Raw genomic sequence first — 72,089 nt, 5'->3', positions numbered from 1 at the left:
ATCAGCTTAAATAAAAACCTGAAATTGCCCTGGAATATCTCTTTATTGACTAGTTAAAATATCTGTACCATGAGGTTACTCGCTCTGTAACCGCAAGCTCTCCTAAAGGCAGAGACCTCCACTATTAGGCCTGCTGTCTCCTAACAAGTTCCTCTAATTTCTCTAAAGAACCTTAAATTATTATTATGGACTCGAACAGGAACTCAAGCCTCACTCCAGCCTTCGTGAATTCCCAAGCCCTTAAAATCATCCGAGAACCTCATTAAAATTCTCATCCCGGCAAGCACCGAAAAGGTAACTGCCCAAGTCATTCTCTCAGACAGAACCAGTGCCAGCATTAAAATCTAAAGAGAAACCCTCATTTCGGGCTACTCTGGCCTATGTCCCTTAAAAAAAAATTATGATCTAGCTATCGTTTACGAAGTCGCAGGCTTCATCACTTAGAAACCTGCTCAAAACTATCAGGAGCAGCTCATTCCGCCCGCTCCGTCCAAAAATTCTTAAAGTAAGAAAAAAAAGAACTTTATTCACCTATGTCTGGACATAGAGACAACCCTCTTACCGGAACAAGAGAGTCCCCGAAGAAAATCTTATAAGAAGTGAATCCTGGAAGAAGGGGTGGGTTGACTTATATAGTCTCAAGCCTCTCGCCAAGTGGTCAGCTTTCCACACAATTTCCCCCTTCTTCCCTGTAAAAAAAAAAAACGAAAAATAGAAAGTGAAGCTTCCCACGGCGTATAGGGGAGTCAAGTCCAGAGCTCATTTTGTAACTTTCTAAAACTGCTAAAATAAAAAAAATGTTAGAGGCATAACAAGAATTCATTTACACAAGATTCTTAACATTTTAAAATATATAAAAACAAAGCAAAAAATTAGCACTATATACATAAGTACCTTGGCCAAGGATTTTTCATACCACTAAAACAATACTAAAATTATATTAAATACTAATTTAATTACAAAAATATTTACAAATGAAACAGCTATGCACCAAAGGTGCTATAGCATAGCCTACCTCCTTAAAAAAAAGGAAAAAAAAAAGAAAATTCTCTGTATTATAGTCCAAAGTCTTTGAATTCATTCTCAATTGTTCATTATTTTAAATAATTTCCTTTTCACTGTCTTATTAACAGAAAAAAATGTATGTCAAAATAATAAAACACACGAACTAATTCACTCATAAACTCAATAATTGTTCAAAGTCTGGTTCAGTTCTATATTTCACAAAAATTCGTATCTTAATTTCAATACACACTTACACTTAGATAATTGTTCCTACTGAACACAGTCACTAACACCACTGTAGAGTCCTTGTAGTAGAGATTTTCCCGGAGTCAAAATTTCAGTTTCCTTCTAGCCGGAGAATCAGTTATAGGGACATCTTCAACGTCAATGTCACGTCCTGGAGTTAGTGGAAGAAAATCTTCGTCGAAACAGAGGCAAAGAACATCGTCGTTCCCTGCTTCGTGGTCGTGTGAGGGAACTCGACCGGGGGTCGAACCAGTTCCCTCAGGTTCCGGAGTCGGAGCCGTATCTTTTTCAGTTTGCAGCAACCTAATCTCCTGCAGCGAACACGTCGACGGGTCTATTTTCTGGATCTTATGGTCGGGGTTATTTTCATCTGATCGTTTTAATCTTCGCTTATTGTTCTTGTTAGAGTCCACATTGAACAGGAGTATAAGTTCTATAGGATTAGCAGGATCCGGCCTGGCTGCGCAAAATACATGTCTAACAGACTTTTTCGGTTTCTTAAAATAATTCTTCTTCTCCATATTTAGACTGAACTCGGAGAAGAATCCTCAGGGTTTATCTCGGTCAGGCGTAAAAGCAAATATGTCCAGTTTTCTAAGTTCACAATTCTTATATCACATTTTTTTGAGAAAAAAAATGTGGAAAAGGGGGGAACAACAACAAAATCAAAGAAGGCACTGAACAACGAATGACCACTCAACATTAGAAAGTTTTTTCTTTTTTTTTAAAAAAGAAACTATTTCCCACTCTTTCCTATTCAAGCTTAGTTACTAATGACAATTGACGGCAAAGTAAAGTAGTGAACAAAGAAAGAAGTATTTCTACGCCAATAACAAATTATAGATGTGGAAAGTTTGTTTTCTCAATCCCTATATATACTTTTGTTCCGGGACTTTCAAGCGCGTGTGTCCCTCACAACTATTGTTAACCTCTTTCCTCGGCACATGGTAGTCTTCTTTCTGTTCAGGAAGATGTCTTGCAAAGGCCGGGGGCTCATAAAATTTCTTAAAGAAGTCACAATTGACCCTTATTTCCTTGTTGTCAAAGACATTCCTGACTAAATAAGTGTTTTCTGCAAGCTTCGACTTTATTACGTAAGGACCATCGTATTTGGGTAAGAACGACTTCGTAACAGATTTCGCTGGGCAAGAAAGCCTGACTGATTTCACCCACACCTTTTGTCCGATTCTGAAGGGGTTAGGCAAGCGCGACCTGTCATAAAACCTTTTCTGAGTGGCGTGTCTCTTCCTTTGAATTTCATTTGCACGCTCAAAAGCCCGTTTAACCCTAGACTTAATTTCCCACGCATAGCGGGGGTACGAATCCTCGCTCTGTTCTTCACTTTCAACTGGAGACAAAAGTGGGTCCAAGGGAGAAGATACACTGCGACCATAATGCAATTCAAAAGGAGTATATTGAGTGGCCGCACATGTTCTCGAGTTTAGAGCAAACTCAATAAATCTCAAATCTTTCGCCCATTGGTCATGCTCTTCATTATACATGGCCAACATCATCTTGCAATCCTTAACAACTTTTTCAGATTTATTCCCCTTTGGCCTGTATAGAGAAATCTTAATGCTCTTCGACCCTAATATGCGTAAAGTTTCCGTCCACAATTTCCCAGAAAAGCTTTGATGGTTGTCACTGATGATCTTTCGGTATACACCGTGTCTGCAAAAAAATTCCACCAAGCACGACGAAACCGCTTTTGCTGTAATCTTCCTTAATGGAAATAAATTCACATATCGGGTGAAGCTGTCAATAACAATAAGGCAATATGAGAATCCTCCGTTCTTTGAGCGAGTCACGGGTCCAAATGTATCTACATAGGCCGTACGGCCGGCCACACACTCCAGTGTACTGGACATTAAACCAAATTTTCGTTTGCCATAGTCCTTGTACTTAGCGCATACCACGCAACTTTTACAAAACTGCATAATATCCCTATGCATTCCCAGCCAAAAATATCGTTTTCTAATTCGAGAAAACGTCTCCCTGGGATGAGGGTGTCCGGAAAATTCAGCGTTGTGGGCTCTATCACAAACTATGGCTCGCAGTGAAGCGGGGACCCACACACACTGAAACTCAATTTCGTCAAAAAGCATCTTCCTAATTAAAATTCCCTCGTCCGATATAAAAGTTCCCTTAGACCAGTTTTTAAATTTCTTCATCTGCTTCTTGGGAATAGCATTTCTTTCACCTCTAATAAAAGACAGCAATCTTTTTAGAAAAACATCCTTTCCCTGATGCTCGACTAATCTCGCAGGAACAATAATGTCCTCGTAATTGAGAGAATCGTTTCTTTCTTCGTCGTCCCCTTCTGCCTCCACTATAAGACAGAAAGGTAAGACAGAAAGCATTTCTCTCTTCTCCCTGGGACTAACTTCTATGTGCCTAGGAAGCGTCCTCATACTATCCCTCTTCCTTTCTCTGAGTTTCCTCTTAACCTCCTTAATATCTTTACTAACTTGCTTCTCGATGATAAAAATCTCCTCACTCTGGAGATCTTCTGCATCAACAAGCCGTCCATCTTCACCTAACACTTTTAAGAAACCAGCGTCGGTCTCACTTTGAAGTGGCAAGAGCTCATTAGAAATTTCTGAACCTTCAAAATCTTCTGGTTCGGTAAAACCGTCTTCGATGCGGCTTAAATAGTCGACATAGTGTTTGGCGCCTTTTACAAATTTGAGCACCACCGGAAATCTAGAAATTCGAGTAACCCACCTAGTAATCATAGGAGGGGCCTTCGTCGTTTTTAGAAGCGAAAGAAGCGATCGATGATCTGTATGGACAACTACCATCGGACTGTGCATAATATAAAGTTCGTGACGCTCTAAACCAAGAAGTATTCCAAGTAGTTCACGATGAGACGTGCTGTACTTCATTTGTACTTCATTGAATTTGCGTGACCCAAATGATACAACACAAAGTTTTCCATTTTCATCCTTCTGTGCCAAAACATAACCGGCGGCAGTCCCGCTCGAATCGACGAACAGATGAAAAACTTCATTAATTCGGGGCAATAAAAGCTTCCTATTTTGCGCAATCTCCCTTTTTAATGCATTTAGTGCGTCTTCATGCTTAGCTTCCCATTTGAATACACTGTTTCGCTTTAAAAGATCGGTCAACGGGCTTACTATTTTTGCCATGTTCGGTATCTGAAATCTAAGATACTGGCAAAACCCAAGAATTGACTGCAGTTTCTTAACATTCTTAGGTCTCTGTAGCTGTTCAGCCATTTTAATTTTCTCATCAGTACATGATATTCTTCCGTGACAAACACGGTAGCCAAGAAACTGAATTTCTTCCGTCAACAGTTTCGTCTTAGATGGGCTGAACGTTAAGTTTGCCTTCTTAAATCTTTTTAAAACCTCTGAGAAGAGTTCTAATAACTCCTCCTTATCATTCGAATCCAGGATTACGTCATCATAATATGTTATGACCCTCGTATAATACAGTTCCTTGAGAACATCTTGCATCAATCGGTTCAAACTAAACGGGAGGGAGCTTAACCCGTAAAATCCTCGAAGAAAGTGGTAAGTCCCGAAATGAGTCAAAAAGGTTGTGTATTTTTGACTGTTTTGTGCTATAGGAAGCTGAGCGAATGCATAGCTGAGATCCGTAGATATCCAGTACTTTTTATCACCTAAATAAGAAAGAGCCTCCATCATCCCCGGAATTCCCATCGTAACCCTTTCCGTTGCTCTGTTCAAGGATCTGTAGTCCATTATTAATTTAAAAGTTCCATTTTTCTTCTTGTGAAGAATGGGATTGCTAACCCATCGAGAGTTATTACATTTCTTAATGATTCCCTTTGCCTCCATGTCATCAAGTAGTTCCTTCATAATCTTCTTCTTCTCCTCCGAAAGAGGGCGTAATCTTGCACTAAAGGGGCGGGTATCCTTCAACACAATTTCGTGTTCCAACAAATCAGTTAGACCGGGGTCCTCTGAAAAAACTTCTTTGTTATCATAAAGAACTTCCTTCAAACGCTCAAAAAGATCTGGCTCCAAATCTACGCTCTTAAGCATTTCAGCTATTTGATCAATCTCCGGTTCTAAGGCAGCGACTTCCGAGCATTTTTGAACGTTCTCAGCCTTAGGAATGTCAAATAAACAAATAGAATCCTCACCGCTACTTATTGACCACCCGGATTCCGAAATATGAAGAGCGATTTTTGCATTCGACAAAAAATCTCGGCCAGTTATGAGGGGTCTTGTACACGAGGCGAGGACGTGAAACTTTTGCCTCACCCTGTACTTGCAAAAATTAACATATACAATAACGTAGCCTTCTGTTTCCGTCGTTCCAGAGGCAAGAGCTATCTTTAAAGGTTTTCTCTTTAATTTAACGCCTTTATTTATCCATTTATTTGCTATCTCCCGTGATACTACACAGATAGAGCTTCCTGAATCCAAAAACGTTAGATATTCATCCCCTAGGATCTTACATCTTAAAAGAGGCTCTCTTAATTGTGCTTCCCCCCCCCCTCTGCAGGCGAGGAGAGAGTCCGTCCGTTTTTTTTGCATTTTCTTGAAAAATTGTCTTTTTCCATTTCCTGGTCTGGGGCGACCTGTTTGTTCGTTTCTTTCTCCTTCCCCCGTGAGGACCTAAAATGAGCTGTCTGGGTAGCTTCCCTCCCCCTGCTTTTTATGACTTTCTTCTTGGCCGAGGGACTCGACCCAGTAACTATGTTTTGACTATGGTTAGTAGTTACAAGGCTTTTCTTGCTTGCTTGTATCAAGCCTACTGAAACTGGAGGCAACCAGTTTTTCTTTTCCTCTTCTCTGGGAAACACAAAGGGTGTTAGGAAATTTTCGTCTTCAAATTTCCATGCACGTTCCCTCAGAAAAAGCGAAATTCCTGTTTTTGATAGTAGATCAAAACCTGCAATAACCGGCAATGCCAGACTTTCCAAAACGTAAAAGGTGTGGACAAACCGCTTGTTCTTGATGCAAAACGGGATTGTAATCTTTCCGACGCAAGTAGCCCTTCCGCTTGCTAATTCCACTGTTAAGTTATCCTTCCGTAATTTGGCCCCCTGTTGAATCCACTTAGAAGCAGTATTTTCATCTACCAAACTAATAAAGCTGCCACTGTCCAGGTACATGAAGGTCTTATTTCGCTGTACGTAACCATACAAAAACGGTTCCCGGTTTCTTTGATTTAGAGGGGTGACTTTCCTAACAGAAGCTGAAACCTTCTTCTCGTCTCTTCGTTCTCTCTGTGCTTTAAAACATTGTTTACGACGGTGACCATAGTTACCACATGAAAAGCATTGAATCTGCTTCTTCTCCTCCCCCTTTCCTTCCTTGTTTACTTCCTTCTTACCGGAAGCGCTTATTTCAGAAGTCCGGCGAACGAACCCAGGGTCCAGAGCTTTTAACGTAACTGGTGGTATTCCATTTTCGTTTTCCTTTGCTTTTTCAAACCCAGTAAGCGCTGCGACTGAATGCTTAATTGACTTGCTTTCCTGAATGTTATACTTCTGGGTGTACGTGAATTCAGACAATAGGAGGGACTGAATCTTCAAGGATTCCCGTTCTAATTCCTTCAACGTATCAAAGCTCTTTTCGAAAAGAAACTTCTTGTAACTCGGATGTGCCTTCTAAACAATTTTCGCCACTTGTTGTTTCTCAGGCAAAGGATCTTTTACACGAGAGAACAAAACGGCCATCTCTCTGATAAAGAATGACAGAGTTTCGTCTGGTGATTGGACCCTAGAGTTAATTAACGACTCTATTTCTGATTCATAGGTGAAACTAAAGAATTCTTGCAATAAACTATCTTTAAAATTACTAAAATTGTCAAACGGCTTTTTGAAATTATACCAGTGATGCGCATTATCTGTCAAAACTCTGGGAATAACGAACTCGAGTAAATCATCCAAACTAAGATTATTTTGTTTCGCATACTCAGTTATCCCGTCTAAAAACTAAAAAGGTAACTCCCCTTTCTTACCAGAAAACGTGGGAGGTGCCAGTTTAAGCTCCGGCAGATCTAAATTGCGCCGACATCTGCATTCGGAGGCGCTCTCATCGCTTCCACGTGAGCTGTTAACTTTCAGCCTCCTAATAGCTTCTAACAATTTTTCTGTACTAGTATTCTCGTCTCCTTCCAAGCCTAACTCGGAGCTTAAGGCGCTTAGATCAATCTGACTCGCCATTTTCTGCCCTCTTGTTCTACCTGACCTTAAAATCATAGGCTAAAGAAAACAACCAAATATCAATTAATCGAAGGACACTAAAACCCACAAACAAGAAACGAAAGAAGAAAATATATCTTTAAATCTTAATTACAACTGCGAGGTTATAATCCCGGAAAAGAGCCCACACTTCTTTGCTATTCCTTAGCCCGCCCTCTCTCTTCCTTCCTATCAATCCGCCACCTTTTATCCACAGAAGTAACAAGGTAGGTTGGAAGAGAGTATTAAGCGGGAATCTTGCTTCTTTAGCTCTCTAGGGGTATGTCAAAGTAATAAACAAGTAAAAAAAAAGGAAAAAAAAGAAGCCAAGATTCATAGATTATGGGAGGAATGCCTCCCCCTTCGTCGCTTCTCCAGCCTATCAAGGAAAAAATTTATAAACATAAACTAAGGTCGACAAAAGAGTATCAGCTTAAATAAAAACCTGAAATTGCCCTGGAATATCTCTTTATTGACTAGTTAAAATATCTGTACCATGAGGTTACTCGCTCTGTAACCGCAAGCTCTCCTAAAGGCAGAGACCTCCACTATTAGGCCTGCTGTCTCCTAACAAGTTCCTCTAATTTCTCTAAAGAACCTTAAATTATTATTATGGACTCGAACAGGAACTCAAGCCTCACTCCAGCCTTCGTGAATTCCCGAGCCCTTAAAATCATCCGAGAACCTCATTAAAATTCTCATCCCGGCAAGCACCGAAAAGGTAACTGCCCAAGTCATTCTCTCAGACAGAACCAGTGCCAGCATTAAAATCTAAAGAGAAACCCTCATTTCGGACTACTCTGGCCTATGTCCCTTAAAAAAAAATTATGATCTAGCTATCGTTTACGAAGTCGCAGGCTTCATCACTTAGAAACCTGCTCAAAACTATCAGGAGCAGCTCATTCCGCCCGCTCCGTCCAAAAATTCTTAAAGTAAGAAAAAAAAGAACTTTATTCACCTATGTCTGGACATAGAGACAACCCTCTTACCGGAACAAGAGAGTCCCCGAAGAAAATCTTATAAGAAGTGAATCCTGGAAGAAGGGGTGGGTTGACTTATATAGTCTCAAGCCTCTCGCCAAGTGGTCAGCTTTCCACACAATTTCCCCCTTCTTCCCTGTAAAAAAAACGAAAAATAGAAAGTGAAGCTTCCCACGGCGTATAGGGGAGTCAAGTCCAGAGCTCATTTTGTAACTTTCTAAAACTGCTAAAATAAAAAAAAATGTTAGAGGCATAACAAGAATTCATTTACACAAGATTCTTAACATTTTAAAATATATAAAAACAAAGCAAAAAATTAGCACTATATACATAAGTACCTTGGCCAAGGATTTTTCATACCACTAAAACAATACTAAAATTATATTAAATACTAATTTAATTACAAAAATATTTACAAATGAAACAGCTATGCACCAAAGGTGCTATAGCAAAATAATGCCCGTATTGGAGCTAAATTGTCTTCTTCTTTTCTCTGCTGTCTGGTGTTGATTTCATCAATACGCAGGGCGCGTAGAAGCATACGAAACCGTTTCTGAGACATGACCAAACGAAACAATTCTGGAGCTGTTCCGTTAGTTGCCCATAAGTCCTCCAGATTTAAACGAGAACTCTTCATCATACCCGATAAATACAGCAAACCTAATAGAGCTAACATTTCTTCATAATCAGTGTTACGAATATCTTTTTCACGTGTTATTCCTATACGAATTTGTGCTAATTTTAGATTCGTATATTCCACAATTTGTTTTATAGTGTCTTCAGGGAAAAATTAATGCCATGCTTCCATTGGCGATTTTACATTTCGTGCTTGTCCTCTGACACCTGGTAAATGTCTCACGAGATTTCTATGCCTAGTTTTATATATCGTGTTTCTGGAGTGAATATTCCACGTTGTAACTCCATCTTTCGCTGTATATATAGGTCTATCTCTCACAACTTGGTCAGAATTTACAACATCGGGTTCTGTTTCTATTCCCGAAAACTCACTTTCACTACTTTGTTCAACTTGCTCAACGTTATCCCCTTCATTGTCACTGCAACTGTCCATTATTTCACTTGCACTTTCATCTGCGTCTTCCCTTATGTTCATCTCCCTTTCCACCTCATCCATCCATTGTAACACTTTTTGTGCAGTTTTGTCATCCATAGTTTAATATATTTACCTACAGTCAATGTATTGGTAGTATTCAACACTGCCAGAAATAGTAACGTAACAGGGCGCAAGGTGAGATAAAATCTCACTGAATTGCAAAGCTTCTAACAATGCACTGCTAACAAAAACAACGATTCTTCATCAACAAGCTGTAGTTGCAGATTGAAGCTAAAAATAGTGAACTTGGAATACGTAGAACGATATACACGTGCGCTTAACCATTGCGCAGTAGTACATGGGGAAAGCAAGGAGTGAGGGATTGCCTCACCACGCGCCCTGTGCCGGGTTAACAGTGATTAAAGTGAATTACTGTGAAATCTGGAGCGTTTCTTAGGGGCCAGAAATGCTGTAGTTTGGGTTTTAGCAGCATTGGATTTTAGTAGCCATTTATTGCACCACAGACCAAACGTCTGTATTATTGGTTGTAAGGTGTTGTTTACTTAGTGTATAATACTGCAAATTGCAAAAAATGCTGTATCATCAGCGTATGGAAATAACTGAATATTTTGTGGGAGTTATTTTAGGATGATGTGGTGATATATATGCGGTTTGAGGGATGAAAACTCAATTGCGAGTTGAATGATTGGTGGTAGAGATTAGAGTGGATTAACCCTTAGAGAACCAAACCTAAAATGTTAGGAAAAGTACTAAGCGTGGGTTATTTTGACACATTCGTGCTTTTTACAGTAAATTTCATACGCTGTATACACTGTCAGTGGCGGCTTTTGATTCTTTCAAACAATACCTGAATTATAGTACTGTAACATTAGAGATTTATACATAGAAATACGCTTTGTTAGGAATAAATTCTGTCACACACTGTATTTTGATTACACCTGACAGTCCTTACAGAGCGGTTTGCTGGTGCAATGCGCTTTGCAGACAAGCTTGTGACAGATTACATACAAGGGATGGATAAAAAGTAATGACACAATTGTTATAATTTACAAATGACTGTATTAGAAGGGAAAATACGTTCTACATTCCTTCAATGTAATCACTCCCATGTCCACAACCTTCTGCCACACGTATGGAAGGCGCCGTACTCCGTCAGCACGTTGTACTCTGGCTATGTCTCGCAGCGACCGCCCTACGGCATTGAGGATGGCCTGTCTGGTGTTGTATCGTTGTCCGCGAAGTGGTTGCTTCATCTTGGAAAACAGGTCATAGTCGCACGGACTCATATCCGGCAAATATGGTGGAAGTTCCAGAATCTCCCAGTTCCAGGCACGTAAAAGGTCCGCCACGGCAGTAGCTGTGTGACAGCGTGCATTGTCGTGCAAAATGATTGATGTCCATGCCAAAAGACCAGGTCTCTTTTTCCGAAGTGTGGGACGCAGATGGTGTTGCAAGAACGTACAGTAATATGGCGCATTCACAGTCTGCCCTGCTGGTACAGCATGGTGCAGGATAACCCCTTGGACATCATACGCCACTATCAACATCACCTTCACTAGTCCCTGACTAGGGCGCACAGTCTTTGGCCGAGGGGGACCGGGATGCTTCCATTCGTTGGATTGGCGCTTCAAATATGGTTCCTAGGATCGAACCCAGGTTTCATCAATGGTAACGATCCTGCCCAAGCAATTGTCACCCTCTCTCTGGTGGCGGTCGAGCAATTCTTGTGCCAGTGCATATCGATACCATTTCTGCACCTCGGTAATGACATGTCGAACCCAATGTGCTGCAAATTTGCGAAAACCCAGGATGTCGTTCAAAATGTGAAGCACAGTTTTATGGCACACCCCAACCTCTGCCGATAACTCACGCGCAGTCCACCGTCTATCTACGTCCAGCAAGGATGCAAGGAGCTGAATTGTCATGTTGTCCACTGGAGGTCGTCCAGAACATTGTCGGTCTTACACGTTCTGTCTGCCTTCGCGAAACACTTTAACCCATCGAGCTACGGTGAGGTATGTCAACGCTGTATCACCACAGGCTTTCCGCAGTCCCTGAAAACATTCTCGTGCACTACGACCACGTGCCACTTCAATTTTGATCCACGAACGCTGTTCACGTTTAGTGAACATTGTGTTTAGAGCGCTTCCACTCGCGATACCAATTTGACGCCACTGCTCTCGTTGACTGACTGACTCAACAGCGTTCCCACTCACCTAAGTTCCTCAACTGAGATTGTCTTCTCCGGTGCTGCCACCTCGTGGTTTTCCGTCACTAGACTGGCGCGTGCCGGCAGGGTTGCCAGTACTTTTTGTCCAACCTATGTACTTTTAAGGGGTGAAGAATCACGTGTCTTGCTAAAAATAAAACCAGATATTTTAGGGAACTGAACTAAAATATAACAATTGCTGAGAAGGAAATATGTAGTAACGTGTGGACGTGGGAAAGAGTGGGGAAAAAAGGAGTTTCATAAAATAATATTTACTATTACTCTTACCCGAATCAAAGCTCGGTAGAACGGAGAAGTGATTATTCCAGGTTTCATTTCAATTGGCAAAATAATAATAATAATAATAATAATAATAATAATAATAATAATAATAATAATAATAATAATAAAACGATATATTTTTGTGGGCCGTGCCGCGGGGTATCCAAAACTGGGTGAAAATGACCCAGCTACACTTTCTGCCATTTTTGGGGGTATTTTTTTATATATGAATTCTACTGAAATGATTTCCAAAAGTAAAAATGGTTGCTAATGGAAGAATACCAAAAATATTAGCCCACTATCTCTTTTTGATATTCTTTATAAAAGATCATCTGGGCCAAATTGACCCAGTTTTTGTATTCAAAGGGTTGAATTCACTTTAGTAAAAGGAGGATAGGTCGCTGACAGTGTATGAGTTTAGTAAGTTTAGTAGCGAAATATTAGCAGAGGACGTGCTCAGACGGAAGAAAAAGTAGTGGAAACTTTTTGAGTGAGTGTAATGGGCACATGTTAACTACTCAGAGGATCTAGAATGTAGATGAAAATACTGTGGGCGAGAGACCATGTGATCACTATGTCAGGAGTAGTGTTAGATCAGGAACGGATTGGTTTTAGTAATGGGTGAATGAAGCATGTAGTGGAGGCAGGGATAAAATTGTTAAAAGCTGTTTTTTCTCGGTCTGAGCGGCTATGGATGTTAATATTGGAAGAGATCAGGTAATGTCGGAAATTATTTGAAATATATTGGAATGGGAGGGGAACAGGACGACCTGGTCGAACATAGATGACTGTCATTGTGACACATAAAGATCTGTAATAAATAGTTATGATTAGATGTTCTGTAATATTAGATGGAGAGTCAATACTATACCATGTGTAAGGATAAAATACTATTATCACGGCGCTGGTGGCGCGTCGAGTCGGAAGCTTCTTACCGTGTCGAATGAGTTGATAGCCGGTAAAATTGCAATTAAATTTGGAAGTGAGATGCGTTTTACTGATAAGCAATGTGTGAAATTTTTCCTCGTATAATAATTGTTCAAATATGAGTTTATGAAGTAAGTAGAAGAGAATGTTGAGGAATAGAAATAAAAGTCATAGTCAAATACCTAGGTATATATGATCACTATGAAGTTAAATATATATTTCGAGTGAAGATACATGAAATTACACGTACGAACCATTGTAAGTGGCGTGAAAATCGTAGTGAAGAATGTTGCGAGCTGCGTGCTAACGTATAATATTCATGGTTGTGCAAAAGATGAACGTTTTGAAGAGTGTGGTTGCCAAATGCTAATAGTTTATGAATATAAAGAAATTGATTAGTTTCTCGTGACGTCTCGCCTTTTCGATATGGAATATAATGAGTTAACAGTGAACATAATGAGTTTACTTATGTGTAATACACCCCTATTAGGAGAAATCCTTGTTTACGTCTTTCTAGTTAATAAATATTTTATTTTGAGTGCTGGTATTTAAGCAATAAAATAGTCACATAGGTATCGAACTTAATTATAACAAGAAAGATATTGCTTCAATAAAGTGAATGTACAGTTTCGCTTAAAGCGTATCCACTATCTGGTGTTTGTATTTAATATTGTAAATATAATAGAAATTTAAATCCTAGTTCATATCTTATCAAGTAAAAATGGTCCTGGGTCCAGAAAGCAAAGTGTTACCATTCACGAAATTTTCTTTCACGTTACCACTGTAGGGTTAAGAACAATGAATGTCACGAGGGTAAAATGTACTAACAGGGCGTAAACATTAGGGACAAGGGGTATGCTGATAGCGATTTCGTCTAGGATCTAAAGTGAGGTAATAGATATTGTATGAATAAAGGGTGCTGAGTTTGGAAGCGTTTGCTGATATAGGTGAGATTTAGTTTTTCGATATCGTACTGTAATATGGGGAAAGTTATGCACTGGTATAGCTCCAGAGTAGGACTAGGTAATCGAAAAAGGAAAGCTCTTTAGAAAACTTTTGGTTAGAGGATCAAAAGATTTTGATAAATTATGGATCATGCGGCTATCCGCACCGTAAATCTGTGTATTAAATTTTGCAATACGAAATCTTTGTATGTACTTAGGATAGTCTATGCATAAAGTTAAAAAAAATGGCATCAAACCGTAGAAAAGTTAAAGTTCGTGCTCCTGCTTCGGGAAAAATATTTGTGCTATTTCTGTGCTTTTTCATTTCCATTGTGAACCCAGTAGTAAGGTTACGGCTAGAGTCTGCGTTTGACAATATCTCCAGCTGGCAATGCAGTGATATACCGTTTTCACTTATTGCTACGGGACACTGAAATAATATAATTTACAATGTTCAACCCAGATGGCAAGAAAAGAATGAGAGTGACTAGAACAACGTGATCCCACGCTAGAGAAGTGTGCCGTCAGGTGCTCCATATTCTGCGTTTAATGTGGTGATGTACAGAAGAATGCTGATCAAAAGTGCAGTGAACAAAACCACGTTTAAACTATACTATCTAAATGTACAATGCATTATAATCAATTTTACGGACTGTGGTATGAATATTAGTTAGTTGCTGGAATATAGCTGTCTAGTGGTAATGGAAACGTGTCTGAAAGTATTGGTAAGGAACAGTGGAATGCCTTTTCTCAACCAATTCTCTACATAGATAAACGACCGCAAGACCACAGGGGCGGATTGTTTGTAGTATTAAAATAAATAGGGCAACAGAGCACAGAATGATCTCGTACGTGAGTGTGAAATTATTTGAGCCCAAGTAAGTCTATCCAAAACAAACTTCGTCCGGTGTTTCTGCAGACAATATACGAACAGTCCTCAAATTTAATTGAAACATGCCACGAATCATTTCCAAATGTTGTCACAAGGTGACAAAATTCTTCATTTTGGTGAATATATCTTGGGCTTACATATGGAACTACAGTAAACATGGGATAACATCACACAAATGACATTCCTTTGTCGAACATTCTACTCAAGCACTCGACTTGCGATTGTACGATTTTCATAACGCGCGTAAAAATAGCAGCTTAAATTATGTCATGTCTATTTTTCTGATATAATCTGTCATCTCATATAAAGAGTTCCTTCTCCGAGACCGCGAGTTGCCCGTTCCCTATCTTACCCCAATCCCGGAAGCCACCAATCCAACTCAAAAAGAATGTTTGTACCTGATTGAAGGAAGGCCCCTTTGGGTGAAATTTGTAAAGTGCAATAGGTGATACAGTGGACACTTTTACTAAATTGAACTATAGACGAGGCACAGGATTCTTTCCCTCATGTTTTTAATGCAACAATAAATACTTTCTACTGTTCAAAAAAGTAAAAACAATGAAATTTCCAATGAGGCACGGCGAACAGTGTCGCTACACATTACCAAATAAAAAAAAAAAAAAACTTCGGGAATTGTGGTGTGCATTTCCAAATGAATACATATCTTAAAATACTTTCTAATATACCACTTAATACAAAAAAGCTATTGAGATGCAGCAAACACCTAGATTATATCTTAAAAAAAAAGACACCAGCATCAGCAACACTAAACAACTTTGGTATCTTATCAGACCTAGATCTAAAACTTCTAGCATAAGTCTTTTATAGTACAATGTTATATCAGGTGCACAAATTGAGGGAAGAACAGAAAATTTTAATAAATTCTCAACTGCATAATCCACGTACCTCCCTGTTCAATCCGTTTACTCGTCCACCTTATCTCATTTATCTATCACTCCCCCAGAGTATGAGTTACTCTTATTTTCACTCCGGCCTGAAAGCCTCTGGCCAGGACAATATAAGCTGGACCTTTCTGTATTCGAAAACATATATTATTTCTTTTCCATTTTCGCTCATTTTTAATAGATGTTTCAGGGAAACCTCTTTTCCCTGTTCTTGGAAAACAGCCCGATTCTCTTCCATTTGTAAATGTGGATTAGAAAGTAATGTGTCATGCAAAAGCAATATCTCGCTACTCTAAACATATCAATCCTCTGCGAGAAAATTATCAAATGCATTACTTCCCGTTCAGTACAATCCCAAAGTTGGTAGTGGAGGGTGGACGGCCAATCTGCCGTCAGAGGGAGCCAAAACGTGATTTTTTGTTTCGCATTTACATAAAATTGTAATTAAAAGTTTCATTATTTTCCATCCGCTGTTTCATTTTTAACTGCCTTAACCTAAAAAATATTACAAACCCATATCTATACGTGTTAGCATTAGAATTAATAAACGAAAACCTGAAAGCTCATCGTAAAATATCAACTTTGAAAAAAAAAATTGCTGGTGTGCTTAGCATAATACAGAAAACTAACTACCGATGATGAAGCAGTGTAACCAATCCGAAGAGATATTTGCTACATCTGCAGGTCAAGGGAAAGCAACAGAACTCGCCTTGAATGTAATGATTGTGGAAAATACATGTTCAGATTGCAGTCAACAATTATCACTACTTGCAATACATGCAAGCAACCTCAGAAAGAGAGCAGTGAAGTGGATGTTGATTAAATTTGAACCCGCCTTGAGTCTACATATTGTGGAAAAACATATGCAAAAAGCATTCAATCATTACTGCTCTCTGCAATAAATATCAGCATGAGCACAACAAGCTCAGTGACATGGATATTGGTTAGGTTCGAATCTGTTATTTTGTGTTTTGTACAGTCTTTTCACTCATATTTAACAGTATTATAGTTTAATTAAACTTATACGTTTGGTCAACAATGATTTGTCTTGATTTACTAAACCTAAATGCTCCAAAACATACTTTTTGCATCATGCACAATGCTGAAAAATGTGAATAATCAATCACGGCCGAATTACCGTCGTCGCGAGCGGAAACCTGAATTGGCAGTAGGTGAGATTGATACGTAATATTGAACGAATTTTATCGCACTTTTGATAACTAAGATGTTTCGCATTTGTATATTTTATCACGTGTGTAAATTTAATATACTTTTTATGTACAAACATGATGTTTTAGTAATTAGTTTCACATATCTTACAATGTCTTTCCACTAACAAAATATAAACTTCATGTAAACGCTTTTCACAATTATGCACAGACATCTTTGACCTGTATGAGATAGCATGTTTCCTCAAAATTGAACTTCGATTATACCGTTCTTCATAGTCTTGACTGAGCAGTTACTCCCCATCTGTATTAATATATCTGTTGGGAAATAGAAACTTTAATTAAGCCCTTTCTACACACGTAGAACGCTTTAGTTTTTTCCTTAGTATTTAATAGTATGTTTTCTCTTGTGCATTGTAAAACGTGAGCTCCATATAAATCTTCTTTTCGCCTGTGTGTTGTCATATGTGTGAGAGTTTCATCTGTGTATTAAAATATCCTTCCAGAACTTGAGTATAGACCAAGTAGTATTCCAAACTCTTCGTATATGTGAAGTTTTCCACTTGTGTATATTAAAATTTGTCTTGCAAGCTTGAACGCGAACTATATGAAGCACTCAAATCAGAAGTTGCTAACTCATTATTGCTTGATTTTACAGGATCACGCTTTAAAATTTATAGAAAAGTGTTGAAATACCGATATATTAATACAATGGTGTAAAACTTTCTATGCTGGTTCGTTTTGACAGGTGTGACGTTGTCTTACAGTACCAGATTTTTATAAGGTAAACTGAACGTTTTTGAATAAAATTTAAAACCTGATTAACAACTTTTCTTATAAAACGAGTGAAAAGTTGGTTAGTCAGTATACTCAAAAACTTCTAAGTATACAAGAGAATAAGTAAGGAATGCGAAACATAGCTTCGAACTTCATTTTTATCAACCCACATGCACATTCACCTTATATCATCATCCCGCGCTTGAGAAACGACTGTGGACGGAAAAGAGTAGAAGATATTTGCGTCGAAATTTTGGTACAGACCCTCTTTTCGCAAAACACCACGAATTCCGGTAAAGTCATTAACACTTTGGATAAAAATGCTATTAATCTCGCTTTGAATTCAAAGACGACAACAAATGGAATGTAATCGTTTTCAATATTATTAGTCAGTCTTTTTTTTGACACATACAACCTTAATACGGTTTTAACGCAAAATTTAACCCCTGTAAAAGGGACAAAGACTTGAGTTTATGATCGCTTCTTATCTTCAAATTGCATAAAACTTTCTGCCAAGTACATGAAAGATTGTCGTAAAAGCGGGAACTGCGCAACCGTGTATCGACAAGCAAGATGCAGCAAAATGCAGATGGTCCAGAAAGTTCTAGTGTTCAGAAGTAGTCCAGTAGTCCAGAAAGGATCTACACTTGTAACTGATGAGGAAGGTGCGCCCACACTATGGATGTCGCTTAAACTTGTTGCCTTTAACTCCCTTACATACAAGAACTCTCATGGACTATATTTGGAATTCTTATCTTTACATGAATGTTCCTTTGCGAAATCGTCATTTGAATCTTCGTCGGCGTCAGGCACCTTTACACTATGCAGCAATCACTGTGGCGGCAAAGCAGAAGAGCTATTCGTGGAGTAGAGGCGGAACCAATTTCCTTTAACATCTGTCCCCAAAATACGGACTTAACAATTTGTCCTTCACAACTTACATTCCATTCCAAAGGGCAGGTACATTTGAAGGGCTTAATGTGGTCTGACTCCTTTAATATTTAATTCTGTTGTAGACCTCTTTAGCAGTGTATTTATCGTGCATATAATATTTCTGCCAAAACTTAACTTGTGAGAGCGGCTAATTTTTTTCTATATGCCATGTCTATTTACATGTCTTGCCAAAGCTGATTCTAAACTAAATCATATTGAACTTCCTTCGCATATCTGTCGTTAGTGAACTATGTGTTTTAAGATACGATTAGCCAGTAAATGTATTTCTACACTCCGCGCGTGTGAGTCTCTTGTCTTGTGTGGATTAACAATTTCTTGCTCAATGTGAACCTTGAGTAAATAGGAGGCTACGTTCTATGCATCTCTTTGGTTTGTCACTTGTGTATTGAAATGCCTTGCAAGGATTGAGCGTAGACTAAATCATCTACAACATTTTCCATGTGTGAGATTTACGTCCTATTTGGCTTAACACGTATGAACGTTGAATAAATTCCATTCCAGGGTTTTGGCACGTGTGAGATTTTGGATCGGGTGTGGATTAACATGCGTGTAGCCAACTGTGAATTTCATTTAAATACTTAACCACACTTTGGCAAGTGTGAGCTTTATATCTTTTGTGAATTAACGTGTGTAACAAAAGTTGCACGATGTTTAAATCCCTCACCACACTCTTGGTATGTGTGATGCTTTACTACTGTGTGAGGCCAAACTGGAACGTCGATTAAATGACTTACCACACTCGCTGCATGTGTAAGGTTTTTCTCATGTGTGGATTAACATGTGTCTAGCCAAATGTGAACGTACACAAAAGCCCTTACCACACTCTTGGCACGTGTGTGGTCTTTCTCCAGTGTGGATTAATATGTGTGAAGCCAAACTGGAACGTCGATTAAATGATTTACAACACTCGTTGCATGTCTAAGGTTTTTCTCCTGCGTGTATTAACATGTGTGTAGCCATATGTGAACGTACGCTAAATCGCTTACCACACTCATAGCACGTGTGAGGTTTTTCTCCTGTGTGGATTGACAGGTGTGTAGCCAAATTTGAACGTACACTAAATCCCTTACCACACTCGTGGCAGGTGTGAGGTTTTTCTCCTGTGTGGAAGGACAGGTGTGTAGCCAAATGTGAACGTACAGTAAATCCCTACCACACTCGTGGCACGTGTGAGGTTTTTCTCCTGTGTGGATTGACAGGTGTGAAGACAAATTGGAACGTCGATTAAATGCCTTACCACACTCTTGGCATGTGTGAGGTTTTTCTCCCGAGTGAATCAACAGGTGTGAAGACAAATTGGAAAGTTGTTTAAATGATTTACCACACTTTTCGCACGTGTGAGGTTTTTCTCCTGTGTGGATTAACGTGTGTTTTGCCAAATCAGAACGTCGTTTAAATCCCTTACCACACTCTTGGCACGCGTGAGGAGTTTGTCCCGAGTGGATAAACAGGTGAGAAGACAAATTGGAACGTTGTTTAAATGCCTTACCACACTCTTCGCACGTGTGAGGTTTTTCTCCTGTGTGGATTAACATGTGTCTAGCCATATATGAACGTCGAGTAAATGACTTACCACACTCTTGGCATGTGTGTAACCTTACTCCTGTACGATTTAACATGTGCGTAGCCAAACATGAACATACACTAAATTCCATTCCACATACGCGGCAGATGTGGGATTTTTGACCTGTGTGCACTAAGTTATTGCTTGACAAAGTTGAACTTTGACTAAAATGTTTTTCACTCTCTCGGTAGGTATGACAATTTTCACTCTCCTGAGCTAGAATATGCCTTGACAAAAGTGATGGATGAAACCCCTCTCAAATCTCTCCTGGTCAGATCAAATAAATGGAGTTTGTAAGAGAGCGTTTGGTGCCCTACATACGTTAAATCGACTAAGAATTTTCTTACCAATATCTTTGAAGATCAAACTTGTCAAGGCACTGGTGTTCTTACATCTTGACTATTGCAACTCAGTCTATTCTGATCTAACAGAAAATCAATCAAAGCGCTTGCAAAGAGTGCAAAATGCCTGCAATAGATTTATTTTCAATATAACTTACAGGGAACATCTCACATCTTTTTATAAAAAACTGTCATGGCTGACGTTAGTCGGAAGAAGAAATTTACATAATCTTACCCTATTGTACAAAATACTTACTACGTCAGAACGATCGTATCTAGCCCGTAGATTTTTATATTTATGAGATTTTCATACTAGGAGCACAAGATCACAAGATAATTTCTTGCTCTCCATCCCCAGTCACAATTCTGATTCATACTCAAAATCCTTCACAGTAAGTACTACACGCCTCTGGAACATTTTACCTCAATTAATACACAAGGTTTCCACAGTCGCCAAATTAAAAAAAAAAAAAAAAAAATCGGTATATTCCCTTCTCTTAAGTAAAGATAAGGACACTGGTAGCACATGAGGCATCTTCGTTTTACCAGATTATTAATAACACACATATGAACACACAACCAATAGGTAACCTATGTTAATTTGTACAGCTTATTCATACCTCTAGTACTGCTATATGCAATATGCAATTTTTGGTTTCTCCATGTTATTTTTGTTTCCCCTATTGAATATTATTTTTCAATTTTTGTTTTTTGAAGTGCTTAACCATTTTTTTTAAATTAAGTAGTATATTGTTTTTTTACGTGATTCAATACTTTTCTTTTGTAATTGTTAATATTTTCTATATATTTGTGTTTTTTTTAAATATATATAATGTATTCACGTGGTTAAGTGCTCGGAGAAGGCTGCAGATCCTTAACTTCGCGACGTAAAAGAAGTCATAAATACATAAATAAATAAATAAATAAATACTCGTTTGTTTCCACACTTCAACTATCAAATTTTCAGGAATAATAATAGTGATAATAAATATTATCCTGAAAAATATTTAAAAATTAAAAATTTATTATCGCTCAGGTCATACCATTACAAGCAGAAATAAAAAAAAAATTGGTTTTGTGTAACGTTGCCCATGAAAAGATGAATTTCTCATCTCGATTCTAAAAATAAACCAAACAAATTCGGCGTGAGACTTAACATTTTAATTCCAGACGGGACAAGGCTAACTCACTCTATCGTCATGCTTTGGAGATGAGAATCGAGACGAGACGAAAAGTATCGTAAACATTTCTCGTCTTATCTCGATTCTAGAAATAGTATATGCCACTCTTTAAGCAACAATTGCTATGTAGACTGAATCTTATATATTATTTTGCTACTTTGTACTTCAGAGTTCACTGATTTATGGTCTGTGTATATATTTTTGTAGCAAGGCTTTTATAATTACATCTGCAAACTCCACACGTTAGTTTATTGCAAGCTTTAGTGTTCAATTATATTCAGGTCTTTCTATTACAGTTATTTTCCTGGAAACGTAAAGTAGAATATTTTCTACACGAAATATTAGCAGAAAGCTTTCGTTTAAATTAGAGTAGCTGTACCCCTTCCTCGAAACCCCTACGTTTAAGTAAGTTTTGTCGAATTTTAGTGCAACTATAAACTTTTAATAGCATTATTATTATTATTATCATTGAAGTGTTGTAAATTTAATGGTACAACCTGTTCCACCTAGCTCCCGCCTAGTATGCATTGTGCTGAACAAACAACGTGTGTATAGGTTTCCTCCGTGTTCTGCTTCCTCGAACTTTCTTTATTTCAATATTTCTTTCATTCTCATCATCGACGTGTTCTGTAGCTTAGCCGGCATAACAATTACTTAAAAACAAATTTTCTTACGGCTCTTGTGAGTTCAGAATCCATACTTTCTAAACGAAATTTGCCTCGAAACTTTCCGTTATAACGTTTAACTAGTACTAGGGAAACTTTCCGTTATAACATTTAGCTAGTTGTAGGGACGTTTGAGAGGGTATGTCCTGTTGATCCTGACACATCTCTCTAATCCCGACTATTTTGTAACTTCTGGTTAACGCTACGGGCGATTTTACAGATTTTAATACAATGTGTCCTCATACGGAAATTGTTACCTATATTATTATTATTATTATTATTATTATTATTATTATTATTATTATTATTGAATATTTCAGACCTCAATATTACGTCCTACAGCAATGTAAATAAACATACTGAAGTTACGGAAATGAAAATAAATTCTTTTAACCCTATATAAGGACGAATTGAGTTATGAGATACTATGCAAAGAAAAGATAGGAAAAAGGTGTCAGCTACTGGATAATGTGAAAATCGAACAGAACCTAAGTAGAGTGTGTCTTTATCACAACACCCTTTCGAAGTTACACCCTTTCTTTGGGTAAAGAACAGTAGTGTAATAACCTAACTCCTGGGCCAAACTCTACGCCAACCCATTTTGGAAATATCTTTGACCAGCACAGATTCAGTAGGGTGAGATTGGGCAGGGTGCTTTGCGCATAGGCTTTAATGACATTTATAATCATAAAATACTTACATCTAAAACTTACACCTAACATTAAAAGTAAAAAAGAAGTTTTTACGTCAAATTATACATCCTGGGTTGATTTTAAGAATAAATGATTGGTTAATGTATCTAATGCTATCGATAAACAAGATCTTGTAACATTAGAGCAGCTTGAATAAGCAAACGAAGAGTTTACACAAAAAGAAACTGTAGAATTACCATGTCGATTGGCAAAAGATGATGTTGAGAAACCAGTCATTTGTGTATATAATTTAGCTGCTGCCTACAAATTTCTTTATAGAAGTAGTTAATACATACAGAATCAAGTTTCAATTCATAACTTATAGACACATTTTTAAATGACATTCTATTTGAAATTTTTCCATTACACTTTAATATCAATGATCAGTTAACAATTAGACCATCCAAAAACTCTGATTTGAAACAAGGCAAATCATTAATGCTTATTATGTATGTAGAAAGAGAGGATGAAGATGAATACGAAAACGAATCAAGTGATAATGATAATGTTAGGAGGGTAGTATTAGGTAATGATGAATTTTAAATTTCTATATAATAAACAGGATGTATTGTGTTAAGTGTAAGAAATCAACAGATACGAAGAAAAACACTATTAGAATAGAAAAAAAACAGAATGGAAGATATAGTAAGAAAGGTATTGGTTCAGTATGTGGTGTTACTAAATCGTAATTCGTTAAAAAGAAAGATTGACTCGAACAAGGTAAAGGTATTAGAGAAGACATTATAGAAGAAATTCACAAACGTTCCGGAAAGAATTATCCTAGGTTAAATGTTATTGTTAAAGGTATAGATGATTTATGGCAAGCAGATCTTGTGGAAATGCATAGTGGCATGTGAAAAGGTATCTCCAAGTTAAACAAAGGGTATAAGTATTTGCTAACGATTATAGATGTGTTTACGAAATATGCTTTTGCTCTTCCTGTTAAAGATAAGAGCGGTAAAAATGTTACAGAAGCATTTGAATCCATATTAAGAACGGGAAAACCTAGTAACTTACAAACTGATCAAGGCAAAGAGTTTTACAATAAAGAATTTAAGAAGGTGATGGAGGAAAATAAGATTAATCATTACTCAACCTATAGGGGTAAGAAAGCTTCTGTTGTTGAGAGATTCAATAGAACTCTTAAACAAAACATGTGGAAAAATTTACAACACAAGGAGATTATAAATGGATAGAAATATTACCAACACTAGTTAACAAGTATAATAATCGTATGCATAGAACCATTGGTTTAAAGCCTATAGAAGTGAATAAAAAGAATAAGCAAATAAGTAAATCGAAAGGGTTATTTGAAAAAGGATATACACCTAATTGGTCAACAGAAGTATTTGTTATTAGCAGTGTTGGGCAAATTTCAATTGAATTAACAATTAACAATTAATCTGTAAATTTAATTGTTAATTGCAATTAACAATTGAAATAAGTAATGGTTAATTGTTAATTGCAGTTGGCCATTAAAAAAGGAGAATCAATTGCAATTGATCAATTGATTGAAAGTAATTGCAGTGGAAAGTAATTGCAATTGAATTCTGTAATTCAATTGCAATTGAAATTAATTGGCAATTGATTCAATTGCAATTGATTTCTACAGCAATTACTTTCAATTGATTGATCAATTGCAATTGATTTTTACTGATTAATTTTCAACACTGTAGTTCAGAGAGGGCGTGGGGCAATGAAAACTTTAGCCATGACCAACTGACTCACCACCCGTCGTGACCCACGACCCACCGTGACCCACTCTGACCCACCACCCACCATAAACCACTCTTACCCACTGTGACCCACAGACCCACCGAAACCCATTGTCATCAACTCTGACCCATGATTCACGCCCTCTTCTCTACTGACTAAAGAGTTTAAACTTGTAATAAAACAAGCATATAAAATTATCACTCATCGGAGTTTGAATTTTTACGATCAATAGCTCAAGCACCGCACTAATACAATAACGGCGGATCTGACCTTTCTAATATAAATAAAATAGAGTTTGTTCGTGTGTCTATCTTTGTGCGACCTGTGGACGAGACGAGTGGACCGAAACTTTTCAAAATTTGGTCACGGGTAGATTGGTATAGGCCCAAGACGAAGAGTTTTTTTTAAATTCCTTACTAGGGGGTCTCCAGGGGACGTTTACCGGGACCGGCCTGGGGACCAGACAAGTAGACCGAGAGTTACCAAATTTTGGTCAAAGATACTTTTGTCCAGGTCCCACACCAAGGCAAAGCTTTTTCGAAAAAAATCGAACCAGGGGTCTCAGGGGGGCGTTTACCGGGACATGTAAAAGTAGTAGAAAATGACCGATATCAGTGTCGATTTCATAGTTTTCGCGGTCGCTGAGATCAATGGTGAAACTCCGATCGCATTAACTTCCAAATTCACCGTATTCGGCTACGGGCCGTGGGTCAACGGGGGAAGGGGGGGAATGCCGAAACGTACAAGTAATCCAAAATGCCGATATTAGTGTCAAATCCATAGTTTTCGCGGTTGCTGATATCAATGGTGACACTACCATTAGCAATGACTTTCAAATTCATCCACCGTTGTATGCGGGCCTTGGGTCACCAGAGGGGGGAATTCCGAGACATGTAAAAAAATAATCGAAAATGACCGATATTAATGTCAAATTCATAGTTTTCGGGGTAGCTGAGCTCATTGGTGAAACTCAAGACCGCGTTTACTTTCACATTTAGCCCCCATCAGATAAGAAACGGGGGCATTATAACGGGGATCATGAGACATGTAAAAATAATCCACAATGACCGATGTCAAATCCGTAGTTTTCGCGGAGGCTGAGATCAATGGTGATACTTTCGTTAGCGATGATTTTCAAATTTAGCTACCATTGTATGCGGGCCGGGAGTCACCGGGGCTGGGGAATTGCGAGACATGTAAAAATAATGGAAAGTTACCGATATTAGTGTCAAATCCATAGTTTTCGCTGTCGCTGAGATGAATGGTGATACTTCCACAGGCGTTGACTTCCAAATACAGCCCCAATCGGCTGCGGGCATTGTTTTTCTTTCAAAATTGGAACCAGAGGATTATAGGGACTTTTACCGGCATATGTAAAAAATAGTAGAAAATGGCAGATGTTAGTGTCACATTCATACTTTTCGGGGTATTAGTTGGGGGTTAGTGGGGGCCAGAGGAGATTTTTTCACAATACGAACCAAGGGGGTCTGAGGAGGCGTTCACCGGGACATGTAAAAGTACTAGAATTTGTGTCGAATCCATGTTTATCGGGGTTGCTCAGACCTATAGTGAAACCCCCGATAGTGTTTACGTTCAAATTCAGCCCCCATCGGCCTTCCCAATGAAAACACATATACGTTGTTGGATATGTATTCACACAAAATATATCCAATGTTAGAAATGTTTCTTAATTGTTCTCCCGTTGTTCAGTTTGTTTATAGATACATTGATATTTTATCTGATCCGTTCGAAGAACGGGCATAACAGCTAGTACGAAATGGTAAAGTGTTTGTTATGGACCAAATTACAATGAATTCAATTATATAGATAATTATTATAATTATAACTAATAATTATTTCGTTGTTGAATTATAGAGCTCCTCCGTGGCTAAGCGGTTAGCGTACGCGCCTTTGGCGTGGAAGACCCGGGTTCGATTCCCGGCGGGAGCTCATGTGGTTCGGATTCCACGTTAATCAGTAGGTCCATGTCTCATATAGCCTCGCTGCTGACCGGGACATTAAACCCCCAAATCAACTCAAAATCAAATCAACTTGTTGAATTATACATACTTTTCAGTGGAAAAATGAATAAAATTTAAAAGTCCCAAATCAACGTAAAGTAGACCAACATAAAGGAAAAATGTATAAAATTTTCCAAATAATTAGGCTTACAAACTTAAAATTTCCATATAATTAAGCTAAATTTCCATTTTTGTGTCGTTTTGTGCGCCTATTTCCTCGTTTTCTGCGTCACCGGAAATGGGTCAATGTTATCCTACAAATATGGCGGAACAAGTTAATGCTGTTTCGTCAGGAACGATTTCGAGGTCGTTTCCTTCACATAGTCTTGTGCGTATTTTCTACCGTTTTGTAAGCCTATTTCCACGTTTTCTGATTCAATGGTAGTGGGTCAAAATGGGCATTCAATGTGGGAAGAAAACTGATCCACTCTCCCACCAGTATCGAATTTCAAGGCCGCTTTTTTCGCATTGTTTATTGCATATTTATACCGTTTCTGCACATACTTTCACGTTTTGTAGGCCAATGAAAGTGGGTCAAAGGCGACCTACAAATATGGCAGAGAAAGACTTATTCATTCCACTTTCAAGGTCCATTTTGACCCTCTCCCACTGATGCACAAAGCGACACAAATCATGTATAAAAATGTGAAGGAAACGACCTCATTTGATGGTGATGGAACAGCATTAAGTTATTCCGCTATACTTGTAGGCCATTTTGACCCATTTTTGTTGTCGCACTAAAGTGGAAATAGGAGCACAAAACGGTACAAAGCAGGCACTGTACGATGCGAAAGAAACGACCCCCCAAATTCGATAGTGGCGGAACAATGGCTCTATTTTCTCACACATTGATGGACCATTTTGACGCATTTCTGGTGATGCTCAAAACGTGGAAGTAGGCGAACAGAACGGTACAAAATACACACTAAATGATGCGAAAGAACCAACTCCGAATAGTGGTGGCGGAATAGTGAGCCATTTAACTCCCACTTTAAAGGCCCGTTTAACTCATTTCCGGTGACGCACAAGACGAGGAAGTAGACATAGAAAACTTTTTAAAAAATAATCACTAAACGATGCGAAAGAAACGACCTAGAAATTCAACAGTGTCGGAACAATGGGTCATTTTGGTCACACTTTGGAGGTCCATTTTCACACACTTCTGGAGACGCGCAAAACGTGAAAATAAAGGGCACGAAACATTCACTAGTCGACGCGAAAGGAAGGACCACGAAATTCGGTAGGTATAGTGGCGGAGCAGTGGGTCATTTTCGTCCCACCTTCGAGGCCCATTTTGACCGTCTTCCAGTGACGCACAAAACGTCGAAATACGCGCACAAAACGGTATACAATGTGAAATTAACGACCTCGAAATTCGATAGTAGCGGAACTCTTGGTCATTTTCGTCCCATCTTGGAAGACCATTTTGACCCACTTCAGGTGACGCATAAAACGTGGAAATAAGGGCACGAAACGGCACGAAAATCAACTAGTCGATGCAAAAGGAAGGATATCGAAATTCAGTAGTGGCGGAACTCTTGGTCATTTTCATCCCACTTTCGAGGCCCATTTTGACCGTCTTCCAGTGACGCACAAAATGTCGAAATAGGCGCACAAAAGGGTACGCGATGTGAAATTAACGACCTCGAAATTCGATAGTGGCGGAACAGTGGGTCATTTTCGTCCTATCTTGGAAGCCCATTTTGACCCACTTCTGGTGACGCACGAAACGTGGAAATGGGGGCACGAAACAACACGAAAATTCAGTAGTCGATACGAAAGGAAGGACCTCGAAATTCGGTAGTGGCGGAGCAGTGGGTCATTTTCGTCCCACCTTCGAGGCCCATTTTGACCATCTTCCAGTGACGCACAAAACATCGAAATAGACGTACAAAAGGGTACGCGATGTGAAATTAACGACCTCGAGATTTAATAGTGGCGGAACTCTTGATCGTTTTCGTCCCACCTTGGGGACTCATTTTAACCAACATCCCATGACGTACAAAACGGAAGTAGACGCACAAAACGGCACAAAACGATGTCAAGGAAACGATCTCGAAATTAATTGGTGGCGGAAGAGCAATAATGTGTTCCGCCATATTTGTAGGCCCATTTTGATCCACTTCCGGTGATGCACAAAATGTGGGAATAGGCACACAAAGCGACACAAAACACGCACAAAAGATGCAAAACAAAGTACCTCGAAATTCGTTGGTGGTGGAACAAGTTAATGATGCCGTCAGCACCAATATAAGTATATACTGTAGTTCTTACCAGGGGGCGCGGTGGGTCAGTGGTACAGTGTTCACCTCCGGTGCTTGAGGTCCCTGGTTAGATCCCAGCTCGCGCAGTTTGGACTTTGTGGTGGACAAACACCGTGCTCGTGGATTTTCTCGGGGTTCTCCCGTTTCCTCCCAGTTTCTTCATTTTATTCATTTCCCATCATCACAGTCTCCTTTAGCCTAACCGGCATAAGCGTGGGACGTAAAACTAAAGACTTCATATCATTTTTTGCAGTTCTTACCATCAAGGCTGAGAACTGCACGGTCCAATTTTTTAGCCAAAGTAGAAGCCCAACCGAAATAGTGATGTCAACCGGCCTGGCTCGGTTCAACTGAGCGTACAGCTTGAGCTGGCTTGGTTGGGATTATCCATCGACTGGGCTCAATTGAGCCAATGGCTTGAACCGGCTCGGTAAAGACGAGTTATCGACTGGGCTCAATTGAGCCAATGGCTTCAACCGGCTCCGTTGAAACGAGTCCATAGGCTGGGTTCGAGTCAGCTTAACTGAGCCGATGGCTCGAACCGGCTCGGTTGGGGTAAGCAATCAGCTCGGTTCGGCTCGGCTCGTGTGAGCCATCGGCTCGAGCTGGCTCGGTTGGATGAGCTGTTGGTTCGGCTCACTTCTCGGTTCGGCTCGATAAGTGTATAAGCTGTGAGCGAGCCGCTTGAACTGTTGAGAACCCTAAACCCGGGTCGAGCAGTTTTGAACGTGTTTGGCTGGAGTCCCATAACTTTTAATAATTTTTGGCTTGAGCCCGAATACTTGCTCCTCCTGAACTCAAACTAAGAACTTCGTGACCGATGTCCTTGCCTCCTGAAGATTTCTTGACGACCGAGATCAACAGTCAACTAATTTTTAGTATTCCGATACAAACCGCCTATATTCCATGTTTATACAGGTACACGGTGTTATAATGATAATTAATTATAGTAGTAGTAGTAGTATCATTGATAATTATATTGTCTATATAGGATACTTGAAGATAGTAGTACTTGGAACTACACAAAGAATTTAGCTCGAATTGGCTCGACTCGACTGGAAACTCGATCCGAATTCGAGTCGAGTTGGGGGAATTTTTTCGAGCCGAGATCTCAAGTCGAGCTCAAAGATGTCTTCTTCGAGTCGAGTCGAGTTTTAAAGAAAACTCGCTCGAACTCGTTGGTGCCCATTCCTATTGTATGCATGACGGGCATATAGAGTTCTTTCGAGGGGGATAGAACCATAAATATAATATATTTTAAAAAATACTTAGTTTCCCGGCTTTCTTCCCATGGGGGGGGGAAGGGATGGTAGGTATCCAGCATTTCTTATAAGTACCTTATTTGAAATATGTAAAACAGTAACAAGTGGACAACACAATACACACACATCTTCTTATCTTCAGTTTTAATTGCTGATTTCAATTGCAATTAACAATTACAATTAACAATTACAAGTTTCAATTGTCAATTGCAATTAACAATTAAATGTTTCAATTGCACCATTTGCAATTGACAATTAACAATTAAAGGTTTCAATTGCCTGGTGACCAATTAACAATTAACAATTGACGAAAATTTAATTGCAAATTTTATGATTGAATTCAATTGCAATTGAAATTAATTGTCAATTACAAATTGAAATCAATTGCAACTGATTTTCAGAGCAATTACTTTCAATTGATTGATCAATTGCAATTGATTTCAATTGATTTTGCCCAACACTGGTTATTAGCGAAGTTATACCATCTAATGCACCTACGTATAGAATTAAAGCTTTAGAAGAAGAGGATATGCAAGGTAGATTTTACGAACCAGAACTATTAAAGACGAAACATAAAGATGAATACTTAGTGGAGGTGTTGAGAAAGAAAGGTGACAAAGCATACGTTAAATGGTTAGTATTTGATGATTCACATAATAGCTGGATAGATAAAAGTAATGTTGTAGTATAAATTTAAATATTATTTTTATGGAATAATAACCATAATAGGTTAGTATGGATCAAAGTTTGAATGAGATATGTTACGAACAGACTAAAGATATTGGTATGGTATCTTTGGTGATTTTAAACTGATTATAGATAAGAACACAGGTTACTTCAATGCTACTAAATTGTGTGCAATGGGAGGTAGAAGATTTTTAAAAAGTTAGAAAATAAATGTTCAAATGAAATATTAGAATATTACAATAACAAACTAAGTGGACCGAATTCGGGCCACTTCAAAAAATTACCTTATACAGTAAAACTAGCTAGTAACGAAATAATGTTAAAAAATATTTTCTAAACAATAAATACGAGTACCATGGATAGTTTAAACGTTATTTGTTACGAACAGATTAAAGACATTTATTGGTATGCTATTTTTGGAGATTTTAAATTGATTGTGGATAAGAGTACAAGATACTTCATTGCTACTAAGTTGTGTCAAGATGGGGGTAAGAGGTTTGATAATTGGTTAAAAAATAAAGTCACAAGAATTAATAAGATACTATGAGCTAGAATTAACCAATTCCTCTAATTATAGGAATTGCTCTTCCACATACCTAATAAAAGGAGGAGACAAAGAAGCAACCTTAATCATATCTGGAACTTATGTACACAAGAAATATTTCTAGCTGTTGCCTTTTTGTTATCTAAAGATTTTTACAATAAGTGTTATGATATTATCGAAGACTATTTCATCCAAGACTTTAAGCAATATAGAGTTAACAACGAATTACTCCAAACACGAATGCAAGATATAGAAATACAGACGGAAAAGTTAAGTCTTAAGAACAAGGGCTTAAAAAAATAGCAGCACCATATACAGACGATGATTCAAAAGATAATTGCCTAATCATATACAAGAAGAACAAACTTAATTATCCTTTCCCTTATTATGCTATCAGATGCCAAAAGAGAAGTCTATATAAGCCTCTTAATGAGGCACAAGAAAAATATCCAGATCATGAGATAATATACGAAAAGTTTCGAGATCTTAACAGTATTAAGATATTCAACGTAGTGCAAAAAGAATTAGATATTCGTAAAGGTAAGGGTAATGAGTTTTGGACGTCCCTATCAGATGAAAATTTGGTTAAAGAAATTAAAAAAATGATTGTTTCTATTATCGTTTAACATCGAGTCCTATGTAAAAACTTTCGATATAACTTTTATGATTATCATTTCATAAAAACTTAACATCAATATTCGATGTTATTATTTCCAATCTTCCACAGAAAAAAAACGGATTATCAAAATCAGGATTTTCTTCAGGATATTCATTGTTGTTGTTGTTAAGTATAATAACTGTTCTACAGAAAGGACAAGTGTTATTAATTCTTAAATAGGTAAGCATATATTCAACACAGAACACGTCATTTTACATAATTCAGTTTTTGTTTCTTTGCATATTGAGCATTCTTCTGAGTTCTCTATTAAATGTAAACCTGTTAAGAGTAGCATTAGTTTGTTTCTGAGGGACTCGTGACATGCTTATTTACTCTTAAGAATTTAAACATATCGATCTTACCTGTGATTTTCATTAGAAAGTTTTCTGAGAACTTCCTATCGCAACAAGTGCGTATTATGCTGTTTTTACTCTAAACCTTTCCTTTCGAACTCGAGAACGAATTTTTCGCTTTTATCCTGTAAACTAACACTTGACCGGTAAACTTTATTTTGTTATTTCTCACATATGCTTCATCTAGCAGTGGTGTAATATCGTGCAAATCGATAATAGAATCGAATTCTCTCAAGAAGGATGTTAGTTCTTTTCCTGAGATGCGACAATTTTTAGAAACTATATCCCAACAGAGTTTGTCTTTAAAGGTTTTTAGGAATGTAAGTTTAAGCAAATCTGTTTTGCAAGAGAGTATGCTCCAAAGTAAGTATTCTTGGAATTGTGTGCAAACCTCAATAGCTTGTTTTTGCGAATATTTCTCCAGTTATTTTCTTCACCAAACACGAGCCAATCAACTTTTTCTTTAAATTCATTAACATAATCTTCACTCATTTCCCAATGAATATGTCGTCTTGTGTGTTCTTTATGGTTTCGTACGAAATCTGGTTTTAAATTATGATAACAACATGAACCATACCTTCGTTCACACAATTTGTCTGAGAAAAGTTTATCACTATACTTATTAATAATGTTTTCGTATCTAACTAAGTCTCTCCTGTTTGATAATCTGACCCAATTGATGTGTTCTTCATAACGTTCTATAAAAGAAAGTGACAGTTTATGGGTTGATGTAACTGAACATCAATGTATCTTGTTTTTGAAGATATGTAGAAAATTATCGGGTAAGTTCTTTATTTCTAAAATTTGCTTCCGTTCTTTGAATTTTCGACTACTAAGTGCATTTATAACTATATTTCTACAAACCGGATTCTGAAAGTAGTTTACAATATGCTCACGGTTTAACCTTTGAATCGTGTCTTTTATAAGCTCATCTTTATTCATCATTGTTTTATCTTGTTCACTTGGTTGTTGTGAATTTGCAGCAGTTATTGCTAGAGACTTATTTCTGTGCTCGTTGATTAAGGCTATTATTTCTGCTTTTCTAAGTTTTGAATAACCATGTGCTCCGTTCTCTCTACATTATTGCTTAAGTTGGGGGATAGTTTTCCTTTCCATAACCTCCTTTTTTATAATAATGAGAAAGTAGGTATTCATTTTTTTCATTTCTGTATTTAATAAATATGGATAAGCAGTATGAATGGATACAGAATAAACTTAACCTTATTCATCAAGATCTTCAACTCATAACAGTACTACTAGAAAAACAAATATTAAAAGAACAAGAAATGCTATTAAAAGAAAAACAGAATGGAGTATTAGAAAGATATACACCAGAATCAAATTGGGATAGCGACAAAAAACTTTAGCCCACAAATGATAGTGACAAAGAACTTGAGCCTACAAATGATAGTGATGAACATGATGAGGTAGATTTGAAAAAATAATAATAAAAATGAATTAGTTTTCATTAGATCATTAGTAACTTTCATGGGTTATTTCCATAAAAGCCATCTTCTAATACAATATGCTAATAGACATCGAGATTTCCTACGTCACATGAATATCAGCTGTTGTATTAGATAACGAAAATGATTAAAAATTATTTTTTATAACAAAAACAAGAGAGTAATTATGAATTTAATTAAGCGCACAGTAGTGGAATTAAAAAAAAACTTATGTAAAGGAAAGGGGATCAAAAGTTATTCCCGATTAAGGAAAAACAGAACTCATAGACCGTATTAAAGTATATGAAGATGAACAAAACAGATTAAACTTTAACAAAACCATTTAAAAAAGGCATATTGGAAAAACAAAAACCTAAGAGATTAGGTACGAAGAGAGCTTTAAAACTGTTTCCATTTAAAAAAGAAGTATTTGAAGAACCAAAAATGAAATCTGAATCAATACCAATCGATGTAAATCGTCAAAATACTACATTTAAATCAAAATTAGAAACATGGAGATTCACAACACAATACAAACCAGAAGGTCCATTAGAACATAATATTAAAACAACATCTAAAGCTATATTAAACAGATTACAACTCAGCTTACAAAAACATGGCTCATTGGAAATTAATAATTCAACTCAGCTTACAAAAACATGGCTCATTGAAAATTAATCTATGTTTGTCCTAAATAAAAGAAAGGAAAAGAAATGCAAGACTATTATTTTAATACTGAGAACCGAGTAATATATCAAAAACCAATGTCAAGGAACCACTAACTAATATGAAACAAGCATTAAGAACAAGAATGGATGAGTTTCAAGCTTGAAGTTCTGGCTGGGCTCTTATAAACATTAACTTTTTTGAACTAGCAATTGTTAAATACATACCATACAGAGGATCTTCATACATAGAATTACCTAAACAGATTCAAACAAAAAGGCAGTAATTAATGTAAAACTGAAGACGAAAAATGCTTCTGATACTCATTATACAGTGCCTTATATCCTACAAATTCACATCCTGAACGAGTACCAAAAGATGATGTACTATTGTCAAACTTAGAATCCATACTAAAAAAAATATTCATTTTCCTGTAAAACTAAGCGATATTCCAAAAGTCGAAAAATTACTTAATATTTCTATAAATGTATATGCGAATGATAAAGACTCTCTCTCTCTCTATGTATAGCCTATGGAACCCGGAGGTTCAATGCCGCGTTCACAAAAGCTCTCCACTGTCTTCTATCCTTAGCTAACTGCATCCAGTTTCTACTCTGTATTACAATCTCTGCGAGATCCATCCTAATATTGTCCTCCCACCTGCGCCTAGCTTTTCCTAATGGTCGTTTTCCGATTGGTCTTCCAGTCAAGACTTTGAAAGCGTCTCTACTTTCTTCCATTCTAGCTGCATGACCCGCCCATCTAAGGCTCCTAGACTTGACAACCCTCACAATGTTGGGTGAACCATATAAATTATGTAGTTCCTCGTTATGAAGTTTCCGCTATTCCCCATTCTCGTTCCCTTGGGTCCGAATATTCGTCTCAGGATCTTGTTCTCAAATACTTTCGGACTATGTTCTTCCCTCAGAGTAAGCGAACATGTTTTGCAGCCATACAGAACAACAGCCAATATTATCGTTTTGTATATTTTAAGTTTCAAATTCCTCGACAGAATTCGCGACGACAAGAGATTTTGAACCGAATAGTAACACGAATTCCCTGCGTTTAGTCGACATTTAAATTCTCCGTGAATATGATTTTCCTCTGTTAATATTGATCCTAGATATTTGAAACTATCCACTTTAACAAAAGTATTATTTAATATTTTAACGCATCCATAATTTGCTGTATTTCGGTCCCGACGCACTTCCATGTATTAAGTTTTCTCTCAATTTACTTATAAAGTATGATAAAGACTATTCAATCTATATAATACATCACACACAGACCAAAAAAGAAAAACATGTGAATTTGTCAGATATATAAAAACTTGTTGAAGAAAATGTTAAAACACATTATTGTTGGATTAAAGACCTAAGTAAATTAATTAGTACTCAAATAAGTAAATGGAGAGCTCGAAAATTTGTGTGATCGATGTTTGTTATACTTTTAATAACAAAGTGCATTAGATAAACATGAGCAAGATTGTTCGTCTAATAAACCAGTAAAAATAATAATGCCTGAAGAAAACACACATGCTAAATTTAAGAATTATCAGTATAAAATGAGAATGGCCTTTGTAATCTATGCCGATTTTGAATGCTTATTGCATAAGGTTTTGGGATGTGAAGAATGTTATCTAGAAAATAAACCATATACAAAAAAATATCAACAACATAAACCTTCTGGATTTTGTATTACATTGTAAAAAGCGATGGAACTAAAACCGAACCTATTTGTTTAGAGGTAAAAATGCAGATAAAAGGTACATAAATAAATTACAGAAAGAAGCTAAAATGATATCTAACATTTATAAGCAAAATAATGAGTTACCTTTAAGAAAGAAACAGAGAAGAGAGTTTAATAGATCCGAATTTGGTTATTACTGTAAAGAAAAATACACTAAAAAGAATTATAAAGTTAAACATCATGATCATGATCCTTTCTGTAATAATTGTAATTTAAAGTTATAATTCAAAAAGTTTGTGCCAATCATTATACATAACAGGATACGACTCACATTTATTCGTTAAAGAACTTGGATGTAATAAAGAAACAATTGATTTATACCTAATAAAAGAGAACGCTACATTTCATTCAGAAAAAGGTTGGAACTATCAAATAAAAATTCATATATTCGTTTAGATTTATGAAGTGTTTAGACAAATTATCATCAAACCTAACAAGAGAACAAATGACTCACACACAACACTTCTACCCTAATGAAGAACAATTTAACCTTGTAACAAGAAAAGGTGTTTACCCGTACGATTATGTTAGTGACTGGAAAAAGTTTAAACAGAGACAATTAAGCCCAAAGAAAGCATTCTTAAACAAGCTTACCAACACACATATAAGTTATGAGAATTATACGCATGCGAAGAAAGTGTGGAAAACATTTAAAATTAATAATCTCGGACAGTACCATGACCTATATGGAAAACTGATGTGTTGTTATTAGCAGATGTGTTTGAGAACTTTAGAGAAACATGTCATAAAGCTTATGGTCTTGATACAGCTTGGTATATGACAGCACCAGGTTAGCTTGGGATGCAATGTTAAAGATGACAAATACAGAATTAGAATTATTAACAGATAATGATATGGCGCTGATGATAGAGAAAGGTATAAGAGGAGGAATTTGACAATGTAGTAAAAGATATGTAAAAGCAAACAATAACTTTAATTATGAGTTATACACGCAATGTACAGTATTTAGCTCTAAACTCAAAGCACTTTAGCATTCTAATTATTAAATACTTCACGCTATTCTTATATACTGATCAAAGCATTGCGATAACGGGTGTGCTGAAAGTTATAGAAACTCAAAAAATAGTCTAGAAGTTATAAACAATCAGGAGGACATTATGCGATAGAGTAAAAATGTAATTATGTATAGTGTAATGCAGTTTAAGATGTAAGTTTTTTATGATTTTAAATGGCATAAAAGCCTATGCGCAAAGCAACCTGCTCAATCTCGCCCTACTCAATCTGTGCTGGTAAAAGATATTTCCAAAATGGGTTGGCCAGAGTTTTGGCCCAGAAGTTAGGTTATTACAATACTAAAGACATTGGATTATGTATGCGCAATATTGCTATATCATCAAAATATATAAAAAGGAATAATTATAATTTATCAATTTTTCTTGAAGGAATATACGGAACTTTTTGTAAATGCCGAACGAAAATATTATTATTATTTCTAGTAAAAGTACAAGAACACTTAGTAACAATTACACAATGACGTTCCAGGAAAATTTATGAATCAAACTAGGCCTGAAAAATGACCTGTTTCTATTCATGAATTGTTTGCGAAACAAGCGAAGTTTTCAGACAGTAGAAATCGAGATTGTAGGCTGTGACGTCATGTAATTACTTTTTCCCTGTGAAGGAAGTCGTTTCAACTTTAATTTGTAAGAACGAGAGAAATCGACAATTCTGCATTTTATTACAAATCAGAAATATGATGATTCTAAATTATATTTTCTTTTCTGAATATCCACGGAGAATCGAACCGCGGATCCCTAATACACAAAACGAATACTCAAGCCACTACCATAATAATGCTCTTTTCAGTAAGAGTGAAGACTCACTCGTCTATGTAGGAAATGCAAACGTTTACAAATGCAATGTTTTATTAACCATGAGTCACTGATTTTGGTCATGATAAAATAGTGCAGTCCAGAGAATTCAAGATTAAATTTTAAAAAGACTGGAAGCATCTCTGAAATTTGTCTCTATTCTGTTCGGTTATTCTCCTTCTACAGGTAATTTCAATAACCTGGAAATGCAGGGATACACCAAGGGCATCGTATATTTCAAAGGTTTTCCCATCGAGAATCGAAAGTGAGACCCCGCCTACTAATCAATCAGATGGGTGGGGTGCCTGGTTCGTTTCCAAGGCAAGTAAGGTTGAGACGGACAAAATAGTGGTCGTGGGTTTTCTCGGGACACTCGCAATGCCTCATTCCACCAATTCATCCATCATCACCTGCTTCAATCATAGTTTTCCTTAGCCTAACAGGCATAAGCGTTGGACATTAAGTGATTTCATTTTCAAGCTGTTAACACAAACCAATCCGAATCGAAAAACAGTTCTATTTTCTATTGCTCATTAAGGTTTTCTCACAAAATGAATATGTAGAAAAGTCATGGCGATTCGTAATTCCATTCAAAAATAAAACAGCAGACTAGCAATACCTTAAATTAAAATGTAACAATTACATATCCTTTAGAACTTTTCCAAAATCTGACGGATATTCTGGAAAGTGCCACAGCTAGAGTTGGTCATTGAGTAGGTGGGGCAGTCGATACTTGGTCAACAGCACGCGACCCTTGACAACTCACCACTCACCATGACCCACTGCGATAATGACCCAGAAGTATGTATCTTCTGCACACGAAACTACAGACATGGCAGATTTAACTCTCACGCTCTGCATTTATTTCAAAGCAGTCGCCATTACCTGGTCAATGACTTATGAACGACACGACACATACGATATCAGAGTTAACTCAGGTACATACCAAAATACTTATTTTGTGCTATATAAAATAAACATTTATTATAAGTGAAAATAGAGATCCGTTGTCACTAGCATTATTACTTTTTGTGTCAGAAAATTTAAAAATCGGAAGAGGTTTTTGCCATTGCCGCTACAAGAAACTGTCACTATGATTACAAAGAAACAAAGGGACGATATAACAACTTTTAAAATTTTTGCACAAGATACGTGATTTCATTAAGCATACCAATTTAAGGTTGCGCTTTATATAATCTGATACCTTGAGATAATAAAATTTTGTTTATATTGATATGTAGCGACGTAGTTACATCTCATACATTCTAAATAAACAAATACATTTGAGAAGCATAGAGTTTGTAAATTATTGTTATTATTATGTACTTATTTGAAATACATGATATAATGATTCCAGAATCCAACGTTAAGGTAATATGGACACCCAACAGCTAATTCGTTACTCTTACATTATTACTAGTGCTTTTATGTTTGTGCTCTCAACATAGAATTTATCACAATCTGCTGCATTGCCATTAGCAAAAATCGAAATATATAATAGGTTTGAAATTCTGCTGTTACAGGACTTTTGCAAACAATGTCCTCGAGTGTTATTAGCATCGTGAAACACTCTAGTCATTGTTGCTTTTTATGCTAAAAGTAAAAAGGGAGTGCCAAGATAAATGCTAGACTCTGAATACCGAAAAATTGAAGAAATATGTTATACATCACATTATAAAATACAGGGAGCTGAACTGTTTGAAATAAATATTTAATATGTTGACCGTGTTCATTTAAGTGGCATTTTATAAAGTTACGTTCATTCAAATGGGTATCATAAAGATGGGAACAGGATTAAAACTGTACGTCAAATATTATAATCTGAGTGGTCTCTCTTGTTAGAGAAAGGACAGCTGGCACACTAGCTTTTTTACTTTTAAAAAAGTGTCACGTGCAGCAGTTTTCGGAAATAAATATTCAAGAGACAGAAGACGAACAATCTGCATACTACACCTAAGTACAAAAAATTTGACATCAACCTTATCTGCTATTAGCTACAGAAATAGCTGAACCGTTTGAAATTAAATTTTCCATGTCTGCAGTTAGCCACACATGTAACTCATTTAGAATTTTTTTTATCTTTTCTTACGTTACTGCCACTAGAATGAAGATCCTACGAGTAAAAGAACAGATTTAAATTTTACGCTAAAAATGGTGAGTGGATTATGCTTGAGAGGTGTCTTTATGCTATACCAGTGAGCAACTGATCTAAGACTTACAAGAAGAAAACGGGCAATTTCCGCAGGTTTCATAATACATAAATTTACCATATGATATAACATTAATATGCAATGTACAGAACTTCATCACTCATTGGTTGATGCACTCAAGTGATCACAAATTTGCTAGCATAAAAAGAATTATAGAAGAACTACGTTTTCAAGAAGATATTGTGAAATTAAGCTGTAAACCTCAAATAAACTTATAGACTTCTTTAGATGTTTTAACAAGAGCAACGTCAAAAACAGCAAAAAGGCTTGTAGTATACGACTTAAAAATTGTTTACTAGGAAACAAAGTATTTTCGTCATTTCTCTTTCAAACTACGCATTTATTCCTTCCGAATGTGCTTCTTTACTTATGTGGAGCAATCTACTTATACGGGGAAGTATATCTACATACTTCTAGGGAAAAATATCGAACCTGGGACAATAAGCATAAGCTTGGTCCTGGTTGTATTTACTGTAGTATGTGTGAAATTTAAAAGTTGAGATTAAGCATTGGTTTTCTGCACATTCTTTTGCAGAGGTAGCACCCTCGTGATCAGATGTTTGTTTCGCTGGTTACAAGAAAGTACAACGCACTGAGCATACGTTCGAGAAATTATGAATGAAGGCCGAAAGAGTCAATTGATTGCAACAAACATGACCTTCATTTGAAGTTTTCATAGTAATTTTCCTTGTGTAATTTTAGCAGTAAAAATTAAAATCTTAAAAATAAAATATATACTTCACTTTAAAGTTTCGTATACATTCAAAAATATACGGAACTCATTCACTCAGTAATTAACCATAACCGAAGTCCCACATCTCATACATTTAACTTCTCAACTGGATATCATACTATACTAAACCATGCCAACTTTTATTATTATAGCCCATTCTTAGTTTATCGTATTGTATAATATTATCTTATCGTTTTTGATACACCAACCTTTCACGAAAGTTTTACAGTTCACATGCATATTACTGACGCAAGCGACGCGACCCGTCTATAGTAGACATATCGGTTTCTACTGTAAGTGTTAACTATATATATATATATATAACATATAAACTTTCTTTCCTTCATCTCACGCTAAGTAAGTTATTGAAGATGTAACGTCTTTTTGCTGATTGCTAATAACCATTTCTACCCTTTCAGCCTGACCTACACAACTGTGCAGGTAGATAGAATCAGCAATATATACAATACCAGCCGAACATGCATCATTGTGCAGGTTAATTTTTTTCCGAAAGTTAATAGTTTAAAAAAAAATCATGTTTAGGAGGATTAGTAGATCAAACTAGATTATCGAAACCACTATTATTTCTTTCTATTTTTTGAGATAAAAAAATGATCATCCATTTCTCAATCTGGTCTTCCTGTAGAATTGTTCACAGTTCAGATGAAATTTTGTAAAGCCGGTCAACAGATATTTTCTCCTTCCTGATCGATTGAAAGTGAAACTGTAGCTGCGAGATACGTATATTCTAACAGCTAAATTTATTCCATTGATTAGAGCACTCTGAGGAACTGACGTAGAAGCGTTTCACTTCAGATCACGCCATCGCTATCCGATGGGTGAAATAATTATTTTCTACAATCTAGGAAAGGATAAGAATATCGTAGGTAAGAGCTATAAAAATATGCTCAATCGTTTTATTTGTAACATGTTTTGAATTTGGATCTATTAATGATGTGCGTTCAGCTTTTCAACATAGGAGTTATAATTTGAAATCACACCATTTAAAAGACAAGTGAAATGACCTAAAATTTTCGAGGATCTTACAAAACGAATGGGACTAGATATGAATCACACACAATTTCTTAGCTTTTTATTTATTTGAGACGTATTTCCAAACTGTAGTGATTATTAATTCCATTTTCGATTTCGAGTGGTGAATCTTTCAAAGATTGTTATAAATATTTTTACACATTATTGGAATCACTATGTATTGTCCTCGATTACTCAACAGGTACTGATTATTAATATATATTTTTCTGTTATATCTTTTGTATGCTATATTAAACAAATGATACACAATACGATTTTTTGCGCAGTATTAGGTAAAAATTCTTATTATAATAATGTACAAACTTGTATTTTACCGGTGCCTGGCGAAATAGCACTAGCTTTAGGGAAAAAGCGCATATAGAAAGAATTTTGAAATAAGAAACTGATGAGAATAAAAAAACACATTCTTGCGATCTCAATGTCCATTACTGGTACATTTGCAATTCCTTATCGTAATTATAATAATAACTATTATTATAAAAATTAAGCAAAATAAATACCAAGGAGCAACATTTACTGCGCCAGAAGACTATGGATTCGATACTGATAGCGGCCCAATTTGATCATTTTCTCATCTCTACTCTTCATAATATTTTGGGGTCTTTCACATCTATAGTGCTCTTCTCCATAATGTTAGTTATAAATGTATATTAACTTGCTGTTATAAATTAGTATACGAATCGAGCTTTATATTCCTAACGTGATGACAGAGAGAGAGAGAGAAAAAATAAATTAATAACATCATCATAGGAATTCCTTTTCCCCAGTTAAGCTAAACCAAATAATGATATATAACCTACTCTTTATTGAAAACTATGATGTCTTGCATAAAACTGCTTTGAAGTACCATAAGACGGGGTTACTTGGCACATCGGCCGTTACTTTGCACAAAATTCGAAAAGAGTTTCACAGTTTTCTGTCGGGAGCAGTAAACCGGAAGTTTCAACTTCCACCGTAAGATAGAACATGTAACTGTATTTTGGCTGTAATGTTGGTTGTTAAATTCAGTTCTACTTACCGGCAAAGTTTATTTTTGTAGAGGTACTGAAAGCAGTCACTGTAAAGGCTGATAAAATTTGAAAGATATCATCTATAAGAATTTCCGTCAAGGTTACATTACTTTCGTAGACTACCATGTATAGTGGAACTTTGATGCAGTAGTTGAAATTGAAATGTCTAACGTATTAGTCATAAAAAACGTAAAACTGAGAGAAGGGGTTTCAGCCTATACTCGCGGTTATTTTGAACTGGTCCAAAATAATGCTTAGATAGAAAATTATTACCACTGGAGCCTCCTGTGTTTTAACGTTAGGTAAATTTCCTATTTAGGTAGATGCCGGAATGAATTTCTTGTTAGAAAAAAATTATGAACAGCGGCGAATCCAGAAAACTAGTTTGACAGGACCTTCATTCAAAAAGCATTTTTTTTTATTTTAGAAATCACTAGATTTTTGTGAGGAGGTTTGTAGCTTATACATGTTGGAATCACTAATAATAGATTTTTCGGCAAATCTTCACTTTCGGTCAAACAGTGACTGCAAGCAATTCATCTGATCCGGTTACCAGAGCAGTTTAGGAATCATTCCTCAATTGCTCCCGGAACCAGATCAGATGAATCGGTTACAGTCACTTTCCGAGTCAAAGTAATGTACAATGTAAAGAATGTTGCTATAAGTACAAGGGCCAAAATGTTACTAAACACTATACCTAATCAATCCAGGTGAAGCGATGACTATCAATATTGATATCTAAATGGGGATTACCGCTCCTTAAACCCCCCACTCAAGTATCGTAAAAATATCCCAAAAACAATATTTATTCAAACCAGTACTATAAAGCTGACGTAAGAACGAAAAATTTAGAAAATAGAATCATCGCTAATTATAAGTTAGTGCAGCATGACGAGGAAAAATAAATTCCATCTCACCAAGATAATGGAACCACCAGCAGCCAAACAAATACTTTGCTAAAAACTCAAATTCAAAACAAATCAAGAATAAAATTAATATCAATTAATAACGAAAGCACTCACCGTTTCGACATACCAGAACATTCATGAATAATGAACTCACAAGTGATGATTCACGAAAAAATAAGATAGCAAGAACACATGCGCAATACTCAATTTCACATTACTGAAAAATGTTCCTTTCCGCACAGACGTCGATTTACTAAAGCGAGGACACTTGTTATTATTACAAACAAGACTAACCAATAAACGCCAACTTTTACCATACGTCGGAAATATCTTCAGCCTTCGACCACAACCATATTAGGATTTCTCTAACTCAATGAAACCACACAATTACTGCTGCTGCAAAGCGATGAGTTAATATCCGAATCTAATTCAAACTTATTTAAAAACGACAAGTTCAGATTCTTTGTATTAAATTCATGTTACGGTTTCTCATTCGCACTTGCTAACTCGATTGTCACTATGATACGAAAATTTAATTACCCGCTCACCGCATTCCACACATACAAACAGAAAGAACATGTGACGTCACAGTAACAAACTACCATATGACTGTACAGATACATATAGGGAGAAAAATATGAACTACCACCAATCTTTCAAAAAGGACATCACTCAAAAGGCACGAACACTTCCAGCAAGTGACTCACGCAGAAACTGTTCCGAGAAGTGATTGAAACAATAAGAACCGTCTAAAGTCACTGTTTGAGTATAATTATTTTCCCTTTTTTTTTAAAAAAAAAAGAAGAAATCATGCAATTTTGGGTGGCCTTCAGCCTGAAAATTACAAACCCCATAAATCTTTCACTGATTACGGTTCGAATGATTCACGCAACAGTAATAATATGTAGCGGATTTTAAATTGAATTGGAGAATTTTGATATTAAAAAAACGACATAAGAATTTTTTTTTGATTCGTTGAGGAATCTAGTGATTGGTACGTCCCGTTGTTCATGGTATGTTGAGGGAGTAATGCATGACCCAACTAAGCACGTGAAAATTGATAACGTTTGTCAAGCGAACAAAATGATTGCATATAAAGTGTTTTACAGCTGTCCACGTTTGAGTTCAACTAAATGGCAATTGAGCATTATAAATGATTTAGGGCTATTTTCAAGATGCCAAAAGGCTGATTTAGAGTGGCATCCTTACTTGAATTTACAGTTATAATGAATGCGTATTTTAACGTGATGCCAATGGCTATTATAGGGCGGATCACTCCGTAGATAGTTACTCCTTCTTGCTTCCCGAATGCCTAGCTTGTGAATGATAGATGAGTAGGAACCGTTTGCTGTGCATGTGCTAGTAGAGTTTTACTTTGCCGTAGCCAATAAGATGTTTGTTGAAAATAAGATTAAGTAATGATTCTATCAGCTAAAAATCGCGTGCTCGCTAATGTTGTAAAGATCCGTGCATTAGTATTGATGCCTATGTACCTGTTATAGTTGATGATTTGGTAAAAATAGAAGTTTGTTTGCGAGTACTACTGATAATTAAAAAAAAAATGTAAGTTTTCATATATATGTATTTAAATAACAGCAAGACAAGAGGGATTGTTTTGTGAGTTGACCTGCTATTCTAAATTTATTTGAAACATTTTAATGAGTCTTTCGTTTTGCCGTATGAGTAATATGATTATTGAAACTTGAGACTTTAAATGTTTTTGCATTCCTTTAGAATTTTTGTTATTTAGTAAGTTGTGATACAGTATTTTAAATAATCAATATACAAGTAATGTTATAACTATTTTGCGAAATGCTTGTTCTGAAAATTGTCTTGTTTTATTAATGTTTTTTGTGTATGAATATATATATTAATTTATATTATAATTTTAATGATACATTATGTGTTTATATTTAGTAGTTGAATATTACAAAATATTTTTGAATAAAAAGGTTTGAGTATTGAACAAGTTTGTTGTAAAAAAAAAAAAAAAGGTGCATATACACACATTACACTACACTAAATACACATATTAGGAATTTCGCCTTTAGCGTTTGCACCGTTGTTAGGCAACACTTCCGAAATATACACATTTTCTATTATGGTTTAGTAATTAAGTATTTTTGTGTTAATGTCTACCAGTATATTCATTTAGTTTCAGGTGTTTACTATGATTTCAAATATATTATATGTTCAGTGAAAAAGATTGGAAAATCAATTGAAACATCCACTCATGGTAAGAAACCTACAGTTGAAAAAATAAATAGATAAATAAATAAATAAGTGAATGAAAGAAAAGGACTTATAAACTGCAAATTTAAATGAATAATATGTACATTTTTATTAATGGTGGTATAATAGTGGCTTAAATGAGGGATTATAAATATAACAGGTGGCTTTAACAACAGGTGGCTTATCGTCTTATAGGTTGAATAACCTTATAGTTAACAAGCGAAAAGTGATCCATTATGTACAGTGATGTACCAACATACCGATTTCCATGGTGAACTTCCAGTGAATTGAACCTATATACAGGATGTTCCACAATATAGTAATTTCTTCAGTGATACTTAACAAAGACCATTAACCCTCTGGCAGCCGCGGTTCTCTTCACAATTGAATCACTTACAGATTCATCTATTTTTGTCCTAGACGTCCAATATTCAATTCCATTTTCTGAGCAATGGTTTCTAATTGTTTCTATAATTCCTCTGTCAGCATTGCTTCAAATTGTTCTAAAACACTAGCCTCCATATTGATATGAGTTAAAAGCAACTATTTCAAAGTACAAAAATATAAATGTATCAGTTTGTGACGAAAATAAGAAACATGCACTTAAAACACGAAACACTAAGAATTTTGATATTACGACCATTAGCAACCAATCCTTGTTTTATTCACAGCTCAGATTACACTTTGCGAAGTGCTTCAATATAAAATAACCACAGATATAAACTAGTACCATATAGAAAACATTGTCTGTTATTCATAAATGCATACTAAGGCGGAATCTGCGGAATTTGCCCGTTTTCATCTCGTAAGTCGTAGATCACTTGCTCACTGGTATAGCGTAAAGAAACCTTCTAAGCATAATCCACTCACCATTTTTAGCATAAAATTTAAATCTGTTCATCTACTCGTAGGGTCTTCATTCTAGTGAGAGTAACGTAAGAAAAAATAAAAAGTTTTCTAAATGAGTTACATGACTGGCTAACTGCTGACACGAAAAATTTAATATCAATCGATTCAGCCATTGCTCGAGCTAATACCAGATAAGGTTGATGTCAATTTTTTTCTACTGAAGTATAGTATGCAGATTGTTCGTCTTCTTTCTCTTGAATGTTTATTTCCGAAAACACTGCTGCAGGCGACACTTTTTTAAAAGTAAAAAAGGCTAGTGTGCCAACTGTCCTTTCTCTAACAAGAGAGACCACTCACATTATAATATTTGACGTACAGTTTTAATCCTGTTCCCGTCTTTATGATACCCATTTGAATGAACGTAACGCAATAAAATGCCACTTAAATGAACACGCTCAACATATTAAATATTTATTTCAAACAGTTCAGCTCCCTGTATTTTAGAATGTGATGCATAACATATTTCTTCAATTTTTCGATACTCAGATTGTAGTATTTATCTTCGCATGCCCTTTTTACTTTTAGCGTAAAAAACAATAATGAAGAGTGTTTCACGATGCTAATAACACACGAGAGGCATTGTTTGCAAAAATTCTGTAAAAGCAAAATTCCAAACCTAGTAGGCTATATATTTCGATTTTTGCGATTAGCATTAGAGCAGGTTATGATAAGCTCTATGTTGAGAGCACAAACATAGGAGCACTAGCAATAATCAGAAAGTAACGAAGGTGCAAGTGGTTGACCATATTACCTTACCATATATTCTTATCCTTTAATGGATTGTAGAAAATAACTAATTATTTCACTCATCGAATAGCGATAACGTGATTTGAAGTGAAACACTTCCACGTCAGTTCCTTAGAGAGCGTAAATGAGGGGCCAAAATTTAGAGTACGTAAAGAATAGAAGAAACGGATAATTTTAGTTTGTTATCTACGGACATAGTTGTATATTTTATATTGTATCACATAGTAACAAATGTGTTTCCCTCACTTATTACGGATAAGACAAATTCAATTTATAACCTTTGTGTTGAGAAGCGGAAAAACAGTTATTACCAACCACAAGTTTGATAATTTTTCAACAATAAGGATTGGAAATATTTTCCTAACTTGTATCGGATTTGTACCCTTTACTTGCAACTATTCTACAACATACACTACGGAATAAATAACTTATTTCTTTTCATTTTTAGTAGTTAAGTTTAACAAATAACGAGTTTGTGCTTTATACAATTTAGAAATTTGTAAGAATATCCCTAGCTTGAAACTACAAAGAAAGTTTCAATTCGTTCTATTTTAAGCCCTTTCGAATTCGAATATTTGTTTACGCTGCTCTGATCCTATCGTAAGAGAATGCATATTTGACATCCTGCTATTCCTGGTAGAAGAGGCAAGTAACTCGTAAGTATTTTTTTTTATGAAGAAGGAAGTATTAATGACCGTGCTGACAAACAATGAAAGAAATTTTGGTCGTAGTATTAAACTTGTTTCAAACTTCGTGATCAGAACGGCTCCTACTCTGCGGATGGTATAATTTGAGACCGTTTCATTTCTTTTAGGCAAGTGAAATGAATTGAGATCATATTTGAGAATATAAAAGAATGAAAGAATATCCCGGGTATAAACCATGAAAATTTCCCAACCATTCTATTTGAAACATGTTTGGAACTTTAAGAGCTATTGCCAGTTACTTTGATTCTAGCTGGAGAGAATGTAATTTGAGATCACGTCTTTTTTATTAGGTGAGTGAAATAAATTTTGTTACTCTGCTTTTAGATTTTAGACATAAGTGAGAATGGCCATAGATACAAGTCCCGCAGAATTTTTGTATTTTTTATTTAAGAACAGCTTTAGGATAGAAGATTAAGAATAGATTTATCAATACAAAATAACTATGCAAAGTATCTTTTTTGACAAAATAGAATCTTAATATATTTAAAAAAAATGTGCCCGACGGTTTCTTCCTTTTGGGTTCCCTTTAAAGGGGGGTGGTTATTATGACTACAAATCGATTTCTAAGTAACGTTAGTTTCAGTTTCTGTTATGGGGCAGCAGCATTTTAACAGATAATGTTCTCGTTGTACTTTTAGAAAGGGTTTTATATAAGCGACTTTTCGTTCCTCTATATAGAACTCCTGTAGATCATCATTATTAATTAAGTTCATTTCAGAGCAATGTTAAGTCAAATTTCTTTGTGGGTTACTGAGATGTACGCATATAATGCCAGCCAAGTGTTATTTATTTATTTATAAATTAGCCCTGTAAAGTCAACATTAAGAATATTATCTTAAATACGAATTTATTAAGTACATCCCGATTTTCGAACAAAATTTCTTAGTAGGATAGAAAACTGCACCGTCTAAGCTGCATTTCATTCTTGAATGTAGGTTTACATTAGTAGAGCACGATGATGGGTGAATCCAAGTTTTTATGAGACAAAAATTAAACTGCTTTAAGAAAAATTATATTCCACTTTTATTATATTTCTTACACGGGGGAATATATTCTATGATCCGATCGAAAGTGCAGGAACGTGAGAGTACAACGAACCAAGACAGACGAAAAGGTTATGGAACTAATGGTTTATAGTTTACTTGTGTATCAGTTTCCTGATATATTTTGTGTTCCCACGTATTTTTCCCTTTCTTTAATTTGCACTTTTCTCAATTTTTAAGACACTATTTTTGATTGAATTCCAACAAAATATGAGTTTTCTATCATTTTGTCAGTACTTGTGTGTGTTCATAGATTTTCCCATACTTCATACTGCCTTTTTGGACAGGTCCTTTTTTTTTTTTTTTTTTTTTTTTTTTTGCATTTGAAGCTGTAAACGCGGAGTTATTCCATACAAAATCAGGAAGTTCACGAGAGAAGCCTTAAAAATTAAAGTTACATTTTCATTTCAAGTGAAATTGACGTTTGTTCGAGTAGAACTGGCTGATGACTCAAAGCTTAGAGAATACAAGCTTGGGTGTCGTTTCCAAGCTTATGAATTACACTTCACAACAATTTCCATTATCAAACATAGATTTCTTTAATTTGTACTATTGTTTTCTTTTAAGATTATAGCCTGCATTCTCCGTTTTTTGTAGACTACTTACAGTCTTATCTAGGACACTTGTCTCATACCTTTTTCTTCCTTGTAATTGTCTATTTTCGTTGCCTCTCTTTTCTCGTTGGTTGTAACTCAGTAGGTTACGATTATGCATTTTAAATATTGAATCGTCTCTGAAGTTTAAACTTAATCCTTTTCTCCTTCGTTTCGTTCTGCTTTTTAAAATATTTTCTGAATTTAAAAATTACTCTAATAGCATATACCTTACAAAAATTGAAATCCTAAAAGAGCAGGGAGTGAATCAAAAAGCTACTTTCTCTTCTTTGTATTCAGTTAAATATGATGTTACTATTTGGGTGAATCCTTCCCGATTAATTCTCATCAGTATTGTCATAAAATCGATAGAATAAAGCGCGAGTAAAATGGAATTGAAACAAGAAGAAACTGCTGGCAATCAACAGGGATATCATCTAAAAGTTTGTTCTTGGCTTTCTTTTCATTCTTCAGAGTATCATTTTGTTATGGTTTGTTTACCTCTTCTATTTTGTCTATTGCCAAACAATATCTGGAATTACAAACATGTATTACAACGAACATTAACAAAACGGAAGTGATGTTCGCCTGTTTCAGGTTATTTCGAGAGAAATTAATTTTGTTTATAACAAGTTTTCGGCTTCGTTTATAAAGATTTATAATTTGTGCTAAAGTAACGTATGATTTTTCTCTTGTTTTCGTTGTTCTTTCTTCTCGCGATATTCTTTACTATATATTGAGCTAAGTTCTCAAATTAATTTTCTATTTTACCACTTGATGTTATCCCATGCCTCTGGATTAGTCTGGCCTCTGGATTTTTCTAATATCAATAGTGTTCTTATTTCTACCAGGGTCATATTGAGAAGCTGTGAGGGGTGTAGACTTAAAATCATTAACAAGCCGCACTGAATGTAAAATATGGACGTTATAACATATGCGTATTTTTTATTTAACTTGCTGATAAACAGTTGTATGTGGAGTATTATTACAAACTATCCTCGCACACCGTTTAAACGCCCAAAATTGTAAGTTTCAAAACCACATAATGTTATTCCTTTACACTCAATAATACATCTACATCAAACATAAGGTGAAGACCTTGGAGGGCAAGGGAAGTGACTTTTGAAGTAGATAAATTTATGTCTAGGAAATTGACTCTCCATAGTGAAATACAGATGGTGATCAGAAAAATGGAAACACAAGAACGAAATTGCAACTTACCAGATTAGTATGGTGCCGGGCCACCTTTCGCCTTCAGTACAGCCTTGATGCGACGTGGGATGGAGGCATAGAGGTCGTGAATGGTAGCAAGTGGAATTTTACACCACTCCTCGTGCAGGGCATCGGCCAGTTCTGTGAGAGAGGATGGAGGTGGAAATCGTCGCCGGAATCTTGTTTCCAAGACGGACCACAGATGTTCGATTATGTTGAAATCTGGTGATTGGGCGGGCCAGGGAAGGTGTTGAACGTCATCCCGATGTTCCTCAAACCACTCTGCAACAACTCCAGTTGTGTGAATGGGTGTATTATCAACCTGGAAGACGGCGTCATTGTCCGGGAACAACATCCGGACCATAGGATGCAAGTGGTCTCCAAAATTGCGACATAATCGTTGGCAGTTATTCGTCCGCTAAGTTTGACCATAGGCCCACAACATCACCAAGCCGCCGAGATGTTTCACAGTTGGGCGGAGACACTGCAGATCATAAGCTTCTTTGGGTTTTCTCCACACATAAACACGGCCCGTGGTTGCGAGTAGGGTGAAGGATGACTCATTTGACCATATCACACGTTTCCAGTCCTCAACGGTCCAAGCTGCATGGTCGCGGCACCATTTGCGGCGTGTGAAAGCGTAATGGTCCCTGATGAGCGGTTTGGCACGTGCAACACGACCCTTTAAATTCAAGTCATGTATTTCGCAGCGGACTGTGATTGTCGAAACACGGTGGGGGGTGCTGGTTGAGTTCCTCCGCCACTTGCTCCGCAGTGGCACGACGGTTCTGGGTGACAATGCGCTTTAATACCCGGCGTGACCTGTCAATCATGATTTTATTCCGCTTCCCCGATGTGGTTTTCCCGTGTGTCGTGTAGGCCGTCATCACCTTCGACACTGTCCCACGGGGCACACCTAACATAGTGGCCACTGCCGTCACACTCACTCCAAATAACCGCGCACCAACAATTTGCCCTCTTTGAAAATCTGATAGGTGTCCCATTTTACACTACCTCCGTCTGAGGCAGCCACTGGACACTGCTGTTCCACTGCGCCTGACGTAGTATGGAGACCGACCTAACACACCACCACCATCGATCCGGCGCTGCACGTGCCACATCACTGCCAACCCATACATCTGACGTGTTGCCTACAACAGGATTTTTCATTTTTCTTATCACCATCTGTATATAAGCTGGGAGGATAACCGCGACACAATTCACTCATTGGTATACCCTCGAGTGGAGTGCGATGAGGTTTTTAAAGTTTGCATATTGTGATCCGGAGAGTGGTTTTCCGATTATAAATAAAACTTATTGGAAACGTCATGTATAACTTGGTTCCCTTTTATTATGGGGACCTCAATTGAGCTGTCTGAAACAGTGAAAAGAGTGAACTAAATGCATTTTCAAACTATCAGCAACCAGGTTAAACTTTGTAGTTTTTCATAATTTGTGATAAATTATCACTTTTGGAAACAGTGGTAGATAAACTCACATGAAAAGGTGATGTAAAAATGTGGCAATGTACCTTTTTTGTGGTATTTGACATCCCGTGTTTCCAGTTTTACACATACTTGTTGACAGCTCGAAAATGGAATTATCATAGTTCACTTTGGTTTCAGACAGTTTAATTACTACTGATGCACTGTCACTATATATATATATATATATAGTCGCAGTGCATCATATATATATAGCATTTAACTTTTATTACTTTGATCTGTTTACATGACAAGAAGGAAGGACATCCTTACCTTATATCAGAGATTTTTCAATTCTGCATTATCATTACATCATTTATTACTTAAGACATCTTTATTCACTTTATTTAGTATATCCCTTTCATACTGCATTAACATAAACGATTGAAGGTTGTCTTTCCGAGGTTCGCTCTTAATCCTTATTTTATAATATTGAGTTTCAAGAAAAGCTTATTTACAACTTCCTCTCTACATGTGTAAGAGGGATAGTAAGGAGGAACTTGTACATTTTAAAGAGGTATGTATAACATAAGGCACACATGTGATATTCATATATAATTTTGAACGCACAAGTAAGGCAGGACTTGCAAGTTTACTCTGATTTCGTACATCCCTGGTTCAATATCGCTTTAACATGCTTCCTCTTCATAATCACTACTTATATATTCAATATCATATTCACTCACAACATCTCCTTGTGATGTCTTGGACTAAATATCTGCATAAAATTTTAGTTCTTCGATAGTTTTCCCTTTATCTATGCCACAGATTTGGTCATTGCATTTGAGGGTAGTATGTCTTTTAAATCAGAAATCCGCCTTGGATCGAAACACACAAAGTCTTGGTAAATGTTTTCGTGTTTCGAAATCCGGTTAGTCACACTTTGAATGATTTTGTTAAGGACATCACTGAAAACGCACGGGCTGAAACTTTTCTCTTCTATATTCTTTGATTTCATGACATGCCAATTCAGATCATGCAACGATATTATATATTTGTGAATTACTTCCATTTTTCTTGTAGCTATCTTGGGGAAAGGTACTACTTAAAAGTGCAGATTCTGTTGTTAAGAAGAAGAAGAAAAAACATATAGATTATATGTTGATTTTAGATAGATAATCTCTATTTGTGGTTACAGTAATAAAATAGAATTTTTGTTTCGGTTTGCTATGGCAACTGGTATTTATTAATGGAGATTACATAATAAAAAGTAGTTGTGGTGAATGTGATGTGTCTAATTTGAAAGTTATGCAATCACTAGTTATTGCAAATATACGTATAAATTAAAGGTGCCTGATAGTGGTGACTTATCTTAGTATTCGAACTGGGCTAATGTGACGAAAAATACGTTAAATTTAATTATAACGATACAATCGAACGAATACATTCTATGGTTTGTTATTATTTGATCACAGCAAAACGCATGCCTCCTGCTGGTTTCTTCGGAACCTACCCCTCTCCAACTCCCTACTACCCGTACAAACTCCCGCTTAGGCGACACCCAATCTGCTACGCTCCTTGTGGATTACAAGGACATTCTTTTTGTTAACCAGAGTTACCTTATTGTCAACACCTGGTGTGAAATGCCACGTAAATTCCGCGTGGTCAACAACTCAGTTTCAGAACCAGAGCGCACTAACGGATGCAACATACATATTTTGAGTTTTGTATCTAAGTACTATGAGAATCGTCAAAGTAATTTAAATGATATTTTTATTACTTGTTTATGGTAATGAAGAATTTGTTAAACCATTAATTTTTATTTTAACAGAGTGTGACGTGAAAAGTCACGAAATATCAAAACTGTATGCGAGGTGGCAATAATACCATCACATGCCAGCACATGATTCGGGTTCTACTTTCCTAGTGTAATCATTAGCAATAAGAATTCACACCTGCGGAACTATTTCCAAACAAGCAAACGGAGTGAAATGAATAGTATATACCCAATCAGGAAAGTCCAGAGGATTAGTAAAATGTATTCGCATTAATAGTAATTGTATTTAAGCGCAGATCTCAACGTTAACAAACTTAAAAATAGAAACGTAATGAAACGACATAATGATCTTACTTTTCTCCAGACACTATTATGTTTTCACCTTGAATATACCATGAAACCATTGCCTTCAGCAATCTTACAAACACACAAATCTTAAAAGATATGGTTGGTAAATACTCTTTACATCTCTTATATGGTACAGCTTCTATACAGTATTCATACAGTATACGGCACAACTTCTACACAGTATTCATCTTAACTTCTTTCTCCATAACTAAACGCAGCGAAATGATAGCTATTCCATAATAAGTTACTAGGTTTGGACACACACCTGCTCGAATCACAGATAGCGTAGTGAGTTATCAAAATTGCCAGAAGGCCATTTTATAACTTTTACGTTTGTAAAGAAAAGTTTAATCGAATATTTCTGATTCAGGCCTACACATCTGGGATAACAATGCTACCAACTTGAAATGTACAAAATATAGCTAGAGGACCAAATATTTAAACATGTACAAATTTTGCCCTGAAATCCAAATTGAAAGGTTGAATATAATAAAAATTCAAAGATAGAGTAGTCACATAGATAGATTATTTGATCTCTGTGGGTTCAAACTTCAGAAAAACGATCATATGGCATTTCATATATTTGGCTTAAAAGCCGTTGCTTGTAGGAAGCGCAAACCGTTGGCCGCTAAGTTAGTCCGACGCTGATTTCTTCCGGCGTTTGGTCTACCATGCAGTGACATGTTTAATTATATTCGGTATTTAATCTTCTAGTATAAGAATTATAGGAACCATGACCTATAAACATTTCCATCGTTTCTTTGTTTAAATCTCTTTTCCCTTTCCTAATTTTAAGTTCGGTATATATTATTCCAATTTGTTCTTTTATAATTATTTTTTACCATCATATGCATTTTCTTTTGATAATTGCGTTTAGCTACATAATAGGAATTGTTCCAAATATTTCTTAAACGTTCACTTATTTCTCTTTAATCCAATTTTTTATTACTTCTCTTAGTCAGCTAACCACTAACATTTAAGGAGACTGGCGTTCTAAGAATTAGTAGCTCCTTCCTTCAATTGAATCCTTTCAGTTTATGTCTGATAGCTGGACATCGTACATGGCAACACGCATGCCCCGAAATATGACATGCCAGTATATTTATCCAATAGGAGCAAGAAAGAATGAATATTTCGCCATCACTTATAGACGCACTAGATAGATTTGATAAACTACATTCACGTTGAATTCTAAGAGAGAAAAATTAATACAAACAAAATTAATATAATAATATGCATCATGCTGAGACAGAGAAAGCATGGCGGGAATGACTTTTCTTAGTTTTGTTATGTAATGTTTTGACAGCGTAAATAAATCTTCGAAAATAATATTTACAAGCTCTCGCATGAACACGCGTTCAAGTATCGGCTGGTACAAGCTATATTTTGCTCTGAAAACACATTATTTTTTAAATAATATTTTTTTTTCTACTTTTCTTGTAGATATATTTAATTTTATTGGCCAGTGCTTAGTGGAGGCTAGTGTTGGTCAAATATCATTAACTTCTATTTCTTTCTTTTAACTGCGTGGGTTATTCCTGTGGCAATAAAATCGTGGTTTATGTCGTTGTTAGAACCTTGTAAATATAATCGTAACGTTCATAATGATTTTCGCTGTTTTTCCAAAAGTTTACACATCCTTTCTCTCTCTCATTTGTGTGTTGCGTTTATCCCAGCTTTGCTACGGCAAATCACGATTGCTTCCGTACATACCTTGTGTCATAAACCAAAGCTGGGGAGAACTGCAGAAAAAACATAGATACCGTAAAAATGGAAAAGTGTGCAAATGATCAAATTAACCTCAGATATTAACAAACTAAAATTATCTTCTGGTGCAAATCATAAAACCTGGTTAAACTGTGCAGAAAATGTGATAATACTGAATGTAATTTACACAATTTAAAAGAACATCGAAAAGTTACAAATGAAAAAGTAGCTTTTACTGTATATATTTTCGGCCGTGTTAACTTTTTTTATTTCCACTTTTATCTTATTTTATTTTCTTTTAATACTGTACTGTGTGGCACAATTGATAAATTAAGATTTCACTTAACCAGAATAATCTTCGACCGGTCAACTCCTTCAGAGGCGTTGCAGTTAATAGGATCTCAGGCGTTCCACGTCGGATTATCCCAAGGGTCCGCTGGAGTCCTCTGCAGACAGTAATAAGCGATCGTTCAAGCAGGCACAATTACTCCTTCCTTTTCAATGATATGGAGCCAGAATTTGTCACAAAACTGAGATTACAAACGAATGTTAGGGTGCTAAAACATATGTACTAGTCACTTCACTGCTGATTTCTGCACAATATTAGAAAAAATTATTTTACACGGAGGCGTATGAAAATATCGTACAACCACTGATGATAAACAAACAAAAAATTGGATCTCACGTATTCAAACGGTGATTTAGCTTTCGAAGCTCAATCCGTACAATTGGAGCTCTCATAAGAGTATAACACGAGTTTACTTTAGAACAATGCACTCCACTGTTTAATCCTACCAATCGTTTCTAATCTCAGTTTTGTGTGACAAACCCGAAAAAAAATAACAAGATATTTCGATAATACCGAAAACAATAAAAGATAAAAGGGGAAATAAAACAAGATAAAACGGCGGAAAATATATACCGTAAAAGCTACTTTATCATTTGTAACCTTTTGATGTTCTTTAATTTATATGAATTATATTTGGTATTATCATATTTTCTGTAAAGTTTAACCAGGTTTTGTGATTTGCACATGATAATTTTAGTTTGTTAACACCTGAGCTTAATTTTTTCATTTGTTCACTTTTCCATTTTTACGGTATCTATGTTTTGTCTACCGTTCTTCCCAGCTTCGGTTTATGACACAATGTAGGTACGAAAGAAATCGTGATTTGCCGTAGCAAAATTGGGATAAACGCAATAAACAAGTGACAGAGAGAGAGAAGGATGTGTGAACTTTTGGGAAAAAAGCGAAAATCTATATGAACTTCCCGAATATATTTACAAAATTCTAACAACGACAGGAAACAGGATTTCATGGCCACTGGAATAATCCACGCAGTTAAAAGAAAGAAATAGAAGTGTGAAGATATTTCGCCAACACTAGCCTACACTAACCACTGGCCAATAAAATTTAAGATATCTACAAGAAACGCAGAAAACATATTATTATTAACAAAATAATGTGTTCTCAGAGCAAAATATAGCTTGTACCAGCCGATATTTGAACGCGGTTTATTTCAAAAAATAACGTTCCGACGTATTCATGCGAGAGGTTGCGAATATTATTTTCGAAGTTTTATTTACGCTGCCCGAACATTACATAACAAAGCTAAGAAATGTCATTCCCGCATGGATTATTGGTGAGTACACCTCCTTCAAGAGGTACAACCTTCTTCGTAGATTTATGAAATCAACGTTCTAATTATCCTTAAAGAACTAGTGTGAATACAGTAAATTAGGGAAACCAATCTTTAAATCGTCGATTCCATCCTGTTCACCCCAACCATAGATAGGTGGGCAACATGGAAATTTTGAAATTCTTCTCTACCGTGAGAGATATGTTTTAAAACTTGATAACGTCTCTTCTTCGTAACTGTCTATATATTGGATCCTTGGTATTCTTGTTCCTGGTATTTCTATTGCATTTCCCGCTATCAGCATGGTGATCACATCGGAGTGCCGAATAAGATGGCAAAGCATAGTATTTCTTCATTTTCCTATTATTTTCATGATCTGTTGTCCTTCATTAGCAACCCTTTGTGCTTGTTCATTTCCTTTTCTTTCGGTCCATGATATACGCAACATTGTGCGCGAAGACCACATTCAAAGTGCTTCTAGCTTAGATATTTTAGCTTTTCTCAATGGAAATCCTCGATTGATCCTACATATATTTAGACTTAACAGTAACTTCTGAAGATAGTGGATTAAATTTGCCTGACCTTGATGTAGAAATACAATGTTTTTTTTTTTTTTCTGAGGTTAGATGTTAACCCATAAACATTTAAAAACCGTAAATAAACTAAAAATTGAAATGGAACCGGGGACAACTATATGGCAGTGTGGAGTTTTATGGCTGATTTGAGCATACGCCTTAGATTGTGCACCCAATTCAACAGCGTCTAGGACTCGTTCTGATTAATCTTCGTTCGAATGGCAGCCTGGAACTACAGTTTGCTTTTCAGGGAGTTAAGCATGGTAAGCTATGTTCGCTATTGAAACTAAAAGCGGTATATTCCTTAAAGGAAAGAGAAAAACCAAAAACAAAAAGATGGGAAATGCAGACTTTCTATTCTTAAAAGTTGAAATTTCGTTGTCCTGTCCATGCTTTCTGTCTTAGCATGATGCATATTGTTATATTCATTTTGTTTGCATTAATTTTCATACCTTAGAATTCAAAGTGAATGTAGTTTATCAAATCTATCTAGTGCGTCTCTAAGTGATGGCGAAATATTCACTCTTTCTTGCTCCAATTGGAGAAATATACTGGCATGTCATATTTCGGGGCATGCGTGTTGCCATGTACGATGTCCAGCTATCAGACATAAACTGAAAGAATTAAACTGGAGGAAGGAGCTACTATTTCTTAGAACGCCAGTCCCCTTAAATATTAGTGGTTAGCTGACATGGAAAAGTGATAAAAAATTGGATTAAAGAGAAATAAGTGAACATTTAAGAAATATTTGGAACAATTCCTATTAGGTAGCAAAAAGCAATCATCAACAGAAAATGCATATCACGGTAAAAATAAACCAAGAGATGACAAATTGAAAAAAAATATACCGACTATTAAAACTAAAAAAAAAAGAAAAGGGAATTAAACAAAGAGACAATGAAAATGTTTACAGGTCAGGGTTCCTGTAATTCTTATTCTAGAAGATTAAAAACCTAATGTGATTAAACATGTTACTGCATGGTAGACAAAACGACGGAAGAAATCACCGTTGGACTAACCTAGCGGTCAACGGTTTGCGCTGCCTACAAGCAACGGCTTTTGGGTCAAATATAGTGAAATGTCATATGATTGTTTTTCTGAAGTTTGAATCCACAGAGATCAAATAATCAATCTATGTGACTACCATATCTTTGAGTTGTATTATATTCAATTTTTCAATTTGGATTTCAGGGCAAAATTTGTACATGTTTAAATATTTGGTCCTCTAACAATATTTTGTACATTTCAAGTTGGTAGCATTGTTATCCCGGATGTGTAGGCCTGAATCAGAAATATTCGATTAAACTTTTTTATACAAACGAGAAAGTTATAAAATGTTATAAAATGGCCTTCTGGCAATTTTGATGACTCACTACGGTACCTGTGTGTCGAGCAGGTGTTTCTAAACCTAGTAACTTATTATGAAATAGTTATCATTTCGCTGCGTTTTACTTATTTACAATTTTGACCGTTTAAACGGTCTGCGAGGATAGTTTGTAATAATACTGAATATACAACTGTTGATAAGCCTGTTTAATAAAAAATACGCATATGAAATAACGTCCCTATGTTACAGTCAGTGCGCTTTATTTATGATTTTATGTCTACGCCCCTCACAGCTTCTCATTATGACCCTGGTAGAAACGAGAACAATATTGATATTAGAAAAAGCTAATGGAGATACATGGGATAACATCAAATGGTAAGATAGAAAATTATTTTCAGAACTTAGCTCAATATATAGTAAAGAATATAGGGAGAAGAAAAAAACAAGGAAAGCAAGAAAAAATCATACATCCCTTCAGCACAAATTATAACTCTTTATAAACGAAGACGAAAACTTGTTATAAAAAAATTATCTTCTCTCGAAATAACGTGGAACAGGTGAACATCACTTCCGTTTTGTTAATGTTCGTTATAATACATGTTTGTAATTCCAGATGTTGTTTTGCAATAGACAAAATGGAAAAGAGGTATTCGGAAGAATGTAAAGAAAGCGAAGAACAAACTTTAAGATGATATCCTTGTTGACTGCCAGCTGTTTCTTCTTGTTTTAATTCCATTTTACTTGCCCTTTATCTTATCGATTTTAGGAAAATACTGATTGGAATTTATCGCGAAGGATTCATCCAAATAGTAACATTATATTTAACTGAAGACAAAGAAGAGAGAGTAGTTTTTTGATTCACTCCCAGCTCTTTTAGGATCTCCATTTTTGTAAAATGTATGCTATTAGAGTAATTTTTAAAGTCAGAAAATATCTTAACCCTTACTAGGGAACGTTATTTTTGTTCGCTTACAGGAAATGCGTGTCTCTGGGACACGGACATGTATAAAGTAATATCTTTTTTTAAAAACGTATGTGTAATGTAGAATAATGAAACTTTATATGTTGTACTTCGAGCAAAATATGATAAACAAGAATTACATATATTAATTCGGTTTTATTGGAATATAAATTCGGAAAATATTTCAATATCTAAATAAGAAAAGTACATAAATTTAAAAACTGAAAATTTTAAGTTAGTATAATTCTACATATTACTACCCTGCAAATATGCTATTTGTCCACATGTAGCTGCCCTGTTCAAATGTTCTATTAGTCCAAGAGCTTGGAAACGTTTAACGAACATGGTAGCTATAAATAGAGGTCGTCCGAAAGTGTCTTGAAAATGGTTAATACATGTCTTCGTTGCCTGATTTACAAATAGAACACAATATTAGGAGAGCAATAGGGGTTTTACTTTCAGATAGGTCAGTAGATCTGTTTTTTGACTTTGCTCTAATTTACTTCAAATTTGTTTCGATTTTCTTCCAACTTCATATTGAAATCTCCTGATTTATATCATCATCACATAAGTTAGACAGGATTTTTTTTTCCAGATTTTTTACATGGGTGACTATACCAGGCATCCATCTATGTTTTGATGAAGAACCCTTCGGTTTCTTAGTGGTTCATATCAATTCCAAACAAACCTGTTCTTACCTCTGTATCTAAGGCCTTCGTTATCATATGAAACTTCACTAGGGCTGCTCACATTGACAGTTCTGTTATTACTTGAGCTGACACCTGGCACTGTATCAGAATTGGTATCGCCCTCACTGTCACTAGGTAATTCTTGACTTTGGGGAAAAAATTACGCGTCTCAGTCAGAATCTATTGAAGACAATAATATAAACTACTTCTGTACTTTCAACATTTTTGGAATTTTTACCGTGAAATAAGGATCTGCTGTACTTACGGTTTCATTCTTAAATTTCATTCTCGAGGTACTAGGTCTATATTTTGCAAATACATAAAATCTCATACAAACAAAATAGTATGTTTCAAGAGCTCAATAGCTTCTATTTCATGGTAAATAAAAGTAAACCACAAAAATTTTTGAAAGCAAAACTCTCTTCAGGAAATATGGGTCAAATAATCACGCAAAAGTATAAACAATAATGGAAATGTGTGCCTCTTTCTAAAACCATCGATAAATGTTCACTCAGACATTACGCCAACAATGGACTACTGCGAAACACATACAACTAAATAATTGGAAGGTACTGAGAGAACCGATACATTGAGTGAATCAGTGTTGCCAATGTAATACAAAGAAAAACCATATGTGTCTGACATACAAATATTTCCTCTTAAAGGTTAAAAAGCAGAAGGAAACGAAGGAGAAAAAGATTGAGTTTAAAATTCAGGGACGATGCAAAATTTAAAATGCATTTTCGTAAACTACTGAGTTATAACTAACCAGAAAAAAAACAAAGGAAATAGACACTTACAAGAATGAAAAAGGATTACGCAAGTGCCCGAGATAAAGCTGTAAGTAGTCAACAAAAAACGGAGAATGCAGGCTAAAATCTCAAAAGAAAACAATAGTACAAATTAAAGAAATCCAGGTTTGTTAATGGAAATTCTTGTAAAGGGTGTTGCACAAGCTTAGAAACGACACCCAAGCCTGTATCCTATGAGCTTTGAGCCATCAGCAAGTGCAAATCAAACAAACGTCAATTTCATTTGAAACATAAACTCTAACTTTAATTTTTAAGGCTTCACTCATGAACTTCCTGATTTTATATGGAATAGCTCAGTGTTTCGACTTTAAGAGCAAAAATATAGACCTGTCCAAAAAGGCAGTATGAACTATGGGAAAAGCTATCAATACACACAAGTACTGACAAAATGATAGAAAACTCATATCTTGGTGGAATTTAGTCTAAAATGGTGTGAAAAAATCTTAAAAACTGAGAAAAGTGCAAATTAAAGAAAGGGAAAAATAAGTGGAAACACAAAATATATCAGAAAACTGATACACAAGTAAACTATAAACCATTAGCTCCATAACCTTTTCGTCTGTCTTGGTTAGTTTTACTCTCACGTTTCTGCACTTTCGATTGGATCATAGAATATATTCCCCCGTGTAAAAAATATAATAAAAGTGGAAAATAATTTTTCTTAAAGCAGTTTAAATCTTTGTCTCATAAAAACTTGGACTCAACCATCATCGTGCTTTACTAATGTAAACCTACATTCAAGAATGAAATGCAGCTTATACGATGTAGTTTTCTATCATACTAAGAAATTTTGTTCGAAAGGCGGGATGTACTTAATAATATCGTATTAATGATATTCTTAATCTGGACTCTAAAAAGGCTAATTTATAAATAAATAAATAACGCTTCCCTGGTATTTTATGAGTATAACTCAGTAACCCACAATGAAATTTGCTTTAACATCGTTCTGAAATGAATTTAAATAATAATGATGATCTATAGAGAAGTTCTACATCTCTATGTAGAAGAACGAAAAGTTGTTTATAAAATACCCTTTTCAACAGTACAACGAGAACATTATCTGATAAAATGTTGCTGCCCCACAACAAAAATTCAAACTAACGTTACTTAGAATTCGACTTGTAGTCATAATGACCACCCGCTTTAAAGGGAACCCAAAAAAAAGAAACCCACGTCGGGCACATTTTTAAAACATATTAAGATTCTATTTTGTCAAAATCGATACTTTGCATAGTTATTTTGTATTGATAAATCTATTCTTAATCTTCTATTCCAAAACTGTTCTTAAATAAAAAAAAAACACAAAATCCTGAGGGACTTGTATCTATGGCCATTCTCACTCTATCTAAAATCTAAAAGCAGATTAACAAAATTTATTTAACTCACCTAATAAGAAAGACGTTATCTCAAATTACATTCACTGCAGTTAGAAGCGAAATAACTGGCAATAGCTGTTAAAGTTTGAAAGATGTTAAAAATAGAATAGTTGGGACATTTTTCATGGTTTCTACTTGAGATATTCTTACTTTCCTTTATATATTCAAATAAGATCTCAATTTATTTCACTCGGCTAAAAGAAATGAAACGTTCTCAAATTATACCATCCGCAGAGTAGGAGCCGTTCTGATCACGAAGTTTGGAACAACTTTAAAGCTTGTTTTTCATTGTTTGTCAGTACAAACACTAATACTTCCTTATTCATTAAAATAAAAAAAAAAAACTCGCGAGCTACTTGCCTCTTCTACTAGGAATAGCTAGATGTCAAATACATACTTCTACGATAGGCTCAGAGCAGAGCAAACAAAAAAAATCGAATTGGAAAGCGCTTGAAATAGAATTCAAACTTTCTTTGTTGTCGCCACCTAGGGATGTTCTTATAAATTTCTAAATTGTAAAAAACACAAATCCAAATTTCTTAAACTACTAAAAATGAAAAGAACTAGGTTATTTATTCAGTAAAGTTGGTTGTAGAATAGTTGCCACGATCGTCGCCATGAAACCAAAATTCAAATACCCGCTCACCGCATTCCACACATACAAACAGACAGAATATGTGGCGCCACAGTAACATAGTACTATATGACTGTACAGAGACACCCAGTGAGAAAAATATGAACTACCACCAATCTGTTTACAGTTCAGGGTTTTACTAACAGATGACTGAATCTCTTTTCATATTTTGTGGGAAGTAATGCCTAATGTGCAAAGTAACCCGGTGTTACAGTAGCTAGTTACCACTGTAAGCGAAATGAAATATCAAAATTCAATGTGGCAAATCATGACACAAAACTAGAAAAACGTTTGGGAAGGAAGGAATTCATATAACTAAGGAATTACGTCCCTAATATATTGTGTTAATTTGGAACACAAATATACGAGCAAAGAAAGCATTTCAGGATGATACCTATAAAATACTTAGGAACGTAAAGAACACATTCAACACGTAAGACATGTAAGTTTATCCTAAATACAGAATTTTGCGCTGTCCTCGTTTACCAACATTCTGCGTAATGAACTAATCTGCATAGCAATCTTATTTTTACCGGCCATCTACCACATGCTGGTTAGCGTTGTTTGTACAATAATTCACACATCATGTACGTTCACTAAGACACTAAAGTGATTATACATTGAGAAATTTAGGTCCATACTCTAGAAATGATTCCTGGGAATGTAAAAAGTCGACTTCCTTGAAAGAAATGAGTGCAGCTATGAAATGGTTTGATGTATGGACCTCTACAATTAATGAACATCCATTGATGGTTAAAATATTCTTTCTCTTGTATTTTACTGTCTATCGAAGCCCTCCGGAAAAATGAGGCTAGACACATTTGAGCTAAATTCTAACTAAAAACACAAACGTCCATAGTTCTTGTTCCAATATAATACATTCCACGTTTAAATTTGCAAAATATTAGGATATATACCATTCTCACGATTTCTTATTTTACATAAGTCTCTATATAAATAAAACAATATTGTCGAGCATCCATATATGTGCAACAATTAGTGAGAAGTGTGTGATCAATAATAAAGAAATAATTAGTTTATCAAGATCTACACTGCATAAGATTTGTATTAGTCGTATCGATCTTATTTTTATTTGGTATACAGCTTATCTATCTGTGCCTTGCAATTTCCTAATTGTAGGTTACTAACTTACGTTCGAGATATCTCCCATATCTAAATATTTCTCGTGAAGTATTGCTTTTAGCCAACAAACTTTCCGAACGCATGTAACAGTATTATCAATCTGAGCCAATTAGTATATGAAAAATTGAACATTACCTTTCTGGGCGAAGTGAATTTAAACTTTTTGTTGTTAATTGTTGGAAGTCATTAGAGTACGACGCGCAAGTCTCCTGAACCACTATTTTTCTAGGCGTTTCTATATTCCTTTCAAATTCAGGATCTTCTTCTACTGGTAATTCTGATTTCACCTTATCAACGTTTAGTTTCACATCCAAAGAACACATAGCTGTATCCTTGTCCATTGTTTCCTCTCCTTCCGTTGTGGATAATATTAACTCTTTCTTGTCAGTCATCAGTTCGTATGTCCACCCTTTCCCTTCGAGTGGATCTTTCTGAGGTAAATCAAAAGCAATTTCTTCTTTGCACATCAATTCCAACTTAACAGACGCCTCACCAGCCATTGTGAATTGAAATATAATAAGAATATAAAGACTGTTCTTATACTTCCCTTATATTTTATGTTGCCAGTCTTAATGAAATGATTTACAAGAACGTTCACAAAAGCAACTTTATATTTAAAATCATCTTCTTCTGCAGATCCTTATTTCCTTAGCCACGATCGCTCTCTAGGCAATTGTTTGTTTGTTTGTAGCAGCCGGAGGAAAGTGAAAAGGAACCCGGATGTATACTTCTTTAGTTCATATTTCGTTCAAGTGAGACCTTTTGTCGCTAGTGAGGCTCCCTCTTACATTCCGCTATTCTCGTGTTTCAGAAGGTATCCATCTATCTTTATCGTTTTAGCGGGAATAGCAAATCCTGTATTTCTGTATGCCATTGCGGTTTGATTGACTGTCGAACTCCCGTTGCGTATAGCGGTACTAATTTTATTTAATACACGTGCTATTATTGCTTCAAATGCTACTTTTGGTTGTGACTTGTGCCGCGACTTAAGATAGTTAGTGCGAACAATTTAATATTTTAACACAATTTTTTCATTTGAGAATAATAACTGGTTGTGGCTTTTGTGTGTATGTAAGCATCTCTTGGAATAAGACGTTGATTTTTCGGTGCCATTTGATAACAGTCACTACCATCACACACGCACCTACTGTAACTATTGGAGATCTCTTGCCCCAAACACTACACATTTCCCCCCACACAACCCAGGGCTGATCTTAAGCAGCACATGTGCTGTCATTCTCTTCAATGTTGCCGTACTTCCGTAACCTTTCATAAACAACCAAATTCAGCATTAAAAAAAAAGAAAAAAACAATGAATGGTAGATAAAAGAAAATTACAATAGAGGGAAGTAGCAACGTTGATTTTCAGGTAACGGGGTCATAAATCTCTAACAAATATCTCAAAGAACAGAAGGGAAAGTTTTGAAGACTTTTCAGATTCCATGATAAAAGCATCTTTAACTGTGTATGCCAGTATTCCAGGTCAGACAAACACTGCCCTTGTAAGGTTACCATAAGATATGCCAGGTGATACGCCAGGTGGCAGCACCCAATCGAAAATGGGTGGGTATAAAACGAATAACCTTCTGTAATTTCTAGCAAGTACCCAAGAATATAGTACTACGCAAGGACGCCCATTTCTCTGTATATTTGGAGGGGGACACACACGCTGAAGGTATATATATATATATCATGTCACGACAAATTTCATTCAAATTATGCTAAATATTACATATTCATAAGTACACTAGGGGACCGTCGGATTCGAATCCTTCACTTTGATAATGTGAGCCGTGGTACTCATGATCGAACTGATTCTCTTTACGTGGTGACGTACGTGTATCAATATGCAATTGTCGCAATTTATCAATATGTTCCTGTCGTACTAATAATTCACGATTTACTCTCTCTAATCTTTGCATTTCCTGAGTAATATTTTGATCATGTTCGGATTTTACGATAACAGCGGGCAATTTCTCAAAATGCTCCATTATCATTTCAACAGTAGCTTTATGGTGTTCACTGAAACTTTCTTAGGTTTGTTCGGTTCCATCTGACCGTTCACTGTTAAGTTTTAGAAATTGCCGTTGCCCTTGTACTTCTTCACCTATCTCACCTGTCTTTTCCGCGAGTTCTTTTACATATCCGTTTAATTCGCGTACGGCACTTTTCTGTTTATTCAAACAAAAACTAACAATCTCGCATTTTCTGTCTGTGGGCACCTGGTGTTCTTCTATTTTCTCTACTTGGCCTTTTACCCCTTGCACTTCCTCCTTCAAAGTATCAATATCACGCTGTTGGGCCTCGGTGGTCTCTTTACTCTCAATCTCTACTGCTTGTATGGATCCCTGTAATTGCCCAAACTTTTCCTATATTCTTCGCTAAGTGATTCAGCGCGTTTGGTTAGGCTAGCTAATTCCAAACGTATTTCAGTAATCGTATTATTGAATTCAGTAATCAGTAATCGTACTACTCAAGCCATCAAGTCTACTTTCTAATTCAACTCAATTCTACGTCCACTCTTTCGCTAATTTGGTTATGCACTGTTTACATTCATTTGCTGATTCTTTTATTGACTGTTTGCATTCGCCTATTAATTCATCTACTCATTCTCTATTGCTTTCAATTTTATATTCTAAACGTTCACAGTTATTTTCTAGTTTCTGCTCTAATTTAGCAGACTGTTTCTCTAACAATGCTTGAATTTGTTCTAATGTAATTCTACTCTCTATATTTATTTAAGTTACAAACAACTAATTCACAATATAAAAGTGAAAAATACGAACGCCTAACTTCAACAACAAAGTGTAAACAAACAACTTTCTGAAACTAATGTGTCATTATTTCAATTGCAAAAAACCTTCTCTTTTTTGACACTTCTCAAAACTTATTAATTTATTTTAACATATCTTAACACGTATCCTATAATTATTTTCTCACAATATTCTTAGCATAAGTATAAATAAAGGTGCAAACAGAAGGTTATGTCTATATTGGTGTGTGTTCGGCTGTGATCAGCTGATTGGTGTTTATTCATATGTGCGCAATATTGGAGTTGACGGTTAGAAAACTGCGAGCAAAGATAAAAATATTATATTTTAATGTCTTACGAAAAACTTATACTAGTAATATTTCTATAGTAATTAAATTTACTTTATGTTATTTAAAGCCTGCTTATTATTTTCTCTTTCCTTTTTCACAAGTTTGAACAATTTCCAAGGAAATTAAATATAACTAGTTTGCTACATATACAACGTGACTTAAACTCTGGATTCTATACGCAAACCCTACAATACCTGTTCTAAATACTGTCGTGTTTACCAAGTAAATCAGTAGTATCTTCGGGCACAATTACATCCGAAGATTGATGATTTTGTCCTGTCATGGTCACCATGTGTTTGTAATCGTGTTTTTTTTTTTTTTTTTTTTTTTTTTTTTGCCGTTGTTAAAACTCTATAAACCTAAGCATTCACCCCAGCTTTACTACGGCAAATCACAATTACATTCGAACTTATATCTTATCGAAAACCCGAAGCTGGGCACATACGGTTGACCGTAAAATAGAAATATGTGAAAATGATTAATTTCAACACAAATATTAACGAATAATAAAGAAACCACTTTACGATACAACTCAAAAAAACTAATTAAACTGTGCAAACAATGTGTTGCTGAATCTGAATTACACAAATTAAGAGAACATTAAGAGATTACAAGTTGTCAAGTAGATTTGTTCAATTTTATTTGATTGTTTCAACCTTTCATTTCATTTCTATTTGCTTTCCTTCAATAAAAAAAGTGGCTAGGTGGCTCGAATAATTAATGTTTCACTTACTCACGATAAATCTTCGACCGGTCAGTTGCTCCACTGCTCATACACTCTATAAACAGTACCCATGATTTTGCACAAGTACCCATGAAATAGAAGGTACTTCGCTGATGTACCAATGAGAATTCAATGTACCGAAGACTTTAGTGGGTACACACCGCATCTCAGCCTCTTACCCATGAATTAGTGGGTACATGGAAGATTTATGGGTACAGTAAATTCGTACCGAAGAATGTACCCATGACAATAAGGTAACATGAACATACGCCATATTGTGTGTTTTCGGTTGATGTGTTGTCTGTGCATTATTTGAATGAAGATTGAAAAGATTCCAGCAACCAATCAAACGAGTCACGTATAAGAGTAAATGGAATATTTTGTATTTATAATAGTATCTGGATATTTGAAATGAATTAACTTGTCTAAAATGTATATTATATTTCAGTAGTCAAACAGTAATTTAAGCCATAGTTCCTTTGAAACAATTTTTCATGGTTAAGCTGATTACAAAATGTACATTTTAAATCTAGTTTTTTTAAAAAAAAAAAAAAACATGCACAACATGCTAATTTTCGTGACTTTATCTGAATAATACTCCGACTGTTGTCGTACTCCGACTCCGACTCCGACTGCTGTAACGTATGTAGGAAAATCAAGAGTATGGAATTGAAAGTGCAAGGGTAAGTATTCCATACACATTGTTACGTGCACCTTGCGCTAAACTGGTTTGTATAGGTTGTGTTTATGGCTTCTGGTGCTTACGTTCAGGGTAACGTTTACTAAATCCCTGTACCTTGTGCTTGGGCAAGGACTTTACCATGTAAGTGTTGTATAGCCGGACCAATTTTTGGAAGTTTACAGGGTGAATTGGAGAATTTATTTTGGTTTGAGAGGAAGAGTAAGTGAGAGTTAGGTGAAGGAAATAGTGATTTCTGTAGGCTGTATTTGATATTGTAAGGGATATTGTATGTGGAGGCGGAAGTGACTGTTTGGCGGAGAAGTACACTTGCTATGATTTAATGGTGGAAAAGACAGTGTGGTAATAGCGCGTATATGTTAAGATTGTGACATACCTTGTTTGCGTTTTATAGAATTACACAAAAATAACGAATGTCAGTTGTTGAAATTCTGTAAAAGACACATTATACTGTTTACAAGTGGAGCTTTACTAATATGAAGTCCTATTGAAGCTAGTATCATTGCCAAAAACCATTTGTTTCACTACCAACTCGCATACCCACCATTGCTGACACGCTTGCTTCCTCCGGACGCACCCAGCACTGTAGCATACATCCGGACGCCGTGTTTGTACGCAATAGCAATTTTTTATGCCATGTAAATTCTAAAAGTTTACATGGCTCTGTTTTGAAGGTAACTGAACCTAACCTAGCCTCAAGTAACGTAATGTAATCTAACCAAGTGTAGTACACTTTGGTACTTTTTTGTATTTTCATGTAGTCCTCGATATAACGCTAGAGATGCAAGGGCTCTGAAAAAACCGGCGTTTTTGGAAAAAACTCGGTTTTTTCTGCTTCTCTCTTTTTCTTTGAAAATTTTGGGCTTTTTCTCAAAAGTCGGCTTTAAATTGATAAAGGAGACTTCGTTTCGCTTCTCTATAACACAAAAAGTCATTTAATTAGTGGTTGGTGCTGATAATAATATAAAACCTCGAAAATAAACTATGCATTTCGAAAAGATATTTCAAACAATTTTTCTTCAACTTATTTACATTATGAATTCCATAGGATTAACCAATGTATATAATAAGAATTTTTTAACCTTCTATATACAAAAGTAAACAGAGTTGACAAGAACCATGGTTGTTTTTGAAAATAACAAAAACCCGTTTTTGGGGGGATGTTTAAACCAGGCTTTTTTGGTTTAAACGAGTTTTTTATTTAGATTTTTTGCTTTATGTTTTTATATTACATATTCACAGAAATAAGTTTGCTTCGCCTTTGTGTTATTATGCAACAGCGAGATTTTGCCGGAAGAACTCCCATACGCTTAAAGAAGCCCGGTCAGTAAATTTCTTAAATTGAGAATCTCCCGCCCTAGCCATCGGGAAAATCCCGCCATTACTTGAAATGTACGATAATAACGGGAAATCCTTGTTATTGCTTTGCATGTAAAATTTAAAGGTCAACGTATCATAATCAGTACGCTAAAACTGAGGTATTAAATTATAAATTTAATACGTAGATATCATTGAAAGTGCAATCCAATCTAATGCTGGAAGCTACGTAGGCAATCGATAAATTTTGCCAATTTCTATCAATATATTTAACCTTCCTACTACCTGGG

The 72,089-nt window shown here is 35.8% G+C and overlaps 1 protein-coding gene across 1 annotated transcript; it reads right to left on the bottom strand.

Annotated features, from left to right (window-relative positions):
* Nucleotides 1–16,858: 16,858 nt before the first annotated feature.
* On the bottom strand, nucleotides 16,859–66,705 carry LOC145690973 (uncharacterized). The gene is made up of 2 exons (XM_081766446.1): nucleotides 66,092–66,705; nucleotides 16,859–20,578 (listed from the first exon to the last, which is right to left on the bottom strand). The coding sequence occupies exons 1-2, from the start codon at nucleotides 66,454–66,456 to the stop codon at nucleotides 20,482–20,484; spliced, it is 462 nt and encodes a 153-aa protein (XP_081622572.1). The 5' UTR covers nucleotides 66,457–66,705; the 3' UTR covers nucleotides 16,859–20,481.
* Nucleotides 66,706–72,089: the final 5,384 nt, after the last annotated feature.

This window comes from Thermobia domestica, chromosome 7, assembly GCF_964235325.1.
Source record: "Thermobia domestica chromosome 7, izTheDome1.hap1.1, whole genome shotgun sequence".
In the NCBI taxonomy this organism is placed as follows: domain Eukaryota; kingdom Metazoa; phylum Arthropoda; class Insecta; order Zygentoma; family Lepismatidae; genus Thermobia; species Thermobia domestica.
This window is presented reverse-complemented; position numbering and strand designations above follow the sequence as displayed.

Bases quoted from the DNA above. Each gene is read 5' to 3' on its own strand.
- LOC145690973 (XM_081766446.1), bottom strand. From the start codon at position 66,456: ATGGCTGGTGAGGCGTCTGTTAAGTTGGAATTGATGTGCAAAGAAGAA. The intron at 20,579-66,091 runs GTAATGTTCAAT...AATCTATTGCAG, and splicing joins AATTCACTTCGCCCAGAAAG to GCATTTTGCACTCTTTGCAA.